Source organism: Miscanthus floridulus, chromosome 3, assembly GCF_019320115.1.
Source record: "Miscanthus floridulus cultivar M001 chromosome 3, ASM1932011v1, whole genome shotgun sequence".
NCBI classification, from domain to species: Eukaryota; Viridiplantae; Streptophyta; class Magnoliopsida; order Poales; family Poaceae; genus Miscanthus; species Miscanthus floridulus.
This window is the reverse complement of record NC_089582.1, coordinates 136,010,191-136,081,643: the sequence shown is the minus strand read 5'-3', so window position 1 is coordinate 136,081,643 and position 71,453 is coordinate 136,010,191. Positions and strand designations below refer to the sequence as shown.

The window sequence follows — 71,453 nt, the reverse complement described above, 5'->3', positions numbered from 1 at the left end:
TTATAGGTGGTTTTCGAAGGTGGTTTTGTTTTTTTCTTTTTATTTATTTTGGTTGAATATTTTAAAAATCGTAGTAAATCTAAAAAAATTATAAAATAAAAAATCCAATTTTGTTGGACTCCACAAGAGTATATCTAACAATAAACATATAATATGGTATGCTCTAGTATAAAGTTTCTGCTGTAGGTTCAGATCTATGTTTTTTTGTAATTAATTCATAGCTGCGGTTTCTATGGTTCAATTATGATAAAATTTTTATGATGGTCTAATTTATTGTATGCTTTAACTATAATAAATTTTCATTCTAATTTCTATTTTTACACACCATATTATATATTTACTGTGTAGATTTACTCATGTGGAGTCCAAAAATTTAGATTTTCTATTTTATGATTTTTCTATGATTTATTATGATTTTTTAAAAATTCAGCCAAAATAATTAAAAAAAGATAAAATAGCCTTTAAAAATCACATATAACTAGGCCAAGGAGGTAAAATAAACAGTTTTAAAAGTTAAGGGAAGTGGTTTATATGGTTTTGAAGTTTAAGGAGGAAGATCAGACTTTGACTATAGTTCAGGGAGGTTTTTAAAAAAATCCATATTATCTCCCTCAACTTTGAAAAAGTTTGTTTTTTTCTCTAAACTCTAAAATCGATTAAATCATCTCCTTAAACTTTTAAAACCATTCGTTTTACCTCCCTGACCGGTTATAAGTGGTTATAAAAAACGGTTTTGTCTTTTTATTTATTTATTTCGGCGGCTGAATCTTTGAAGAATTATAGTAAATTACAAAAAAATCATAAAATAGAAAATTCAATTTTGTTGGACTCCACATGAGTAGATCTATACAGTGAACATATAATATGGCTTGTTTTAGTATAATTTTTTTAGCTTTAGATTTATGCTTTTCTATAATTAATTCACACCTGCAGTTCTATGGATCAATATGGTGAATTTTTTATATTGGGTTAATTATTGTGTGCTTGAACTATAGTAAAGTTTTTATACCCGGTTATAGGTGGTTTTCGAAGGCGGTTTTGTCTTTTTCTTTTTTATTTATTTTGGCTGAATATTTTAAAAATCATAGTAAATCATAAAAAATTATAAAATGAAGAATTTAATTTTGTTGAACTCCACAAGAGTATATCTAACAATAAACATATAATATGGTATGCTTTAGTATAAAGTTTCTACTGTAGGTTCAGATCTATGCTTTTTTGTAATTAATTCATAGCTACGTTTCTTGTGGTAAAATTTTTTATGATGGTCTAATTTATTATATGCTTTAACTATAATAAAATTTTCATTCTCGTTTCTATTTTTACACACCATATTATATATTTCTGTGTAGATCTACTCATATGGAGTCCAAAAAAATTAGATTTTTCATTTTATGATTTTTCTATGATTTATTATGATTTTTTAAAAATTTAGCCGAAATAATGAAAAAAGAAAAAGACAAAACCGCCTTTAAAAACCACATATAACCGGGTCAGAGAGGTAAAATGAACGGTTTTAAAAGTTGAGGAAGGTGGTTTACATGGTTTTGAAGTTTAAGGAGGAAGACCAGACTTTGACAATAGTTCAGGGAGGTAAAATAGACTTTTTGTTTAGAAAAAGTCCACATTAACTCTCTCAACTTTGGAAAAGTCTGTTTTTCTCCCTGAACTCTAAAATCGGTTAAATCGTCTCCCTAAACTTTTAAAACCATTCGTTTTACCTCCCTGACCGGTTATAAGCGGTTATCAAAGACAATTTTATCCTTTTTTTTATTTATTTCGGTGGCTAAATCTTTAAAAAATCATAGTAAATTACAAAAAAATTATAAAATAGAAAATTTAATTTTGTTGTACTCCACATGAGTAGATCTACACAATGAACACATAATATGGCATGTTTTAGTGTATTTTTTTGTAGCTTTAGATCTGTACTTTTCTATAATTAATTCACACCTGCAGTCTCTATGGACCAATTGTGGTGAATTTTTTATGGTGAGATAATTATTGTGTGTTTGAACTGTAGTAAAGATTTCATACTCGTTAAATCATGTATAATTTTGTTATAGATTTATAAATACTTTTTAAAAAGCATATACCTAAATAAATCTATAACTAAGTTATACATGATCAATGAGTATAAAATATTTACTTCAGTTCAAGCATATAATAATTAGCCCACCATAAAAATTTCATCATAAAAACTACAACTATTAATTAATTATAGAAAAGCATATATCTAAAGCTACAACAAAAAATTTGTACTAAAGCATTCCATATTATATATTTTCAGTGTAGATCTACTCATGTGGAGTCCAACAAAATTGGATTTTCATTTTATGATTTTTCTATGATTTACTATGTTTTTTCAAAGATTCAACTGAAATAAATAAAAAAGAAAAAGACAAAACTGCATTTAAAAATCGCTTATAACCGGTCAGGCAGATAAAACGAACGGTTTTAAAAGTTCAGGGAGGTGGCTTATTATGTTTTAGAATTCAAGGAGGAAAAAACGGACTTTCGCAAAAGTTAAGGGAGGTAATGTGTACTTTTTCTTATCTTTTTATATAAACTTAGTCGAAGTTCAAATTGTTTGACTCCTCTAAAAACGAGAATTGTATTTTTTTATGAACGGAGGTAGTACTATAAATTATCTAACTGGTTACTAGTAGTTTTGCTGCATAACTGATTAAACTTTTCAATGAATATGTCTCTTTTTTTGCATGTCAGCTTTTTATTCTCTCTTTTCTTATGTGAATGTTTATAAATATCTCTAATTATATTATTCTTTTGATTAGTTGCATGGTTGATGGACTTTATTTGCTGCTAACTTAAGTAACAAATGAGCGCTCAATAAAAGTCCCGCTTTGTCGACGGAGGTACCAGCTCCTTTAGCTTTAGCACAACGACGGTCGCTGCACGTACGTTCAATAGATCTATGCTATCGAAAGTGCTGTGGGGCCCATGAGGTATCCATGTATATATTGTATAGTAGATGCTATTAGCCAATACGTCGGTAATGCAACAGTGCGTACCAATAGGCCTGCGTACTAATTGGCGGCGGCCGCTCGTATTCTCGTTCTCGATCGTGAGTGCGTGTCTGATGTTGAGTTAGATTATTTGTTCTCTGAGTTGAAAGTGTTGCAAGTAACTTTGCCAGATCAGTTGATGTCAGCATCTGAGATTCTTCACTTTGTTAAAGTTGCAGATTGCTATCCAAATGCCTCTATTGCATATAGGATTCTGTTAACTATTCCAGTGACAGTAGCATCAGCTGAAAGAAGCTTCTCTAAATTGAAGCTACTGAAAAATTATTTGAGGTCAACTATGCTACAAGAAAGATTAAATGGCTTGGCTATGTGCAGCATTGAGAAGGATATTTTAGATACAATTGATCTTGAAAGTGTTCTTGAAGATTTTGCATCAAGAAATGCCCGAAGACGCTTTTTTAAAAAGCACTGAAGCACCGTAGTTTTATTTGAGGTAACCATCATAGTCATTTTGCCGTTTTTTATCTTCTTTGATGTACTGTTACCTTTTCAAGAAGAATTAAATATATGCTACAAGTTATATACTTTAATTATCCTACTCAAATATTACATTGTCGGGCTTTTAGTGTCTTACTGGCCTAAGAGCCCATGAAATTTATGGGACGGCCCTGATCAGTGATGTATTGTCCCTTTATGGGACGTGCAAAAAACAATTTTTACAAGGGGTTTGTTTGTAATACCTAGGGTGTTCAGCTCCAATAAAATTATAAAATCTAGCCCCCTTCTTTGGGTTGCCGGTTTTGCGACAGTTTCCCACGCTAGTTTTGTCGCTTTTGTATGCACGCGTAATTATCTATTACTTTCTAGGAGGTAATATGCTAAATATATATTTGTTTAATTTTAGTTTAGTAAAATAGGGTAATCAAATAAAGTTTTAGATATAATTTTTTTTCTAGATCTAATTGATGTGTATGATCCATTTGATATGGTAAAACCTTTTATTTTGCAACTTTAGATATGACAAAATTTTATTAGTATAAATTGCCATGGGAGCTAATTTAATTAGCATGTAACTTTTGTTCTCCTGTACGTGACAGTTACACGTTGTAGCGTGTTTCATATCCAACGTCTATTAGTTGACGTGCACCATATTTTAATTGAGAAGGTCATCTTAATTATATAATATAGTTTTAATCAAGTTAGCATGAGACTCACTTGACTACATAAGTACATAACGTGTTGGTGTGTAACATATTTTAGATCACTAAAATTAAAGAATCAATTAATTAATGTGTTAGCTACCGATCCTTTCCATGCATGTAACATATTTTTAATTGATTTTGTAACATGACTTTTTCTATGTAATTAGTTTTCAAAAAATAAACTAGAATATATACAATACCTTTTTTCCATATGTAAATAGACCGGCGCATGAAAAAAAGAGACCGCTTCTTGTGCCTTATATACGGTGCTGCACATGGTGCTTTGTGCACCACGCGCAAACGAAAAAAAAAATCACGGAAGGAAGCAGGATTTTGGCAGATTTTTCTGTCTTTTCTTTGGTATTTGTTTATTTAATTAATTTATAAAATCTAATAAATAATTAACTGACACGGGTTTTTCTTTAAATAAAAACACTCGCTGACACGGCGCAACAACCTGTGACGGTGATAGAGCAACTGATCCGTGGCTATTTTCTTTCTCTCTCTGCCTTGTTCAAGTGTTTATGGATGAGAGTAGCACACTGCTAGCAACTAGCAAGGGTCACCCAGCTCCGGATCAGCCCTCCAGCTCCCAATGCGCGATCGATTGCAGCAGCCGGGATCATGGATGGATGGATAGCTCATAGCTGGGCACTAAGGGCGTGATTGGTTGCTCCGAGGTCGGCAGTCTAGGATGGTGGCCCTGTCCAGGCTCTTCTGAGCCGGCATCAAAGCATTCACCCATCTTTGTTTGGTTTGCTTTAGCTTAGCTGTCCTGCATGACAATGATTCTGTTTGGTTGCCCCCATTGATCGTTTTACTGTATGAAGTGGTGGTAGCGTTTGTGTTTGGTTGGGCGTACGGCCTGGGGTGCGAGCACCCGTGTACCGTTTTGGTGTAGTTACCACCAGGTATTGCAGAATGAAGAATAAAAGGAAATATAGATAACTTTGCCTCAGTTCAACAAGCTTAGCATTGACAATAACATTGGAGCTTCTAATGGCATAAACATGACAATAGTACTCCCAGCAAATCATGAACAAGCGTGTGACTGGTTGCCCAAAAGTCATAGTTCCTCACAAGGTCATCGTCTCCACAGGTCTTTATGGCATTTTGAAACCATCACAGGCAATATGACACAATTAGATGCACCTACAATAATGCTTAGCAATGAAAAACTCAAGCATCACCAAAATAAATGACCGAACCAAAGCAATAACCAGTAACCAAGGTATTTTAGGGCTTGATTGGTTGCCCGAAGCACTGCAAGGAGGTATTTTAGGGTATAGACCCCAGGCTCCTTTCCCCGATAGGCAACATACCAAGACATGGCATTTTGAGCATCACAGACAGTTGTAGCAACGAGCAAGAACGAACCACAGGAGCACCAGCAACAGAAAACACTGCCCCACAGCCACAACAAATAACACCGGTTTGTTCCTGAGCACCTTTGGTGGAGGATTGACAAAAACTTTATCATCTTCACAACCCATGAACCCTCAGTATGATGCAATAATTCACTGTTTCCAACACTTGGCGAAAATTTTCTAAGTCAGTTAACTGACAGTTTGACAAGCTCGACTTTGAGATGATTTTACTCCTCATTCTTTGCGAATTAGGCCATAATCGTTTAATAGAAGTTGAAGATGGTATATAGGTCTACGACTTTGGTTTAATAAGTTTTCGCTAAGATGCCTCTAATTAGGAGTTTGAGCACTGTCTAATGGCGCTATCAGTCGGTCTATCGTGAGTCTGTTGACTGAATGGAAATGGCTTCGGTGGCCGACCGGCTTCAGATGCTAGCCGCCGCGTGGACGTGATGAAGCCACGCGTCGCCGCTGGTCTGCCTAGCTAGGCCACGTCGGGCCAGAGCGCGTCTTTAACACCCCCAGCGCTCGCCCGTGACGACCGCACTCCTATTTTGCATTTCACTGTCTCCTCCTTCACCGTCCGCAGCAGCGCAGCAGCTCTATGAGCGCCGTCGTCGCCATTGCCAGCGCCAAGCTCGCCGTGTTGCTCCTTCACCACCGTAGAAGCTCCACCGCACTCCTACCGTCGCACCGCACCCGCCTGTGCTCACTAGCCATGCCGGTAAGGCCTTAGCACTACGCACGACCTCGCCGGAGTTCCGTCGCCGAGCTCGTCGTCGTGGTCACACCATCTCAGTCCACCATTCTCTGCGTTATCTTGTGCGCTAGGTTCTCCATGGTCAATAGACGCTCGTTTGAGCCTTAGCTTGAGTCGCCGTGGCCACCACCGACGTAGCGCCGTCGACCCGCACCGCCGCACCGCCATGGCCATCACCGTCGAGCTCCGTGTCGCTAATCCATCCAAATAACTAGCCTAGCATGTGCACAAGGTCGAGGAGGTCATCGTAGTAGAAGTGTCGTCGCCGGTGAAGCTCGTCGTCGATGAACTTTGGCCACGCAGCATTGAGCAGCGCCGCCTCCTCTGTTTTGCCGTCGCTGACACGTGGGCCTGTCGGATGCGTGGGTCCTGACTGTCAGCGGCTCAGTCCTGAAAGCTAGTTCATTCAATTTCAGTTTTGATACAAATTTTGAAAAATGAAAAGTGGAGTTCTAGAGCTCCAAATCTTATGAACCGAATTTTGTAGTGTTCCTTAAGAAGTGTAGTTTTTTATAAAATATGAAATGTGCATTTTCTGATATTTTTCATGGTGATTTAAATATAGTTAAATGAGTGCTTTTATATGGTTACCATTTTATAAATTAGATATTTTGAGCTAGAAAAATGATAAAATGTGATTCCAATTTTGTTAGGACCTTGGTGAAGTGTAGTATTTAGGAAAAATATAATACTAGCACTTCTAGTGGAGTTTCTGGAAGAATTTTAATGAAACTTGAAATGTGTTTTTAAATATATGTAAACTTATTTAATTTATATCTAGAGTTCTTGTGCCCCAAACATTATGAAATTTATATGGTGAGCTTTTCTTGATAAGTATAAGCTTTGATAAAAATTTGAGGGTCAGTGCATGAGTGGATTTTTAGTTATAGATTTTCATTTTATAATTAGGTGATCCTTGTGTGAATTTTTATAAATTAATTATGAATCCAATACTCATAAAATTTATTGGAGGTTGTCCTAGTACCTTATGGATACTAAGAAAAATATAAAATCTATTACTTGACACTTTTCACTAGGGTTTCCTATTTATGTTATTTTAAGCCTTTTTGCCTTGTCATTTTTGCATATGATGTTTTATTTGGTAAAATGGTATGAAACTTTTACAGTAGTCTATTAGTAGCACTAATAAGCCACTATAAATTTATGAGAATTTATGATATACATTTAGTATATGTTTATTATTTACCCTAATTATTTAATTAAATTAATAAAGGCATTTAAATAATTAGATTGTGATTAAGCATGATGTTTTCTATGGTTCTTATGATGCATAGTAACTATTGATGTCAATGGTAAGGCTTAGAAGCCATTGATTGTATACAAATAACTAATTATCGTTTTATCATTCAAATACAAGGCTGCATGTATAATTTTGATTGTGTGGATGATTTCATATGGATAATGGTCTCTGATGTAAAACTTGTTAATAACAAAGTTGTAGATAACTTACTAATCTATCTTGTGTTAAATTTTCACAGTCGTAGGACTTAGAGTTTTTGAGTTCTAGCTGTTACAAGTTTGCTGTCTGAAAGATTTACTTTCTGGATAGATTTGATTGAATGATTTATTTGCCCTATATAACTCTTGAATCACAGTAAGAGTATTGAAATAAAGTTGTAGATAATTTTATAAGCTTTCTAGAAAGTCCAATATTATAACATTTGGATAAGTAGAACTTCAGTTATGAGTAAAACAAATAGTAGCTATTTTGTGGTATAGTAAATGAATTGTTGAAGTAGTTGATTAAATAATCAAGAAGAGATATGCACATACTCAGTAAAATGTGATGCACTTGTTATTACTTTAACACCATACTGTTAAGAATACTTGCAAGAATCCATTCATCATGTATCATTATACTATACTTGTCAACATATATGCATTCACAATATCTTATGCCATACTCATGCATCTAGGATCGATAAAGGAGATAACGTTGCTGGAGTTCAACGAAGGAGAGGAAGGGGACCAGCAGGAGATTCCTCAAGCCGTAGCTCCTGAAGGCGAGGAGCAGACCCTAGAAGAGCTTCTGGAGTGCCCTGACCACCGCCCCACTTCGTTTCTAAAAGGCAAGCCTAGAGCATTCTAAGTCTCCGAGTATTTTACAAAATATTACTCGAGTTCTTTATGATTGATGAATTAGGTTATAAGAATTTATTGGAACCACTTGATGCATACGATTTCCTTATCTAGAAATATACCTTTAACCCTATGTAGATCTAGGATCGAACATATGCTTAGCCATGCTTAGACCGGTAGAAGTCGGGTGATTTCCTGTCACCTGCGAGATATAGGTGGATACCAAAGCACGGTTGGCTATATTTGCTATCATGGAAAAGAACCATGGGGTGATGAAAGTTGAGGCCGGACGGAGTCTATGTGTAGGTTGACTTATGTGATTCCGTCTGTGCCGATTAAGGACCGTACCATTGTTGGCGCTTCTGATAAGATTAAACGCATGCCTATCACTTAGCTGGCCGGATAACTCGTTCCAACTATGAAGCCGAGTAGCTCAACTCAGGATGGGCCTTGCTCTATAAGAGTGCGCACTCTGGATGGTAGTAAGGATGTGAGGGGAGCTAGACTGAGCCTAAGGGTAGGCTGGGCCTGAACGTCCTAGCATTTGGTTGTCCCTGATTGTGCAGTGTTGGGCGAACCCGCGAAATGTGTACTTGAGTTGTACCAAAGGTGACTGTTGATCTGGTCTGCCTGGGTTTGTGTTAGGAATAAATTCCCAACTGGTTGAAATTGATTCGAATCACCGTCTCTCCTGGATAGTGAGAAACTTGGCTAGTCCCAACATCGTAGTAATTGTATTATAGAATATGATGGTTCAAATGAACATGGAATTATAATACCTGCTATGGTTACTATTGTATGCTTTTAAAATGATATACCACATGTTTGGCACAGGATAGTTGCTAATTTAGAGATAGATAGTCATAATTAACTTGATAACAGAATTATAATTGTATAACTGAGTTAATCGTTTTTTATGCAAAATGTTGTCACGATCTCTCCACTTATACATCCTTGCATAATCCTTGGAGTCATTTTATTTCTGGTTTATGATGAGTAAGTCTAGCTGAATATCTTCTTGTACTCAGGGTTTTATTTCCCATTATTGCAGATGGCACTATATATCAAGGTTATTGAAAGAGTTGCTTCTATCCCACTGTGGATGAGGAGTAAGCCTTGGGCAGGCTTCTTTATTAATTCCTCTACATGCTTTTATAGACTATGATTGTATGTTGGCACTGTATTAAACTATGTTGGCAAATGCTACTTTCAAACTTAATTTGCTTCCGCTATTATCTATCAAACTTGGTTTATAATAACTTTGTTTCATACTCTGATGATGAAAATGTATCTGTGAACTTTATGTAATATATGACATGTATGTTGAATCATGTATGATCTTGGTTGTTGTGAATCGTTTGTCAAGACCCGTTGTGGTACTCGATGGACTACCGGGTTTATATGGGTTCAAGTATGACAGTGCGACCGTTTGCGAGCTGCCATTGTACTTGTACTCTTATAAATTGGTCGGTTCTGTGACAGCTGGCATCAGAGCAAGATTCAACATTAATTGCCATATATGTATTTAAAACAAAAGTTTTTGTTTTCCAAAACCCTTTCTAGCAACTAATAGCTATATAAATATGTATTTAAAATCTAAACTGTGACAGTGATCACTTTCCTTATGCCCAAATTAAGGACTATTAGGTGGCTATTTAAGTACTAACTTGGGGGCTTTAATTTCGTCGTCCATACGACGTGCTATTATATGGATGTTGTTCATTTGAATGGTAATGTATGGATCAAATGCCTCTACGCCAAGGTAAGTTGATGAGTGACATGATCGCAAGATGTGAGTGTGCGGTCAGGAAGAGTTAGCTTTGGTACGACTATATATGCATGCTGGCATGTGTATGTGGTGCGCATTTAATTGTGGGTATAAACTGTTATCGGGTAGCTTTGATACGAAAGTATATATATGGGTATACATATATGGAAGTATTTAGATTTCCATTCTACGTATTTAATTATGGGATTGGGCTGAAATAAAACTCTTATGCAGGTACACTAACAACGAAACGTGTAGCTCGACTAGTTATGCTATATATAAGAGAACATATGTATGCCACCGTATATGTTGTTAGAAATAATTTTTTCTAAGTTTGTGAGGACGTACGAAATGAGCATGCATCATGATAATTATCATTCAAATAAGTACATTGTTCCTCCCCTTATAAATTTCTTACTCGGTTATGTAACTCTTATCCATTATGGCCTTATCTCATAAAAAGTTATACATGTTGATGGTATAGATGGCAGCACCAGCTGGATGTGAGAATTTCCTGATGGTTTTCAGGACGCCTACTCTACTGTGGAGAGTTTTGCACTTTGCGGGGTATAATGAACTGCCCCTTTATCATTGGAGTGAAGAGTACTTGGAGAGACAACCATGGTACGAGGTGCGGCTAACTATACCAGCCCACACACAGGCACCCTTCTGGCAGAAGTGGAAGGCAAAATCAGAAGGGAAAACTCCTTGGAAGGCTACCCAAGTAGTGGCCTTTAAGGTTTTGAGTCAAATCTGTCAGCAGCATGAGGATGCACTTACCAACAGTGCCGTGGGTATGTTTCCATAGGTGGATCCATCCATAGCAATATGGGAACAACGCAACCAAAATGCATTGATCTGAGATTAGGATGAGCGGGCAAATAGCTCTAGTCCCGCTATGAGTGCCATGTTTACGGTGATGAAGATGTTTTATACACGCTAGGACACTAGAGATTTCTAGCAGGAATCATACACTACTTGCATGGACAAGCTCATGAGAGCTGAAGCTGCACAGCATAAGCTCAAGAAGAGTGTGCGCAAGCATAAGAAAGTAGCAAGTAAAGCCTGATGGGAATCTGACCAAAGCTTATGTAGCTTTGGGCCATCTCCATACCCAAATGGAGCAAGTGAATCAACAGAGAGCAGCAGCCCAGGAAGCAAGAGCTGATGATCAAGCATTGCTTGTAGGACTGCGGGAGCAGTTGGAGGCCACCCGTGTTGAGGCGTCCATAGCTATATGCCAGCGAGACACAGCAAACAACCGTGCCGCTGCAGCAAGGATAGAACAAGATAGGCACCGCGACATGAGTAACGCGTAGGACTGTGCTAAAAGGGGCTTATGCTAGCAGCTTGCACAAGCTTAGCTTCGAGTGATGGACCTTCAGCATGAGGTGCATTATTTGAATAACTAGCTGAACCCAATCCTTGATGGGGAAGAAGATGGTCCTAATATGGAGGACGAGGAAGAAGTGGAGCCTGAGGAAGGAGTTGATCCTATCTCTGACCTTGATAGTGATCATGATGAGGATTAGATCGCCTAGTACTTAGTAGAAATGCTTGATGTATCATTGTTGGTTATGTAATGGACATGTAGTTTGAATTTGGTGTTGGTGATTGGACTATCATGTAACATTGTTATTTGCATGATTATCGCACGTTTGGTTAATGCTAATGCAAATTCTAGTTCATTTATCAGTGATCATGATTTGAATGTTAACGTGCTATGAGTCTGATAAGTGATCAAATTGGTGGTGTCATGTTGCGAGAATAAATTATTATGCCTCTATTTTTATCGTATGAATTTAAGATTGTCTCTAGTAATTTCAGTTTGGCATGATTATAAATTCATCTGCAATCTCTTGACATCAACCAATAATCGCTTATTGTTACAACTTCGTAGATGACTCGCACCTGTGTAGGGGCTAGTAGCAGCCATGATGACAATGATGGTGACTTACCACCACCACCACCGCCGTCTGCTTAGGAGTTCTTTGCCCAATTCTTGGGAAGCCAAAGAACTATGGAGGAAGCTCTGTTCCTCATTGCGTAGAACACAGCTAGTGCCCACCCACAGCAACAAGGGCCTAAGCCTAATCAGCATAGTACCTTCAAGGAATTTCTAGATACAAAGCCTCCTATCTTCAAGGTGGCAGAGGAACCACTATAGGCGGACGAGTGGCTCAACACCATTGAGCAGAAGTTTTGTCTGCTAAGAGTCACCGAGCATCTGAAGGCTAAGTATGCGTCCCATCAGTTGCAGGGACCAACAGGGATCTGATGGACACATTTCTTGTCCTCTCTACCTACTAATGCGCGAGTAATATGGGAGTAGTTCAAGTTGGCCTTTCGGGGACATCACATTCCCCTAGGCCTAATGCATATGAAGGCGGCTGAATTTATGAGGCTCACATAGGGAACAAAGACCCTTACAGAATATATGCATGCGTTCAATAACCTATCCAGGTATGCTCTAGGTTTTGTTGATACCGAGGAGAAGAAGATAGAGAGCTTCAGCGGGGTCTTGGCACCAAACTGATGAAGACCATGGCTAATTCTAAGTGCACCACCTATAACGAGTTTATTAGTGATGATCTAACTTAGGAAAACCATAACAACATGCATGTGATAGCTAAGGATCGCAAGAGGGCAATGGAGGCAGGTGCCTCTAGATCTTCATAGTCCAGAGCTCCTATCATAGCTAGGCCACCATTCTACCCACCTACACCTAAGTTCAGGACTCCACCCCCAAAAGCTCCGAACAGCAGGCCTCAAAAAATGTTTCATAAGGCATTCACTATTGCCTTACCTAAAGGAAATGGCAGTCAAGGAAACTCCATAGGACCTAGGAGTAATCAACCCTGCTATAACTGCAATCAAATGGGTCATTAGGCTAAGGAATGTCCTCACCCTAAAAAGAATGGCAATCAGAATTAAAACAATCAGAGGCAGGCAAACTCAAGGGCATGTTCGGAATACGTGCACTATACTGCTATTGAGGAAGTGCCCATAGGAGAAGTTGTCATGGCCGGTATGTTTCTTATCAACAAGCATCCCACTATTGTTTTATTTGATTCGGAAGCTTCTCATTCATTTATGAGTCAAGCATTTACATCTAGACATGATCAGAAAATCATTGAAGTAAGCAAGGGTGGTTATAATATAAGTTTAGCTGGGGCTACTATTTCTACAAATAAGATAGTCAGGAACGTGCTCATCTCTATATTAGAGAGGGAGTATACAATGGATTTGATAATATTGACTGGGTTATCCATAAGTGTGATCTTAGGCATGAATTGGATGAAGGATCATGGTGTTCTTATTGACACTAGCACTCGTACTATTATGTTGAGAGAACCCAAGGGTGGAAATACTTTTCTAGTACCACTCTCTCAAAATTTTGAACTCCAACACTTAGCTTGTGCTATCCAAACCACTACCCTTTGTAATATCCTAGTGGTTTGTGAATTTCTAGATGTATTTCCGAAAGAGTTACCAGGTTTACCACCTGATAGGGATGTGGAATTTAAGATTGAGTTAGTGCCAGGTATGGCACCTATCTCAAGAAGGCCTTATAGGATGCCACCAAATGAGTTAGCAGAACTTAAGATTCAGTTATAGGATCTGTTGGACAAGGGTCTCATTCAACCTAGTTCATCTCCATGGGGATGTCTAGCATTGTTTGTAAAGAAGACGGACAAGTCCTTGAGAATATGTGTGGATTACAGACCACTTAATGCTATGACCATCAAGAACAAGTACCCATTGCCTCGCATCGACATCTTGTTCGATCAGTTGGTGAAGGCAAAGGTATCCTCCAAGATTGATTTGAGATCAGGCTATCATCAGATAAAGATCGGGCTAGATGACATACCTAAAACTGCTTTCTCCACTAGGTACAACTTATATGAGTATTTGGTTATGTCTTTCGTACTAACGAATGCTCCTGCCTACTTCATGTACTTGATGAATTCAGTATTCATGCCCGAGCTCGACAAGTTCGTGGTCGTGTTTATCGATGATATATTGATTTATTCAAAGAATGAGGTAGATCATGTAGAACATCTAAGGATTGTTCTATCCAGATTGAGGGAGCATAAGCTATATGCAAAATTTAGCAAGTGTAAATTTTGGTTGAGCAAAGTACCTTTCTTAGGTCATATCTTATCAAGAGATGGAATCTTTGTAGACCCATTGAAAGTACAAGAGGTCATGGATTGGAAGGCCCCGACTTCGGTTTATGAAGTTCAGAGTTTTATAGGGTTAGTAGGATATTATCGTCATTTCATTTCGGATTTCTCCAAAATAGCTAAGCCCATGACTAGGCTACTTCAGAAAGATGAAAAGTTCAATTGGACACTAGAATGTGAAGCAGCTTTTCACACCCTCAGGACTCTGTTAACTACAGCTCCTGTTTTAGCACAATCCGACATTGAGAAGCCTTTTGATGTATTTTGTGATGCATTAGGTATAGGTTTGGGGTGTGTGCTCATGCAACAAGGAAGAGTTATTGCATATGCTTCTCGGCAGTTGAGAAAACATGAAGGCAACTACCCCACACATGATTTAGAACTTGCAGCAGTTGTTCATGCAATAAAGATATGAAGACATTATTTGTTAGGCAATGTATGTCATATATATACTGACTACAAAAGTCTCAAGTATATCTTTACCCAACCAGAGCTGAACATGAGACAGTGAAGATGGCTAGAGTTAATTAAGGACTACAATTTGGAAGTGCACTACGATCTAGGGAAAGCCAATGTTGTAGCCGATGCGCTTAGTCAGAAAGCTCATTGCAACACTATGGAAGCATTTTTGGAAGATGGATTCAATTTGTTACATCCTGTTGTACTGCATAATATCACTATCAGTTGTTCACTTGAGAGTAAAATCATAGAGCTGCAGCAGACAGATGTAGGTATAAGTCACATCAAGAGAAAGATGCAAGAGTAAGAAACCAAGCATTTCAGATTGGACGAAAGGGGTGTGCTATGGTTTGAGGACCGACTTGTGGTACCAAAAGACTGTGAGCTTATAAATCAAATTTTAGAGGAAGCTCATTCGTCCAAATTGTCCATCCATCCGGGTAGTAGTAAGATGTATCAAGATTTGAAAACCCGTTTTTGGCGGACTAAGATGAAGAAAGAGATCGTAGCCTATGTCGCCAGGTGCGATAACCGTAGTAGAGTAAAAGCTGTTCATATGAAATCTACTGGATTACTTCAGCCATTGCCTATTCTAGGTTAGAAATGGGAAGAAATCAGTATGGACTTTATCATAGGCCTTCCAATGACACGGCAAGGTCACGATTCAATATGGGTCATTATAGATCATCTCACCAAGTCCGCACATTTTATACCCGTGAACACAAGGTATATGGTTGGGAAATACGCTGAGCTGTATGTTTCTCAGATTGTGAGGCTACATGGGGCACCTAGGACCATAATCTTCGACTAAGGACCATAGTTCATAGCTTGTTTCTAGGAGCACTTGCATCAGGCTTTGGGAACTAAATTGGTCAGAAGTTCAGCATACCATCCACAAACTTCAGGACAAACAGAGCGAGTGAACTAAATTTTAGAAGATTTGCTAAGAGCTTGTGTTATATCTTCCAAAGGTTCATGGGAAAAATGGTTACCTTTAGCTTAGTTCTCCTACAACAACAGTTATCAAGCAAGCATCAAGATGGCTCCGTTTGAAGCCTTATATGGTAGAAAATATAGAACTCCATTGAATTGGATTGAGCCCAGTGAAAGGAGATACTTTGGTATTGACTTTGTTAATAAAGCTAAAGAGCAAGTGCGTATTATCCAATAGCATACGAAGGTAGCTCAATTAAGACAAAAGAGTTATGCTGATAGAAGAAGAAGACCACTCACATTTAAAGTGGGTGACTATGTATACTTAAAAGTATCACCCATGAAAGGGGTGAAGAGATTTGGAGTGAAAAAGAAGCTTGCACCTAGATATGTAGGGACATACAATATTATGGAACAAAAAGGTAATATCGCTTATAAGTTACAACTTCCACCAGAGATGAGTGCAATATTTGATGTCTTCCATATTTCTTAGTTGAAGAAATATCTTCGTGTACCTAAAGAAGCTATTGCACCCACCAACATAAAGCTTGAATCGGATTTGACCTATGAAGAAAAGCCAATCTGAGTGTTAGAAGAGATGAAAAGAGTAACACAGAGTAAGATCATTAAGTTCTATAAGGTGGTGTGGAACAATCACAGTGAACAAGATGCTACGTGGGAACGAGAGGATTATTTACGAGAGGTTTATCCCACCTTTTTCTAAGAATGGTAGGTCTTGCAAATCTCAGGACAAGATTTTTATAAGGGGGAGGGGCTGTAACACCCTAGGTGTTAGCCTTGCATAAATTGACTTACATTGCATGAGCATGAGCATCAAGCATTCATATTAAGCTTTTACATTTGAAACATGTGATTGAAACATATGAAACATGCTTGTTATTTTATGTTTCCGTATATATATGCATATGATCATGAGTGAATACATGTAAATGGTTGATGTGAGTCACTAAAACATCATAGCTATACTTAAGATGACTAGTGAAACAATGTTCATGAAGACCACTTAGCATGATTAAGTACTTAAGTGATGCTATGGGTGTTGACCTGGAGAGCTTTATGTGTAACCAATGCATGAAATGATTGTGTGACCTTACAAATAGCTTAAACATGTTTAGAATATCATTATGAACAACTTTGGTATTCATGGCTAGGACTAAATTGGTCACTAAGTCATAGTTCAAGTACAAGTCATCATTTGAATGTAATAGGTTTGACCAAGTTTGAACTATATCATAGAGACCTTGCATGGATGTGGTCACTAAAGCAAAGTTGTAGTATTTGATAAGGGGAACAACTTTTATTTTTGGGTCATAAACTAGTTTAGCTCCTAACATTCTTGAACTAGGCTCACAAGATTCAATAATTCACTGTTTCAAACACTTAGCAAAAATTTTCTAAGTCAGTTAACTGACAGTTTGACAAGCTCGACTTTGAGATGATTTTACTCCTCATTCTTTACGAATTAGGCCATGATCGTTTAATAGAAGTTGAAGATGGTATATAGGTCTACGACTTTGGTTTAATAAGTTTTCGCTAAGATGCCTCTGATTAGGAGTTTGAGCACTATCTAATGGCGCTGTTAGTCGGTCTGTCGTGAGTCTGTTGACTAAATGGAAATGGCTTTGGTGGCCGACCGGCTTTAGATGCTGGCCGCCGTGTGGACGCAATGAAGCCGCGCGTCGCCGCCAACCTGCCTAGCCAGGCCACGCTAGGCTAGAGCGCATCTTTAACACCCCCAGCGCTCGCCCGTGATGCCCGCACTCCCATTTTGCATTTCACTATCTCCTCCTTCACCGTCCGCAACAGCGCAGCAGCTCTGTGAGCACCGCCGTCGCCATTGCCAGCGCCAAGCTTGACGTGTTGCTCCTTCGCCACCGTAGAAGCTCCACCGCACTCCTACCATCGCACCACACCCGCCTATGCTCGCTAGCCGCGCCAGTAAGGCCTCAGCACTGTGTACGACCTCGCCAGAGTTCCGCCGCTGAGCCTGTCGTCGTGGCCACACCATCTCAGTCCACCATTCTCTATGTTATCTTGTGTGCTAGGTTCTCCATAGTTAGTAGATGCTTGTCTGAGCCTTAGCTTGAGTTGTTGTGGCCACCATCGGCGTAGCACCTTCGACCCGCACCGCCGTGCCGCCATGGCCGTCACCGTCGAGCTCCGCGTCGCTAATCCATCCAAATAACTAGCCTAGCGTGTGCGTAAGGTCGAGGAGGTCACTGTAGTAGAGGTGTCGCCGTCGACGAACTTTGGCCGCGCAGTGTTGAGCAGTGCCGCCTCCTCTGTTTTGCCATCGTTGACACGTTGGTCCCGACTATCAGCGGCTTAGTCCTGAAAGCTAGTTCATTCAATTTTAGTTTTGATACAAACTTTGAAAAATGAAAAGTGGAGTTCTAGAGCTCCAAATCTTATGAACCAAATTTTGTAGTGTTCCTTTGGAAGTTTAGTTTTTTATAAAAATATGAAATGTGCATTTTCTAATATTTTTCATGGTGATTTAAATATAGTTAAATGAGTGCTTTTATATGGTTACCATTTTGTAAATTAGATATCTTGAGCTAGAAAAATGGTAAAAATGTGATTCCAATTTTGTTAGGACCTTGGTGAAGTGTAGTATTTAGGAAAAATATAATACTAGCACTTGTAGTTGAGTTTCTGGAAGAATTTTAATGAAACTTGAAATGTGTTTTTAAATATATGTAAACTTGTTTAATTTATATCTAGAGTTCCTATGCTTCAAAAATTATGAAATTTATATGGTGAGCTTTTCTTAATAAGTATAAGCTCTGGTAAAAATTTTAGGCTTAGTGCATAAGTGGATTGTTAGTTATAGATTTTCATTTTATAATTAGGTGATCCTTGTGTGAATTTTTATAAATTAATTATGAATCCAATACTCATGAAAATTATTAGAGGTTGTCCTAGTACCTTATGGATGGTAAGAAAAATATAAAATCTGTTTCTTGACACTTTTCACTAGGGTTTTCTATTTATGTTATTTTAAGCCTTTTTGCCTTGCCATTTTTGTATAAGATGTTTTACTTGGTAAAATGGAATGAAACTTTTATAGTAGTCTATTGGTAGCACTAGTAAGCCAATGTAAATTTCTGAGAATTTATGATGTATATTTAGTATATGTTTATTATTTACCCTAATTATTTAATTAAATTAATAAAGGCATTTAAATTATTAGATTGTGATTAAGCATGATGTTTTCTATGGTTCTTATGATACATAGTAATTGTTGATGTCAATGGTAAGGCTTAGAAGTCATTTATTGTATACAAATAACTAATTATCGTTTTATCATTCAAATATAAGGCTGCATGTATAATTTTGATTGTGTGAATGATTTCATATGGATAATGGTCTCTGCTGTAAAACTTGTTAATAACAAAGTTGTAGATAACTTACTAATCTACCTTGTGTTAAATTTTCACAGTCATAGGACTTAGGGTTTTTGAGTTTTAGCTGTTACAAGTTTGCTGTCCGAAAGGTATACTTTCTGAACAGATTTGATTAAATAATTTGTTTGCCCTATATAACTCTTGAATCATAGTAAGAGTATTAAAAGAAAGTTATAGAAATTTTATAAGCTTTCCAGAAAGTTCAAGATTATAGCATTTGGATAATTAGAACTTTAGTTATGAGTAAAATAAGTAGCTACTGTTTTGTGGTATAGTAAATGAATTGTTAAAGTAGTTGATTAAATAATCAAGAAGAGATATGCACATACTCAGTAAAACGTGATGCACTTGTTATTACTTTAACACCATACTATTAAGAATACTTATAAGAATCCATTCATCATGTATAATCATACTATACTTGTCAACATGTATGCATTCACAATATCTTATGCCATACTCATGTATCTAGGATCGACAGAGGAGATAACGTTGCTAGAGTTCAACGAAGGAGAGGAAGGGGACCAGCAGGAGATTCCTCAAGCCGCAGCTCCCGAAGGCGAGGAGCAGACCCCAGAAGAGCTTCCGGAGTGCCCTAACCACCGCCCATTTCCTTTCTAAAAGGCAAGCCCCGGAGCATTCTAAGTCTTCGAGTATTTTACAAAATATTACTCGAGTTCTTTATGATTGATGTATTAGGTTATAAGAATTGATTGGAACCACTTGATGCATATGATTTCCTTGTCCAGAAATATACCTTTAACCCTATGTAGGTCCAGGATCAAATATATACTTAGCCATGCTTAGACCGGTAGAAGTCAGGTGATTTCCTGTCACCTGCGAGATATAGGTGGATACCGAAACACGGTTGGCTATATTTGCTATCATGGAAAAGAACCATGAGGTGGTGAAAGTCAAGGCTAAACGGAGTCTATGTGTAGGTTGACTTATGTGATTCTATCTATGCCAATTAAGGACCGTACCATTGTTGGCGCTTCTGACAAGATTGAACGCATGCCTATCACTTAGCTGGTCGGATAACTCGTTTTGACCACGAAGCCGAGTAGCTCATCTTAGGCCAGGCCTCGCTCTATAAGAGTGCACACTCTAGATGGTAGTAAGGATATGCGGGGAGCCAGACTGAGCCCAAGGGCAGGCTAGACCTGAATGTCCTGGCATTTGGTTGTCCCTGATTGTGTGGCACTGGGTGAACCCGCGAAATGTATACTTGAGTTGTACCAAAGGTGACCTAAGGTAACTATTGATCTGGTCTACCTAGGTTTGTGTTAGAAATAAACTCCCAACTGGTTGAAATCGATTTGAATCACCGTCTCTCCTAGATAGTGAGAAACTTGGCTAGTCCCAACATCGTAGTAATTGTATTATAGAATATGATGGTTCGAATGAATATGGAATTACAATACCTGCTATGGTTACTATTGTATGCTCTTAAAATGATATACCACATGTTTGGCATAGAATAGTTGCTAATTTAGAGATAGATAGTCATAATTAACTTGATAACAGAATTATAATTGTATAACTGAGTTAATCGCTTTTTATGCAAAATGTTGTCACGATCTCTCCACTTATACAACCTTGCATAATCCTTAGTCATTTTATTTCTGGTTTATGACGGGTAAGTCTAGCTGAGTACCTTCTCATACTCAGGGTTTTATTTATGATGGATAAGGAGTAAGCCTTGAGCAGGCTTCTTTATTAATTCCTCTACATGCTTTTGTGGACTGTGATCGTATGTTGGCACTGTATTAAACTATGTTGGCAAATGCTACTTTCAAACTTAATTTGCTTCCGCTATTATCTATCAAACTTGGTTTGTAATAACTTTGTTTTATACTCTGATGATCGAAATGTATCTATGAACTTTATGTAATATGTGACATGTATGTTGAATCATGTACAAACTTGGTTGTTGTGAATCGTTTATCAAGACCCGTCGTGGTACTCGATGGACTACCAGGTTTATATGGGTTTAAGTATGACAGTGCGACCGCTTGCAGGCTGCCATTGTACTTATACTCTTATAAATTGGTCAGTTCTACGACAACATAGACAGCAGCAAACCTCAAACAGATAGTAGAAAACCAAGATCATGACAGTCATGAAACCATGTGAGGCATCTAGCCCAGCCATCAGATCATCAGAATTGTCCAGCTATTGCTTGGGCATGGATGTCTCACATGGTTTGATTACAGCCATGAGAAGCAGAAGCAGAAGATAGAAGAAACAATGCTCCAGTATCTCACAAGTCCAAGATCAACAATGTGCTTAATCCATTACTCAAACTAGCACTGTTATCTTCATCGGTATGAAAAAGATCTCATAATTATATCAGCCTTAGTCAAAAAATGGTTGACATTAGAAGCACAAAAAACATAGGATCCTAGGTGGCAAATAAGAACACAAATTGCTAAGACAAGTTCATGACTCCCATGGAAGCGTGGGACACGTCCATCCCAGCCATCCGGTAGGCATGCCTAAAACAGTTGCTTGGGAATGGACGTATCCCACAGTTTGATGAAAGACATGAGAAAACATAAGAATAGCATAGGGCTCAGATCAACTAAGTGACAATCCATCATCCTTTGTTAATGTCTACACCACACAGAACAATAAAGCCTCACATCCATCACCATGGCTCCTATGCTATTCTAGACTAGGTGCAGCCTTGGTTAGGCGGCAAATGTAGCATCAGTTGAGGTAAGTGCTACACATCAAAATACTTCCTACAGCATAAGACAGTTAGCATGGCTATATGCAAAAGTGGAGAGGCCAGCTAGTATGCATCTAAGCAAAGTAGGTTGTGCTCAGGTAGGTCCTAAGCCATAGGATTCTATGAGCCTCTGTCATCTGAACAAAGCAAAGTCCCTCAGCCTTGTTCTTTAGTAGGTAAACCAGGGCAAACATGAGTGCCTCCTGTGAGTACCTAGGGCAGTCCATAACACAACCATAAAGATCCTAATGCACCTCATTGTGCTGTGGAGTCTTAAGGGCATCTCCTACAAACTCCACAGCCTTGATCATTCTATTCATAAGGTCTATTTTCTCTGGGGCAAGCTTCCTTCTCTTGCCACCCCTTTCATCCTGGCTCTTGGCATCAGAACCCTTAGAGCCTTCCATACCAAAAGGAGTTCCCTTTCTAGAATCAGCCTTTGTGCCACCTAAGTTAGTGTTGTCCTCAACGGTATCAATATCACCTTGGTCAATGTCAGTTGGAGTACCTAGAGGCTTATTTGAGCCCATTCCATACCTGCCTATTGCCTAGTTACCACCAAAGATGGCCTTCATCTGAACATAGTTCTCTATTGGTGTGTTCAAGAATTTAGCATCAGCAGGATGGTCCTAGTTAGTGAAACAGATGTAACTATTAGACATAGGGGAGCAAAAGAAAAGAAAAGGGATACCTGAGGTGTTATCCAAACAGTTTCTAACCTTGGTGTGGCCAAGCAGGTGTTCATCATCAAGTACTATCATGTGGTGGTCCTCATCCCACAGAGCACCACTCAAATTCTTGAGCCTAACAACCTTAACCCACCTTTGCCTCCACTTTCTCAGGTGATTGTAAATCTGCTGGGTGGTCACATTGACCTCAGCAAACTCAGAGACCATGAGTGTAACCTACCTAACATGTACCTCCTTGAACCCTTTCTCAGTTTTGACCCCCTGCCCAACCAAATCATGGAACCTCTTAAGCATGAACCCAGACTAGACAGGACTCTAGTGCATAGGGCTACTAGGCTGAGGGGCTGCTTGGTTGCCATCATTAGCAGCAACTACCCCATCCTATTCCACCACATTGTCCTCACCACCAATGTTAACAACCTGGTCAGGCATATTGTCCATTTCCTATCCACAACCACCATAACATTGAACAACCAGTACGTAAGGAAAACAAATTGCATGGTATGAAATACAAGTTCAACAGATCAAATAGACAAAAAAGGAATAGGTACTATATCATTGCAAAGTGCCATAGGTCTCAGTTAAAATATAAGTTTCTCCAATGCTACTAAACAGTACACACACCATGCCACTACACCCTAGAATTCCCCTTGTTTTGCCACATCTGTGCAGCCCATGCCTCCCTCTATTGTGCCTAGGTACCATTGTCAGGGACATGATCTGGTTGTGAGGCATTGTCATTGATGTTAAGTGTCCATGTGGATTCAGCAGGCACATGCTCGTCCTACCCATGCCTGAGGATCCAATTGTGAAGAATACAACAGGCAAAAACAAGCTTAACTTGGGTCTTGTATGGGTGGAAAGGTTTGTTGTCCAATATCCTGAATCTATTCTTTAGAGCCCCAAAAGCCCTCTCAACTGTTACTCTAAGAGACGAATGCTTTAGATTAAAAAGCTCTCTTTGATTTTGAGGTCGGTTTGAACCAAACTCCCTTAAATGGTATCTTGTGGCACAAAATGGTGGCAAGAAACCAGGCCTCACTGCATAGCCAGCATCGACAAGATAGAATTTGTCTAAAAATTAGCAGATAGGAATATGTTTTGGTAGTTTCATTTAGGAGTAAGCAAAGTGTCAAAGGTTTTTTTGTTTGGATGATACCTAGTGGCACTCTAAGGCCATCATCTCTTTCAAGAGCATCAGACAAGATAAGAGCATCATGTGCAGATCCCTCCCAACCAGCAAGCACATAGGTGAATCTGAGGTCAAAGTCCACGGCTGTCAATACATTTTGTGTGATGGTGTGCTTCCTGCCTCTAAAGGCAGCTTGCATCTTCACAGGCACTCCAGCTAATACATGAGTACCATCAATTGCTCCTATGCAGTCCTAATTGAAAAAAACATAAGTGCAAATGAACATTGACATCAAACTAATATGCATGAGACCTATGTATGACAAGTTATGGATACCAACCTTGAAATAGGGGTACCACCTTCTGCTCCCAAGGATCCTAGGATGGACATTGATAGCAGGAGGGACAATCAATTCATTCCTCAGCTCTCCTACCACATATAATACCTTCTGGAAGAACCTACTAATTGTCTCTGCGGACCTCCTGAAAGTAAGGTCAACCACCCTAAACCTCTCATTGTGACCAACAACATGCAAGAACATAGCTACTTGTTCTTCAACTGATGCATGTATGCTGTCAGTGACAAGCTCTCTACTTCGGAAAAGGTCACAAAGTTAGAAAAAAGGGGCCCTCCTCATTCTAAGAAGGTTGACACAATGTACATCATCAGATTCATAGATGTATCTAAGGTTGTTCATCCTCTGTTTGTCCCTCTCAGCCAAGGGACCATAGGTGACTGAGCACGAATCTTCAACTCTCCTCCTAAACCATATGAAAAACCAAACAGCCACTGCAACAACCACAACAGCGGCAGCCTTTCGCCTAGCTTTAAATGCCATGTCTACCAACAGGATGAAGGGCAACATTAGAAAGGGAGCATGCAACATGGGTGTATACTGCTTAGCAAGCAAAAAATTAGACAAAATGAGCTATGAAAGACGTGGCTGCCACACCAAAAGGTGTTCCTCCAGCGTATACTATTACACAATCCATATCATTGACCTCTAGGCACTTTGCTCAGCTTGTACAACAAAATAAGCATCAGCATATATAAGATCTACACAAAACATGAGGTATAAACCAAATGCGAAGCATCATGTATAGATCTAAGCTAGGAATAGGTAAATCAGGTATAGCATCATACAGATCTAAGGATGTCAAACCAAGAACCCCGATTTCTTGGCATTTCAAGCAAAAACCACCAACAAATCAACAAAATTGACACTGAAGAAAGAGGAGGGGAAGAGCGCAGGTGGCATATATACCGTCCAAGCACCGGAGGGCCGAGAGAAATCCGCCGGCGAGGGTCGCCTCGGTAGGGCTACCGAGGTCGAGGGGGAGCAAAACGGGAGTTCGCACCGAAGCTATGGCGGAAGGAGAGGCGAAGAGTGAGGGCGGTAACCCTAGCCGAGACCCGCGCGCGCTTTGTGGCCCGGACGGCCTCATCTCCCGCGTTCGGCGCGAAGGTTCCCGCCAAGCACCGAGCGAGCTTGCACCGAGAGGGAAGTGGGGATCGAGAAGACGGCGCCGTCCGGGATGGACGAGCGAATCTGCACGGGAGGAAGCAGAAGAAAGATGCGAGTATGGCAACCAAACACAGACGAACGCACGAAAGGATGCGAGATGGGCCAAATGACGGTCCAGTTTAGGTAACCAATCACGCCCTAACAGACACCTGATGCTGCTGCTCACCCTGATTCCTGAATATATATATACTTTGTTGCGTGTCCAGGACCCGCAAGGATAATAAGCCAGCCAGCAGCAGGCATTATACCAATTCCACGTCACTAGCAGCCGACACTAACAGCCTACCGTATAATAGGCTAGCTGTGAGAGCTGGCTGTAGAGGAGACTTGGACATTTATTATTTGCATGTGCATACCAAGTGCAGGCGGCTTGTCGCTCATACGCGGGCTAGGAGAGGGCTGGGAGAGTAAATATTTTCTCGTACCTTGTGCTCCAGCTTTTTTCTGTTGACGTGTACTTGTCTCAGCCGGCTAATACAGGTTACTATACTTGCTCTAAGTACAAACTACAACTAGGCAAAGCAACAACGCTAAACAAAGGCCTCCTCTCCTCTGCTTGTCCCCACAAGCGGGTTCGTTTCTGCCATCGTCGTGAGCGCTAAGTGACAAGTGAAGAACTACCAACTTTTGTGTTGTGCTCTCATCGTCTGATTACAAGCTTTTTTTTTTTGTAAAAAAGAGGAGAGTTCTATGTTAATTTTAATCGATCATTGCAATTGCAAAGGATAGCTCAATAGATTCCGGAGCATCAGTGCACTAAGTTCATCCAGCACACAATGATTAACTAACCTAGTAACCTTATAATCATATATATGAGCTGCTTCATTACATCCTTTTACGAACATTGACGAAAGAGGACCGAAGTCCCCCTTTACTAAATGCATCCATCCAGTGGCTAAAACGGGGCAGGATTCTCGTCCCGCACATACACGGCCAACGCCAGTCGCCAACGCAACAAGTTAGGAGCACGAGCGAGCACCTGTGACAGTGAGAGAAAACGCCTCTTTCTCATATTGTTTAGGGCCAGGCTTGTCAGGGCTCATCACGAGCAAAGAATTCTTGCTATCCAACCAGCTGTAGGATTGGGATCGATGTTTTTTTTTTAAGCCGCTGCCGAGAGTTGAGAGCAGACCTGAATCATGGATGGATGAACAGCGTGAAAAAGTTCCACTCCCACGATTCCTGAATATTCATAGCGTGTCCGCGAGTCCCGGCGGCACGTTGCCACCTGCTCCGCTAAAGAAAGCCCTCTCTCCCTGCTTGTCCTCGCATATGCGTTTGTTTCTGCCGGTGTCGTGAGCGGTCCGTCCGCCAGCAGTATTTGAGCGCTCCTGCAGCTCAAGTGTTCAAGGAGTTGCTGCAAACTTTGCCAAGTGAAAGATGACCGGGTGGTCAGCAACACCGTCACTCCGTCAGTAGCTACGACATCGTGGTAACAACTGAGATGTACTAATTTCGCTCACACATGTTCTTCAGGCTAGGTTCGAATCTCGTATGAAAATAAGAACGAGATAGAATAGACAAGAATGAGGTTCAAGCACTAAAAAAAGCCATGTTCGCTTGAACTTATCAGTCTGTCTTATCAGCCATGGTACAGTGTTTTTCTCTCACAGCAAATCAGCTTCAGCCGACTTATCAGCCGCAGAAACCATCCGCCTTAATTACTACTCAGTTTCATTTTTTTTTATCTCGAATCAAGACTCTACGTCACTGTCTACAATTCAAATATGATCTTTTCACCTGCCTCTGTCTGCTGAAGCCTATGCAAAATTCCAGATTTTCTCCACTATCCTCCATGGACTACAGCTGCAACAAGATTTATAAGCAGCTTACTGGCCATCAGCATGTTCATAGAGCTTTCAAGTGGTTATGGAAGTCTGCTTGACAAAACAAAAGAAAAATCTTTTTCTAGCTTCTCCTAAATGATCGGTTAAGTACCAGAGCGCTTCTTAAATGCGACAATATACATCTAGGTGACCACAACTGTGTTCTTTGCTCCCTGGCTGTTGAAACGGATCTCTTTCACCGGATGCTGAATTGCCTTTTGCTTCGGCTTGCTGGTTTTCTCTGAACCTGTTTATACTCCTTAACAGTGGCCCTTTTGAAATCTTGGAAAGTTTCAGAGATCAACTTCAACTTTCTTTCTTCATGGAGATTATAATCATGATGTGCTGGGTCATTTGGACGATGCATAATAACAACATTTTCAGCAATGTTCCACACTCAGTGCAAAGATGCAAGGCGGTCTCCAAAAAATAATTTGCTCTAGTTATTCTAAGAGCAAAAGCTCGTTTTCATCCGAGTATTAATTTATGGCTAGAAGGCTTTGTGCAATCCTCTTTAGTTCTGTTTGGAATGGAGGAATGCAAAACAGAGGAAAAGAATAAAACGCAGGAATAGATAGAAAACAGAGGAATAAGAAACATAAGAATTTTATAGGAATGGGTGTTTGGAACACAGAACAGTAGAACATGTTTATTCCTCCATTCTAGTGAATAAGGACTTGTTCATCCCTCCATTTACATGTAGGAAAATTTTCCAAGAGCTTGAAGTGGATGTTTTATTTCCTCCATTCCAAACACCATGTGATGTAAGCAAAACATCGGAATTGGATTCCTTTGAAATTCCTATGAAAATCCTCCAATCCAAACAAGCCCTTATTTTCTTTTTGACCTTTTTTTGTTTCTTGAACTCTGTATTGTTCTTTGCTCTTTCCTTTTTTTTAATAAATTTTCAGTAGGGGTTTTCACCACCTCCTGTTTTATAAAAGAAATGGCCTAGAATGTATACGATTGGGACAGGAAAAAAAAAGGCAACCCTGTAGATGTAGGGTCCGTTGTTGTCAACAGTAGGAAAATTTGCTCAGCCAGTAAACGCCGCTGCTTAGATTTCTTCTCCCGGTAAACGACGGTGACATTTTTCCAGGGGACCGCAACCAAGTTTGAATTTTTAACTTTGAAATATCAACTCTGTTTCGCCACTATCTCAGTAACAAGATCTTCCACTATCAAGTTTACCTATTTCAAAAAAAGAAAGAAATGGAGACAGGATAAATTTGAATTTGAAAAAAAGGTCCCGGGTTACTGAAAACCTGGCCTGTTTGGAAAGGGAGTTCTGTTCTGTGAAGCAAATTCTTGTGATCTAGTAGACCCTAAAATTCCTAGTGCATTCACGATCCCCGTGTAGGTTAATTTGCCTAGAGATTGAACCCTGGTGTACAGCCATGAGCCATTGCAGCTTGAGTGCCTGCCAAAATGGAAAAAAATTGGTGAAGACCATCACTACCGGATGTGGTGAGAACCATGCAGTTGATAGGTGGGCCACAATATCATTTTAAACACACACATGGTAAATTAGCAGCATGTTCGTTTGCTCGTATACGATCATGGATTATAAGCTGAACAGTATTTTTCTCTCACACCAAACCAGCCATCAGTAAATAATCCATGATCGTTTACGACGAAACGAACAGGCTGTAGATGTCCCATGGGCCACCTGTCAGCTGTACAGTTCTCACCATATCCTGGTAAGGATGGTTCTCACTAAATTTCTTTCCCCCAAAGCTGGCAGATTGCACAAGTTTTTAGCAACAGGGTGAGTTATGGTCGAATATTTGTGGAAAAAGGATGAAATTGATTTTCTACACACAAGTTAAGATTTGGTGATCGATCTACACGAAGTTGATCACAGACTTGAATTTCGTAAATCCAAAAGGTACATCAAGATTCAAAAGTGTGGTACTCTACTCTGAGATAAGTGCCATTCTGCAGTCATCACCAAGAAGAGCAACTGCATACTGAACATTGAAATGTGCAATGATTTGCTTTGCCATAAGGCAAAATTTGAGGCATTTTGGCACAAAAATGCATCGACTGACTACACTACAACGAGCAGGACCCTCTAATGTTCTTGGGTTCCTCTTTACACCGTAGACGCACATACACCTGACACTTGTTACTTTCCCCCACAATGGCCAACACCCAGGAGAGAGGCGGGAGAGCAAGAAACGACGACGCACGCGGTTGAGGTGAAGCTAGGCTAATGATGGCAGAGCGGCGAGAGATCCCAGAGCGAGTCGCAGGCGGAGGCGTCGAGCACCCGGTCGAAGTACTCCTGCAGGCCGTTCATAGCATACAGCGACGCCGAGATGCGCCGCTCCACCTTGATCCGCTCGAACTCGGCCATCTCGGCGCCCTGCGTCGCGGCGGCGACCGGCTCCTCCGTGGTGCCAGCGGCTGGGACAGCGCCGTCGACGGCCGCGAAGCTGTCCAGCGCCGGGAACTGGCCGAACGCCGAGTCGAACATCCAGGAATCGAACTCCTCGGCACCCGCGGTGGCGAACTCCGGCCGGTACACCTCGCCGGCGTCCAGTGCGCCGATGCCGCCGTGCTGCATGGCCATGGCGTCGTCGCAGCTGACCGCGCTGCTGGAGCTGCTGCTGCTGCTGCTGCTGCTGGAGCCACCACCACAAGCACTATTCGTGCTATGACTATGACTATTACTATTGCTATTGCTATTGCTATTGCTTGAGGTGGGAGCAGGGGAGCTCGACGCCTGCTGCTTGGCGGCGGCGGCGGCGGCGGCAGCGGCCGCGGGGGAGCTCGCGGCGGCGGCCTTGGCCTTCTTGATCTTCTTGTGGTGGAGGAGCCCGCGGATGCGGACGGCGAGCGGGCAGTCGGGAGAGATGCGCGGCGCGAAGTTGGTGCGGGCGTCGCTGCCGCGGAGGAGTCGGGCGGCCTCGTCGTAGGCCTTGGCCGCGGCCTCGGCGGTCTCGAAGGTGCCGAGCCACATGCGGATCTTCTGCGTGGTGTCCTTGATCTCCGCCACCCACCGGCCCGACGGGCGCTGCCGGACGCCGACGAACTTGCTGTGGTTGTTGCTGCCCTTCTTCCGGCCCCGTGGCTTGGACGGCTTGGCCTGCGCCGCCGCCTCCTGCTGGTAGTAGTAGTAGTAGCTGCTGTAGTCCTCGAGCTGGAACACTGGTGGCTGCGCCTGGAAGTGGAGGAGCTCCATGTGAGCTAGCTTTCTTGACTTTGAGCTGCTGGTTGGAGTGGTTGGAGAGGAGGAGGAGGAAGACAGGTGTCGATGCTTGGTACTTTGAGCACAGGGGGGAGGATTTATAGTGGATTTCAGGGCTCGCAGATTGCAAGGAATCCATCGAGTCACTTGGCAATGGAACCTGTGGGTTTACTGTCAGAGGCTGGTCAAATGCTGGTCTGCCTATGATCATGTCATGGAAATGGAAGTGAGTGTTTGGGGGATAAGGCATCTTGTAGGGATCCTTTTGTCCTTTCAGTTTGTTTTTCGGTTTTGCCCTCATGCATTGTCAGTGAGCAAACTAGCTAAGCCTGTCCTTTTGTACTTAATAATAAAATTCAGTAGTTTTTGTTTTTGCTGAATACAATCAACAAAATTGAGGAATTTGTAGCTATAGTGCATCACCACTCACCACTATTTTGACTTTTCACGTTTCCTATCATTTGGATTCTCTTTTTTTCTCGAATACGCAAGAGAATTGCATATCATTTGGATTCTCATTATAATATCATTATCCATGATCAATATGAGAGATCAATACTTACTATATTAAAGATAAACATTTTGGTTTTGGGTCAATAGAATGGAAATTCATTTTTTAATTTAAACTTCAGAATCCATGCCTGCAGGCGGCAGGCAACAAGCACACTAGAGGTGAGCAAGTACATGCTCCCCACTACTATGCCAAATCACCACCAGCAGGTAAAGCTTGGAAGCATCAGTCAAGGGGTCTACTTCTCCTTGTGACTTAAATTACGACGTCTACACCAGCATGCATTACCTTAACCGAAAACTTTCAGGACACTGATTGGACTAGTTCTTCCGTAGTTTACCACTATCTCTCTAGTCAAGCCACTAACATGAGACCGGGTCTGATATGCTCCATAGCCCGCCATATGGCAGCATTAGAGAGAATGGTGACGATGATCAGGATACCAAGTAGAAACGGCTGAACTTTTCATCAACCACGCCACTTGTGTTTTGTTTATCTTGTTTCTTCACAAATACTGCTATCAACCAAGTCTTCCTCCGTCATTGGATGATGTAGTTTTGTCCTTTGTTAGTTCAATTTTGGGAGCCCTTCAATTTTTCAGAGCATATTTTGTACTGATAACATATTCAGCCACCCCAAATTGTTTTTCGTAGTATTAAATGCTTACAAGTAAGCTTTATAGTACTTCAAACACATTTCAAAGTGAAAGGATCAAGATGCCCAAGAGCAGAGGTGAATTGGACTATGGTATGACGCCGGCCCTTGCTTCTCAGATCGTATGGAGGGGAATGAGGAGCGAGAGATCCCTGGAGCTTGCGACGAGCTGAAGCCGTGGTGGGCGGCTAGGGTTTATGCGGGAAGAGGGAGAAGATGGGGCCAGGCGCCCAAGGGTGTCAAGGATGACACAATCCCAGGCTAGTCTTTATTCCTCTCCAAGTTTAATACTTATACATTGAGGACTCTAACAACTTGTGCTAACAAATAGGAAACTAACAAATAGGACCATAATAATCAGTTAACTCTTTCCTAAATCTTCTATGACTCAACTAGACCGGCGCCTGGCTGGTTGAGCCAGTTTGCCGCCTTTCCCTGCGCCCATATGTGGTGCCTACCATAACATCTCTCCCCCCCTCGGGAAACAGCTCGTCCGCGAGCTGGAATGAGGGGTGGGCTTCCCGGAACGCCGGAACAGGCTCCCAGGTGGCCTCCGAAGCTGGCATACCGGACCACTCGACGAGGACATGCCACACCCCGCAGCGAAGCTCGGAGCGCAGCACCCGCTCAGGTTGTTGGAGAGGACGTCCATGGTGAATCGGAGGCAAGGCCGGGACAGATGTCGGCGGAGGACCCCGGAACGGCTTGAGGATGCCGACATGGAAGACGTCGTGGATGCGGGCGCCGTCTGGTAGACGCAGGCGGTAGGCGACCGTGCCGATGCGTTCAAGCACCTCGAAGGGCCCCGCGTACTTGGGACGAAGCTTGCCGCGGGCGCCAGGAACCAGGGACTGCGTGTGTCGGTGAAGCATGCGCAGTAGCACCCAGTCCCCAACCTCGAACTCCAGAGCGCGGTGGTTGGCATCGTAGAAACGCCGAGCATGTTCCTGGGCTTGAAGAAGACGGGCACGGACCTCAGTCAAGAACTCGTCGTGGTTGGCCAGCAGGACGTCGACTGCCTCCGTGCGTGCCTGACCAGGTACATAGGGTAGAAGATCGGGAGGGGCGCGGCCGTAGACCACCTGGAACGGCGACGTCTGGAGTGCGGAGTGGTAGGAGGTGTTGTAGCAGAATTCGGCCCACGGTAACCAGTCGAGCCAGTCCCGGGGGCGATCTCCAGTCAGGCATCTCAGGTACATGGCGATCGTCTTGTTCACCACCTCGGACTGACCATCCGATTGGGGATGGAAAGCGGTGCTCATGCAGAGTTTCACACCGGCATGGCGGAAGAGGTCCCGCCAAACGTGCCCAGTGAACACTGGGTCGCGATCACTAACAATGGACTCCGGAAATCCATGGAGGCGAACGATCTCTTGGAAGAAGGCGCGGGCGACGGACGAGGCCGTGTAGGGGTGACCCAGAGGAATAAAATGCGCGTACTTGGAGAACCTGTCCACCACTGTTAGCAACACACTTTTGCCGTGTACCTTGGGCAGGGCTTCGATGAAGTCGATGGAGATGTCCGCCCAGACGCGTGACGGAACCGGCAATGGCTGGAGGAGGCCGGCCGGGTGGAGGGTCTCGGTTTTGTTCCGCTGACAAGTCGCGCAGGAGCGGACAAAGTCAGTCACGACCCGTCTGTCATGCTCGACGAAGAACTCCGTGCGCAGGCGCTGTAGTGTTTTCTGAATCCCCTCGTGGCCGCCGGTGTGGGCGAGGTGGAGGACCTCCTCAAGTATCGCGGAACCGTCGGGAACGAACACCCGGCCATCATGGAGAAGCAGGCCGTCGCGCACGGTCCAGGCCGCGCCGTGGGCGCCTGCGGCAACCGCATCCCAGCGCGCGCGCAGCTCAGGGTCGGCCTCCAGCTCGCGGCGAATGTCGTCGAAGAGCCAAAAGCTGGGGACCGAGATCGCCGAGAGGGTCGCTGTTCCGGAGTCGACGAGTGGCGCCAGAAGCGGGGACTCGCCCTCTCGGCGTGACAGGGCGTCGGCGACGACGTTCGACTTGCCGGCACGAAACTCCACCCTGAAATCATAGCCAAAAAGCTTGCTAATCCAGTGATGTTGCGGGATGGTGGAGAGGCGTTGATCCAGCATATATTTGAGGGCGTAGTGGTCGGTCCTGACGACGAAGGCACGGCCCCAAATGTATGGGCGCCAATGGCGCACCGCTCGGACGAGGCCAATGAGCTCGCGCTCGTAGGTCGCGACCTTGAGGTGTCGTGCGGCGAACGGGCGGCTGAAGAATGCGATCGGTGCGCCGTCTTGATGAAGGACGGCACCAAACCCTGAACCCGATGCGTCGCAGTCCACCATGAACGGCTTGGTGAAGTCCGGGAGATGTAGGACCGGCGCGGCGGAGAGCGCCTGCTTGAGGGCCGTAAACGCCGCTTCGGCGTCGTCCGACCACTTGAATCCCTCTTTCCTGAGGAGCTGCGTCAGGGGGGCAGCCATGATGCCATAGTCTTGGATGAAGCGCCGGTAGTAGCCGGCCAAGCCGAGGAAGCCGCGGAGGCCACGCGCGTTTCGCAGCTGGGGCCAAGACTGGACGGCCTCCACCTTTGAGGTGTCCATGGCGACGCCTTCCGCTATGATGACGTGGCCCAGATACTGGACGGACCGGGCGGCGAAGGAACACTTGGTCCGCTTGAGGTGTAGCTGGTGCGCCCGGAGGACATCGAGGACGGCGCGCAGATGTTGCAGGTGCTCCGTCCACGATGCGCTGTAGATCAAGATGTCGTCAAAAAAGACGAGGACGCAGCGGCAGAGGAACGGCTTGAGGACGAGGTTCATGAGCGCCTAGAACGTCGAAGGAGCGTTGGACAAGCCGAAAGGCATGACGAGGAACTCGAAATGCCCATGGTGCGTGCGGAATGCCATCTTGTGCACATCTTCAGCAACGACGCGGACTTGATGATAGCCCGAACGGAGGTCCAATTTGGAGAAGAGTTTGGCCCCGTGCAACTCGTCCAGGAGCTCTTCAACGACGGGGATCGGAAACTTGTCCTTGACGGTTGCCGCATTGAGAGCCCTATAATCGACGCAGAAGCGCCAGGAGGTGTCTTGCTTCCGGACCAGCAGCACCGGCGCTGAAAACGGTGAGGTGCTGGGCCTGATGATTCCTTGCTGGAGCATGTCTTCGCACTGCCGCTCCAGCTCATCCTTCTGGAGCTGGGGGTAGCGATATGGGCGCACGGCGACCGGCTCGGTGTCGGGCTTAAGGTGGATATGGTGGTCGCAGTCCCGTGCCGGGGGCATACCCGTGGGCAGTGCGAACACGTCGTCGTAAGACTCCAGGAGGCGCTCTAGGAGGGTTGGCTCGGCCCCCTTGTCGGTGTAGATGTGACTCGCCAGGAAGTGGTCCGTGGGCGTCCTGGGCACAGCCGTGCCTCCTACGCCCGACCAGACCACGCGGCGGCCGCGGATGGTGATCGCCAGCCGGAGCGTGTCGAAGTCCCAGAGAATGGGTCCCAGGGAGCGCAGCCAAGTGATCCCAAGGACCATGTCATAGCACTCGAGGGGGATAGAGTAGCAGTCCACCTCGAAGGCCTCGTTGTCGATGCGGATGCCGACGTTGCGAGCGATGCCTTGGCATTGGACGCGGTCGCCGTTTGCCACGATCACGTGGGCGCCGCCACTGTCCTGGAACGGAATGGACGCTCGCCGAGCCGCCGACGTGCTGACGAAGTTATGTGTTGATCCCGAGTCTAGGAGGGCTGTGAACGCGTGTGCGCCGATGTGCACGCGTAACTTCATGGTGTCGGGTACCCGGATGCCCGTGATGGCGGACAGCGAAATCATGGGGGCGTCGGGGTCGAACGTGTTGGCCGGCGGCGTATCGCCCAAGTCCTCGGGCTCCTCGACGATGTAGTCGGGTGCCTCCAAGTAGAAGAGTCGCGCGCACTTGTGGCCGCGCTGGAACGGCTCGTCGCAGTTGAAGCATAAGCCGAGCTTGCGCCGCTCCGCCATCTCCTCAGGCGTCAGCTTCTTGAAGGTGCGCGCCGGGGTTGTAGGCGGTGTCGAAGCGGATCCGTGCCCTGGCGGTGCGGTCAGCGCGGCAAGAGCGGCCGCAGTACGGCGCGGCGGACGTGGAGCGGCCAGGGCGGGCCATTGGGGTGCATTGCGCCGCTCGTACGCGCGGGCCAGCCGCATGGCGTGCTGGAGGTCCTGAGGGTCCTGGAGTTCGACGTCCACGCGTATATAATCCGGCAGCCCGCCGGTGAACAAGCGTGCCTTCTGGAGTGTGGAGAGTTCGCCGGTGTGGGTGGCTCGGGCCTGGAATGCCTCCATGTACGCGTCCACCGAGGTGCCGAACGGCAGGCGCGCGAGGTCGGCGAGGTGGTTCGTGCCGAGGGCGGGACCGAACCACTGCTGGCACAGCCGACGGAAATCCGGCCATGTGGGCCGCCCCATGTCCGCTTCCAGGACGATGTACCACTGCAAGGCGACCCCGGTCAGATGATAAGAGGCCAGCCATACCTTGTCAACTTCCCGAGTCATCTGCCCGCGGAAGAACTGCTCACACTTGTTGAGCCAGCCGAGAGGATCGTCCTTGCCGTCGAAGATGTTGAAGGTGAGCTTGTGGTATTTGGGTACAGCAAAACCCTCGAACTCCGACGGTGCGCCCTCGTAGGCCGGACCGGCATGCGGCGCCCTGGCATGGGGTGCGGTCGTTGACATGTGCGAGGTCGGCGCGGAGTAGACCGGCATCCCGGACGATGGGAACCCCGGAATCGGCGAGGGCGAGCGCGGGAAGTTGATCTGCTGGATCGGCACTCCCATGGGCTGCGATGGCACCGGCCGTTGTTCCTACGGCGCTGGGGCGGTCATCTACAGGGCCTGCGAGACCGAGGCGGACGAGTCCCCCGGCATGAGCTCCGTGATCACGGGATGGGAGTGCGGCACGCCACCATAGCCGGCCAACCCGAATTGTGGAAAAGGCGGGCGGCCATCAATGGCGGCCAAGCGAGCCCCTTGATCAGCCAGATGGGTATTGATGGCGGACATCTAAAGCTGCATGCTAGCGAGGATCTCCGCGATCGAGGCGAGCGTGGGTGGCCCGGAGGGTGGGGTCGTGTTGGCTGGAGCGCCGGTGAGGTTCACCAAGACGCCCGTCGTCGCAACGGGAGCGGCGGTGGATGGGATCAGTGGTGTCGGGGCGTTGGTTGTGGGTTCCATGATCGGCAAGGTCTCTGATACCAGGTTGGTATGACGCCGGCCCTTGCTTCTCAGATCGTATGGAGGGGAATGAGGAGCGAGAGATCCCTGGAGCTTGCGACGAGCTGAAGCCGTGGTGGGCGGCTAGGGTTTATGCGGGAAGAGGGAGAAGATGGGGCCAGGCGCCCAAGGGTGTCAAGGATGACACAATCCCAGGCTAGTCTTTATTCCTCTCCAAGTTTAATACTTATACATTGAGGACTCTAACAACTTGTGCTAACAAATAGGAAACTAACAAATAGGACCATAATAATCAGTTAACTCTTTCCTAAATCTTCTATGACTCAACTAGACCGGCGCCTGGTTGGTTGAGCCAGTTTGCCGCCTTTCCCTGCGCCCATATGTGGTGCCTACCATAACAGACTAATTCTAAATTTCTTTGCAATAATTAAACTATACGGTTAGCTCAATTAACCCCTTGTGCCTAGAAAGTGTTTCTATTGATCTAACGCACAAAAGTTTAGCACCCTAGGTTCCAATCCTACTCTAGCATGGTAATTCTAGGAATGTAAATGACAAGAATTGAATTGCTCAAAGTAAATGCTCAAAGTAAAGAGAGAAGGAGGAACGCGGCGATGTTTTGCCGAGGTATCGGAGAGTCGCCACTCCCCACTACTCCTCGTTGGAGCACCCGCGCAAGGGTGTAGCTCCCCCTTGATCCGCGCAAGGATCAAGTGCTCTCTATGGGTTGATTCTTCGACACTCCGTCGCGGTGAATCACCCATAATCGCTCACAACTTGAGTTGGGTCATCCACAAGCTCCGTCGGATGATCACCAAGCTCCCAATCACCTCCAAGCCGTCTAGGTGATGGCGATCGCCAATAGTAACAAGCACGAACTCTCACTTGACCACGACAAGCCTAATGAGAAGGATGGATGCACACTTTGCTACTCTTGATCTCACTAATGAGGGCTCTATTTGGGATTCTCAAATCTCAATCACCTCACTAGGACCTTGCTCTTCTTGGCACTCTCAAGGATGTTTCTCAGCTGTTGAAATGAGCAAAAGTACCCCCACACATGAGTGGAGGAAGTATTTATAACATGGGCTGAAAAATGAACCGTTATGTGCCTCTGCGGGGTGACCGGATGCGCCGGTCAGTTCACCCCGAACTCTAATGTTTACAGTGTGACCAGACGCGTCCGGTCGTGATTTTCTCTCTCTGAAACCTTATTGGAGTCGACCGGACGCTGGCCCTCAGTGTTCGGTCACTTGACCTCTCAGCGCCGGTCGCACCAGACGAAAACACCTTGGTCAAATGAACTGATCGGACCCTGAGCCAGCGTTCGGTCAGTATTTGACCCTCCATTCACTTCCAACTCTCGATCATACGTGAATGAAGTTTGCTCCATTGGATCTAAGGGCTATTTTAGAGCTACCTAATGCTAGATTTAGCAAGTGTGCACCACACCTAACTCACTAGACTCACCTAGGTCAAGCTACCCGTCCATACCCCCCTTAATAGTACGGTCAAAGGAAAAACAAAGTCCTAAACTACTCTAAGTGTCTCTTCAACTCCAAATGACACTTAGAACTAGTCCATCCTTAACCTTGTCGTCCATCCTTTGAAAACTGAAACGATTTCCATCGTAGGGGCATGACCATCATGATTGCCCAATCGATCTTCATTACCGTGACCTAACTTGATTGCCTCTGCAAAACACACGTTAGTCACAGTAATCACGTATTGTCATTAATCACCGAAACCTAACTAGGGGCCTAGATGCTTTCACAAAGAAAGTGTTACTTTGACACGGACATGGGTGTCGGAATCCGACTCGGATTTGGGTGTCGGTTTTGTCCGAGTGTGTAAACTCCTTTCCTCTTAATGAAACACATGCGGTGGCACGTTCGCGAAAAAAAAATTAGGGTGTCGGTTGGATAAGAAAAAACTTTATTCAAAGCGGGTAATGTTAATGTCTCTTCGGTGACATACGATAAAGTTACTAGGTATAGTGACAAGTGTCAAGTCCAACTCGAATTCGGCGAATTCTTGTTGACATAAGAGTTTTTGTAAAGGGACGGGTGTGAAAGGTCGATTCCCCTTTTCTATTGAAGTAGAGAAGGAGGTGATTGATCTTTTCTGAAAAAAACGTCATGGTGGTACAAGCTTCACTACGGATACACAAAAAATCCATATCGCAAATAGGTGATAGTGAGCTGCCTTTTCCAACTTAAAATCAACACTTGACTACTCGTTCATGATTTCTCTTTTGGGAACGGGCACTTAAGGAGTTCAAGGAACAATAACTAGAGTCTTAAAGCTGTGTTTTTTTTACAGTAGGAGACAGATCTAGAGGCTGGAGAATCTTTGGTTGCCCTTGAGACTTGCAACAATTCTATATAGCCGGTTAAAACTGAAGCAAGCATGACGGCAAAAGATTTCTTGATTTCTCCAACCTAAAGAGACGGCACTGCTAGTTTAATGAAATAGGTCTTTGCACCCACAAAGTACTGTAAGGATAAACAAACCTACATTCCTCGGTCATCAACGGGCATTATTTTCTTCTATCACTTGAGAAAGGGTCATCGTCATGGCTGATAGCCACATCCCATCACGGACTCCTTCAACCTCAAGCTAGGGCATGCATGCCTGCCTCACCTATCAAAAAGGCAAACTTTGTCAAATTGTGGCGCGTCATTCCACCACATAAATTATGTTCAACCTGCTGATTGAGCAATAGGATAGGGCACCCACATTGGCCATAGTTTTTTATACTACTAATCAAGATGACTCCAAGAGGTTATGGCTTGTAAAGCTCTTGTTTCATAGCAGCGCAGATGCCTTGTTTGCCGCTGTCAAAGTGCATTAATTTGTCGAGCTTGGTGGGCTACTTGCGCTAACACGACAAAATACCACTTTTTTGGGCAGCAGCAACGTCAAGGAGATGGCATCTTGGCATCGACTTTTGGGTTGGTTCCAGATTTGTCTTCGGGTGCGGAGCCGCCATGGAGCTGGAAAAGATGGACATATTCCAGCCGTGTTTTGGGAGGAAAACCTGTGGCGACCAATTCTTGCTCATTGCTGATGTCAGAACTTTTTTGCAGCGAAGAGCCGAAGATGATTTGAAAGGCACCTTTCGAATTTGTTACGATTGATTCTTCTGTTGTGACGAATTTGTGATTTGTATACAATTTCAAACAAGGACTACCTGGCTATTTGGAAATTGGGGGACGGTATACAAGCTCCACATGATACGGCTTAATTGACATTAGGTAGACGGGATAAGAATTTCAGTTGGGAATCCCCAACCGTCGCGAATCTTCAATTCCACCGCGGATTTTTTTTTATGCCACTCGTATGCAGACAAGGTCACAACAACTGAAGCAACCGCTGTCAGCATACCACCAGATGGGAATTTTGCGACGGTTTTATCTCTGAACATATTAGCTATTTGATGCGGTTTGTTCACTGAACAAATTAGCAGAGAAGCAAAAGTTAACAAACGACACCAAATACACACCTGTTTGATCGATCCTGCTTATATTTGAGCAAATCCAAGGTTTGCTCAGAGAGGTAAAACGGCTTTTTATACAAAGCTGGTAAACATTTATTTATCAATTACTATTACATGATACCGGGGCAAGTGCTTCTGCATCTTCAAACACAGCACATTTTAATAATTTGCAACTTAGAAAAATAAATAACTACAAAATTAAATAGCATCGAAGAGATGCAGAAAGTAATCACTCCACTCAAATGTATAATGATCTCATTACCAAAACTGCATATGTCCAGCCCATCCAACAATAAATACAACCATTTCCCATGCACCTCTGTTGCAGCACACATCTCAAACCATATCTCGAATACAAGACAATATACACTCTATATCAAAACCATGTGTGGTGGCAGCTTCTGGTTCGTTGAAGCAAGCAATGCATTCACAAATTACCCCACCCACAAAAAAAATTCCACATAAAGAATTGGCTGACAAAACATCAAGAAAAATAACAAGCCCAGACCTTGCAGCGACAGAAAAAACAACTATGTCGACATGATGGACTGTAGCAGTAGCTGTTGCTGCGGTTGCAAGTTGGAAAACGCTGATGCAAGAAAATCAGGAGGCAAAGTCTGCTGGAAACGCCTCAAGACATTCACCATCCTGTTTCTAGTTTCATCAGTGGCAAGTTCTGTTCCATTGCACAAAACCTACAAAATATACAGATTGGAGAATAAAACATTCAGGTATTCATTCATGACAGTTGAACAAAATTACATGGATATGTAGGAAAATAAAATAAAATAATGATCAGCAGAATCACAGATTTCAAAATCAACTGCTCATGCATTACCTCTGCAAAAATTGAAACAATTTTAGGAAGATACTGACTATGAGGACCGAGAATTTCAGTATCCGACCTGCAAGCAGAAATGGTTATGATAAACTGCAAAAGCATTATCCTTGTCGGCAGAAATTTCAGTCATGAGCCTACCTCTCCACCATTGAGCAAAGTTGTTCATGTACAACTTTAGCTTCAATCTTGTCGTCTTTTATAGGCATGCAGCTAAGCCACGCTGGAACAACCTGAGAAGCATGAATTGATTCAGTTTGGAATAGTTCCATGCGCAAAGTAACTTTCTCCTGGCAAAGCTAACAGCAAAATCAACACCATGCAATACAATTTTTAAGCTTAGGGTGTGTGATATGATGAATTTTTGTGGTCCATCATCTTCTCAATCCTCACTTTTTTTGTTTGGTTGTGGCATAGAATAAGTTGGTTCTCCACCATTTTATACCTCGCAAGCAACAATTAGTACAAGCATCGGGAAAGGGTAATTACACCAAAATTCATGGGACAAACTCGATGCACCACCTCATATAGGATGGGCTGGTTCCTCAAACCAAAAACCCTCCCTAAGGTCTCTGTCTCACTAGTCATTCCCTCGCTCCTCGAGTGTGTTTTTTGTGGATCTAATCTGGCCCCACCTCACCTTACTACTCTCCAGTCTCCCCCCTCCTTACCCTTATGATTTATGACCACCTAGGGTGCACCAAATGACTTCTGCGAAAATGTGTCACATTTGGTTGACAGTGGATATAGCCTATAATTTGTTTATCATATCGCAACTACACAATCATCTCAAGCAAGTTGTGGAAGGCACATTACTAGAAAATATTGGCCATATCATCAAGAAAAGATGCTGAGATTAGAGCATACCTGAGCTGCATCAATACCATCACGATGAAATTGGCATATTTTTCCAAGTGCCGAAACAGCATTATCATATGCCATGATATTGTCAGGAAGTCGTGCCTCAGGATGTCTTATAACATTGTTTAATTTCAATAGGGCCTCTGAAATCGGAAGCAATACATTGTTGGATAGGTTGGAAATGTCACGTAAAATATAAGAAGTGTAAACACTTAAAATGTAAAGAACATACCTCCTACTAGAGGGCGAAAAACATGACCACCAAACTCAGCACATACACCCACACCATAGACAGCAGCCTAAATGAAGAAATGATTCAGCATTATATCAGTGTTCAATTTCACCTAGTAAAAAGGGTGAATGGATCAAGGGAACATGACAGAATAAAAAACAGACCTGCCGAACATCTGAATTTTCGTCGTTTGATGCCTCCAAAAGGAAAGGAAGGTATGTGTCATAATACTTCAAAGCTGATTCACGACATTGCTCTGCAACATCATCAAAAATACAGATAGCTATCCTTCTCTCTTCGGGCGTTTTATCTTTTCCCTGCAAAACCACAAGGTACCAAAATGAGATAGAATAAAACCCAAAAAAGATAGCATGGAGGCACCACACAGCAAGTTAAGAATGGAAAAACAAACCAGGGTAATACTGATAAAGAAAAAACTGCAAAATTACTTGCAATAAAAAAGAGCTCTTACAAATAACAAAATAGGGCAGGGTTCAATTGACTTACCAACATTGGTGTAATGTACATAGAGAGCTCTTCAAAAAACGGCAAGAAAGAACCTTTGAAGGTTTTAATCAAAGTCCCTAGGCACTCGCTGACCTGGAAGTTTAAAGAACGTAAATTTAAAAAGAAAAAATAGGTTAGCCTTTTAACATAACTTGCAGAAGACAGTATCATTGAAAGACTCAGGATAAAACAGACAAGCGATTTCTAGACAAATAAACCTGATCAAATACTTCCTCCTCCTGTTCATTCTCTTCTTTGAGTAGCTCTCCTTCATCAGCATCAAAATCTTCCGCTTTTGTTCTCTCAGAACGTTCTCTTTTCCGGGTGGCGCTGGCTATAATGACATTTTTAATCTCATCCGAGATAGCTCGTACTTGGGTTTGATCAAGCAGAAGACCAGAAAGCTGCTCAATGAGTAACATCAATGTTCAGTGACACAGCCACAAACTATTTCAGAATAGAGAATATTTAAAAACTACAGCACATTTTGTTCCATACTTCCATCCACAGAGCATAGCTAAATATTTCCTCCCCATTTTTAGAAAATCAAGAGGTGATGATCACACATCCGCACAAAAACACAACCCAGTAGCATACACCCTATTACACACTGACAAATAAAACAGCTGAAAGCACAAGCATGTGCATAAATCGTGAGCACTAAGATTAAATCCCTAGGAGGTGGAGCAGTAACTTCATGTTCCGCCACCACAAAAGGTGGCACCCTCTGTTCTATTTATAATAAGGTGCATCTATGCTCAGCAAGGTCTTCAAATTCATTCTGACAATTTATTTCTTCAATACAAAGTCATGTTCTGGTAGAAGAACAAAGATCACTCATCTAAACTCCAATAACATCCTAAAGTTAGCAGCTTAGACCCCAATTGGCAACCTTTGGCAAGAGTACCAAGCTTTGCCTGGCTGAGCAAGAGTGCAAAAAACTGACCCCTCAATGTATTCAAACTGTTTTATTTATCACTACATGAGACTACCATCAGCAATTCTGAATAAAAAATGGATGAACAATCTCAGACATACTGAACAATAGAAGATATTTTTAAACACTTTCTACAAAAGATCATTTTCAACAAATAGAGCAATAGTTTTATTAACTCCGCCTATGGTGGGGCGCCTTTGGTGTCCCAGCATAGCAGGTCCCAAGCCCTGGTAAAGGAGGAGGGTTGTGTTAAGCGCGGCGAGCCAATGTAAAAACTTAGCCACTTTAATGGAGATGAAACTCAAAAGAATCCCGTTGGGGCGTAACCCTCCTAACGACGCGCCATGTCGGAACCTGGGTATGGTGTTAAATGAGCAAGGGCCGGGTCGTCACCCCCGTGACGCGCCGTGTCGCGATCTGGACACTGTGTCAAGTGAGCAAGGATCGGGTCGTCGCATCCTTAGTGGCGCGCCACATCGGCGCCCGGGTGTGGTGCAAAATGAGCAAGGGTCTTCACACCTACTTCGGCGGGTGCGAAGGGTAAGGAAGCTAATCGAGCCAACTAGGATCCGTTTAGCTAGCTGAAATGTAGGGTCCCTTACAGGTAAGTTAAAAGAGTTAGTGGACACAGCGGTTAGGAGGTGTGTAAATATTTTATGCGTCCAAGAGACTAAATGGAAGGAGCAGAAGGCGAAGGAGGTGGACAACTGGACAATACCGGTTTCAAGCTCTGGTACACAGGGACAACTTCAAATAAAAATGGAGTAGGAGTTTTGATTGATAAGAGCCTCAAGGATGGTGTGGTGGAGGTGAGATGGCAAGGGGATAGGATCATCTTAGTTAAACTTGTCATTAGTGATATGGTCTTAAACGTAATTAGTGCGTATGCCCCCAAGTAGGCCATGATGAGAGTGCTAAGCGGCTTTTTCTAGGAAGACTTAGATCGCTTGGTTAGAGCTGTCCCTAGTAGCGAGAAGCTCTTTATAGGAGGTGATCTTAATGGCCATGTAGGTACATCAAGTGCAGGTTTCGAGGCGGTTCATGAGGGTTTCGGATATGGTAGTAGGAACTAGGAGGGAGAGGAAGTCTTAGATTTCGCCATAGCTTTTGATCTGATGATGGCTAACACTTTCTTCCGTAAGAGACAGTGCAATTTAGTGACCTTTAGTAGCGGCCAGTACTCTAGTCAAATCGACTTTGTCCTTACAAGGAGGGATAAACAAACATGCGTAGACTGTAAGGTGATACCTGGAGAATGTGTGGTCGCTCAACACAAGCTGGTGGTGGCTGACTTCCGCTTTCTGGTGCAAGCTTGTGGGAACAAACAAGCTAGGGTTGCTAGAACGAAGTGATGGAAATTAGAAGGAGAGGCATCAAAGGGGAAAAGGTCATTGAAGAGGGCATTGGAATGATGAAGGCGATGCAAACATGTGGGAGAAGATGGCAACAGGCGTTCGGAAGGTTGCTTCAGAGGTGCTTTGAGTGACCAAAGGGAGCGGATGCGACTCGAAAGACACTTGGTGGTGGAATAAAGATGTGCAAAAGGCTATTAAGGAAAAGGAGTACTATAAGCGCTTGTATCATGACAGGTGTGCAAACAACATAAAGAAGTACAAGGTGGCAAAGAAGACTGCAAAACGAGCGTTGAGTGAGGCAAAAGGGCGGGCCTAGGAGGACCTTTACCGACGTTTGAGTACGAAGAGAGGAGAGAAGGACATTTATAGGATGGCTAGGGCTCGTGATAGGAAGACAAGAGACTTCAACCAAGTCAAGTGCATAAAGGATGAGAGGGAGCAGCTCTTGGTGAAGGAGGATGAGATCAGACATAGATGGCAAAAGTATTTTGATAAATTGTTCGATGGTGAGAACGAGAACACCATCGTTCAGCTGGACGACTCGTTTGATGACACTAACAGGCGCTTTGTGCAGAGGATTCCAGAATCGAAGGTTAGAGAAGCCTTGAAAAGGATGAAAGGGGGCAAAGCGATGGGCCCTGATGGTATTCCAATCAAGGTGTGGAGACGTCTCGGGGATATAGCTATAGTATAGTTAACCAAGATGTTCAACAATATCTTTCGATCGAACAAGATGCCTGAGGCGTGAAGAAGCATATTGGTACCAATCTACAAGAACAAGGGAGATATCCAAAGTTGTACTAATTATCGGGGAATTAAGTTGATGAGCCACACTATAAAGTTATGGGAGAGTCATCGAGTAGCGCATGCAAGGAACGACGCATATATTAACAAACCAATTTGGTTTCATACCCGGAAGGTCAACCACAGAAGCAATCTTCTTAATAAGACATGTTATGGAGCGGTTTAGAGAGCAGAAGGACCTCCACTTGATTTTCATTGACTTGGAGAAGGCTTATGACAAGATACCAAGAAATGTTATGTGGTGGTCTTTGGACAAACATAAAGTCCAATCAAAGTACATGACCCTCATCAAGGACATGTACAACAATGTTGTGACTAGTGTTCGAACAAACGATGGTAACACATATTACTTTCCGATTAAAATTGGACTTCATCAAGGGTCAGCCTTAAACATGTATCTCTTTGCCTTGGTAATGGATGAGGTTACCAGGAACATACAAGGGGATATCCCTTGGTGTATGTTGTTCGCTGATGATGTAATGTTGGTGGACGAAAGCTAGGTGGGAGTAAATAGGAAACTAGAGTTATGACGGCAGACCCTTGAGTCTAAAGGTTTTAGATTGAACAGAACTAAAACCGAATACATGAGATGCGACTTTGGCAGAGTTGTACAGGAGGGAGATGTGAGTTTGGAAGGTCAAGTAGTGCCTAAGAAGGATACCTTTCAGTGTCTAGGATCGATGCTACAGAGGGATGGAGATATTGATGCGGACGTTAGCCATATAATCAAAGCAGGATGGATCAAGTGGCGACAAGCTTCTGGCATTCTCTGTGACAAGAGGGTACCACAAAAGCTAAAAGGCAAATTCTATAGAACGACGATTAGACCGGCTATGTTGTATGGAGCAGAATGTTGGCCTACAAAGATTCGACATGTTCAACAACTGAGTGTTGCAGAAATGCGTATGTTGCGATAGATTTGCGGTCACACAAGAATGGACCGTTCGAAACGATGATATGCGTGATCGCCTAGAGGTAGCATCAATTGAAGAAAAGCTTGTCCAACATCGGTTGAGATGGTTTGGTCATGTCCAAAGGAGACCTCTAGAGGCACCAGTGCATTGTGGAGTCCTAAGCCAAGCTAATAATATGAGGAGAGGTAGAGGAAGAACGAAATTGACATGAGGGGAGACAATAAAAAGATATTTGAAAGCTTGGGATATACTGTTTGAATAGGAGTACTTGGAAAACAGCTATTGAAGTGCTTGAACCGTGACTTGGGGCTCTTGGTGGGTTTCAACTCTAGTCTATGGTCTACCCCAACTTGCTTGGGACTGAAAGGCTATGTTGTTGTTGTTGTTGTCGAGCAATAATTTTATTACGGAAATGGTAATAACTTTCTGCTTCTAGAAGACAAGACAACAACATGTGCAGGGATAAAGACCATGGGCCCATGAAATTCTGCACATATCGTGATACAGAACTTTCAAGATAAAAAATACATGCCTAGCATTATTCTTAATGTTTCATTCACACTTGACACAATAAAATATTGCAGATAAAAACATATACCAGTACTTATTTGGTAACAAGGGGGTAGGCTAGAAAAAAAATGAAGACCAAAACATCCAAGTGAAGTTTTAAAACCTCGATCATTTACAATATTTAAAATTATCAAGCAGATGTGCGAAGTTACAAACCTGCATACACTCGTTTAAAGAATCCAGCATGGATGAGCACATTTCTGTTTCTGGCTCCTGTACAAAGGATGCCAAAAAAAGTTCAGGTGTCAGCATGGGTTAGACAACAATAACCAAACTGCTGAGATATCTTCGAATAGACCTTGTGCAGTGCTTCAACAAGTGCCGGAATTATGTAGTCAGACAACTGTTTAACATAAGACTGATCACGGCCTTGAGCCTGCCCCTTCTCAACAGCCAACTTTGCCGAGCGTAGGAGTTCGGGCATGGCTGCATTATGTCCAGAAATTGTAAAAAGAGCAAATCTATGTGCACGATTAAATCATACTGCAACATTAAACTACCTGCAACAGCAGCTCTCCTGACTTCCTCATGGAAGTAAAACTTCAGCAGAGGGACCAACGTTGGGGCAACCTACATGAAAATTTATAATCAATCACATGCTGGAAAGGTGTAGCCAGAACTTGAGGGACTTAGAAATTAGATACGTTTAATGTGATAATGAACCTGATCAATCCATGGGAAGAAACCCTCCTTAAGCTCATCAGCATAGCAGCTCAGCATGTTGCAAGCTGTTGCTTTCTCTTCCAGCACACTAGTTCGGATTCCTATTCTTTTGTCACCAAGTGTGATTGTTTCTATGCTGTATAAAACACAGAAAGTTAGGGTAAGTGTCAGAAAAAAAATACACATTTAAATGTATGATGCACTCCTTGACCCACCAGAAAGGGGGTGGTAACAAAACCTTACCATGATACATATATAAATAAATAAATAGATAAATAAATAAATAAAAGCATGTGAGAAGTCCATAAATAAAAAGGCATCTACCGACTATAGGCATATTACATCTATACAAGTCCATGTATCGTTGCAACTGAGCAAGACAGGTATAGATAGTTCTAGGTGGCAATAGTCTGCCACGATTCAGGATTAGGAACACAAACTCTAATCAAGTAGATAAAAACATTTCAAGAGAATGGATAACAGACCTATCATCATCTGATTCAATATCGTCATCTGATTCGGCTGAAGTAATTGTAACATCAGGCTTCAGCTGAGCAGACTGAAGCAGTGGAGGCATAACAACACTCATGTAAGGAAGGAAATCCTGTCCAAGACATTTGCATAGCCTGGCCCAAGCCTATAACATGTGGAGATAGGTGTTAGACATGTTTAAGGTGCTGTTAAGCCTAGATTCCATTGCTTTGAAGCAATACCTGCAACATGTAGCTGGTAATTGGATCATCAGTTTCCATTGGAGCTCCTTGCAAAGCCATAAGTACTTCCATAACCTAGCAGAGGGCAGATGATTAGAATAATAATATTGCCTCAACAAAAATATCAAAGCTGATGAGGAATGAACATATAGGATGTGTTTGGTTCATGGGATGAGATGGGATGGAACCATTCCATCCTGCTTTTGCTAGTGTTTGGTTCAAGAACTCAGGGATGAGGGCACTCCAGAGTAAGAATATTCCTACAAAGATTCAGGCTCCGCTCGTTGTCGCAAAAAGGCAGAACGCGTTCGTCCCTTTTTCACGGCGTTTCTCACCGTTTCTCTCTCCCACCTTGCTCTCTCTCTCTCTCCGATGTGGCAGCGGCGTGCGATGTGCGGCGACAGACGCGCCCACAAGGTGAGCGACAGCAGCGCTGGCGGTAGCCACGCATGCGACAGGCGCGGACCAAGCAACAGTGATGGATGGGCGCACGAGGGCTGGTACCGAGCGAGAGCGGACGTGAGGGATCCGACGGACGCTGATGTGAGGAATCTGTATCGGAGAAGAACTTAGAGATAGGGAAGAAGGGCATATTTGTGTGACGTGTTGGTCCCATAGTTAACGGGATTAACTGATCTGATATCTGGTTCAGTCCATTCAACCAAACACGAAAACACAACCGCTCCATCCTTCCAACTAAACAATAAACTAGGCATGGAACCGTTCCATTCCACCTCGCTCTCCAACCAAACGCACCCATAAAGAGCAAGTGGAGTGGAACTGGCATCCTCAATAACAATTCTATCAAACAGAAAACCTATGCATTTCCTGAATTCTGATGCGTTAGTGGGAACAGGTTGAACAATGAAACTGACTCAACATGAACAGTGACGAAAAAAATCAATAACAAGCTAGTTGCAACGAAGTAGAAGTATATTATTTGCAATCTGCAAGAAAACATGACAGTTGGAAGGAGAGGCCAACCTGCCTTGCGTCGTCTCTGAACTTATCCTTACCCACAGCCATTCCTACCAAACTTATGCACTCCATGGACTTGGCTCGAAGCATCCTATTGGACTTATCAGTTGCATGCATCAAGATAGATTTTAGGTATGGCATGACAGAATCATAGTATTTCTTGAAGTGATCCTGCAAGACAAACAAACAAAAAGTTATGTCATAATGCCATAAACTTATTATCAGCTAGACAAACAAAAAAAACGCTGTCATAATATTATGAAGTTGTTATTATCAGCAAGCTCGAAAGCACTACAACCATAGAACAACACTATGATGCACGATAACAGAGATCCATTACGCATAATAGCATAAAACTCCCATGTGAACAGTTACCTGTGACGAATCTGCTACTGACGCTAGAGCTGTCAATGCTCCCTCCTGCACCATTTGCTTGCCATTCTAGAATATGAACATGAGCAGTTAGCATGTTTACTAACCATGATAACAAACATATTTGAAGCAAGCTGAAACCTAATTCAACACAAGTAAATGCATACCTGGAGAAGAACAAGTAATTTGTTCACGATTCCATCCAAGTAAGGCGTCAAAATTTCCGGTGTACAATTCTCACTAAAATTCAAAATCGCTGAAGCTGCATGTGCCTGTCAACAAGAATAGCAAATTAGCAATACAGTAGGTAGCCAGGTCCTAAGATGTATGACATGTGAATAGGTACACAGGCTGATTTAGAATGTAGGCATAAAGAATTGTATTAGCTTAATATCTGAATCCACGCAGAACACTTAAAACAACATTCAGTTCAGAAGGCTGGCATCCATAACGTGCTACCTTCTATTAATGCCTCACTTTTTGTGATGGTGATGAAACAATGAACTTAGTAGTTGCTTGGTAATTAAATTACTTTTTATTGAATAAACTTGTCATAGGTCGAAGATCAAAAGGAATTCATTTGACATTTAGATGTGCTAACTGCCCGCATCTATTTGTAACATGTAAAATGCACAAAAGTCATCTTGGTCCACATCAAGCTGTTTATTGATGCAACCTCGATTCTAAAATAAGTATTGCAAGAAAAAGGATGTGAAATGAAGTTTTTGCTGACATGACAACTAACCTGAACTCGTGGATTCTGGAAATCATCCATAGCATTTGCCAATGCAGGCAGCACCTGCTGGTGGTAATGAACTTGAAGATCTGGACCCAAATCCGTAGAGAGCTGACCAATGGCATTGATAGCAGCCCATCTCACACGTGGGTGGGGATGTTGAAATCCATTCAATATCATCGAAACGACTTGTTCCAAACTTTTAAGCATAACCTGCCAGGAAAAACAGCAACCAATGAGAAGATGGCCTATTTCGGAAATTTTCATCCACATGACACAACAGATCAGATAGCATCCTGTGGTCTAATACTAGCCAACAGCTCTTGCAGAATTGGCAATTTAGTATTTGTCGTCCCATTCTACAACAGGAATCCATGGACAAAAATATTGTTCATAACATCCCATTTCCTGATGCTGTGATGCAACATGCTAAAAATGTAAATTTTATAACTACCCAAAAAAGCAAAACAAATATCCTTTGGGTTGATCAACTGATTGCTAAATATTTGACATATATGTATAAAGTCAATCAGGCTAACCTTTGCACATCCTTCCGCAATCTGTGCAAGTGTAATGAGCGCAGCATGGTGCTTCTGCCACTCAGGAGCAGACAGGTACTGTGGTAGCAGCTCAGATGCAATAGGCACAATTGCGTTCCCACCAATGGCAATGGCAAGGCGGTCAAGGCACTCCTGTGCCACTCCATAGTTGTTCCCTTCCCCTGCGTCCTCATCTTCAGTTTCAGCAGAGTGCCAAGCAGGGTCATCCTCGACATCAAGCAGCATCTGCATCAGCACTGCAAACAGCCTACCAACAAACTGTGGGAGTCGCCGCATCATTCCTGGTGCACGCTCCCTGGCCTCTGCAAGGGTAATCACAAACTCCACCGCCAAGTGCCTGGTCCCATCTTCCAGCTGTGCAGCCTCAGCAACTTGCAACATTGCCCCCACCACATCAGCAATCTGCCTCCTCAGGAACCTTGGCTCAGCGCCAGCAAGCTCCACGAGCAGCTCCAGTGCCTCCTGCGCAGAAGCCTCCTGGCCAGAGTTTAGGCAATCAGTGAGCGCCCTCATCATTGCTGGGAGCAAATCCTGCATCTTATCCCGGTCGGAGTTGGTTGGCAGGCACTGGACGAGGTTGACTGCGGCACCCAGGGCCGCAATCCGAACATCAGGGGACGTGGGATGCGCCAGGGAGGAGGCGAGGAGGTTGTGGATAGTCATCAGATGGTCGAGGAGCGATTCCGCGATGTAATCCGCCAGCCTCGCGAAGATGAGCAGTGCTGACTCCTGGAGGTTGGGCGCCTCGGGCCCCGACGCAGCGCGGAAGAGGAACGGCAGCAGCTCGGGCCAGGCGTTCTCGGGCAGCAGCGAGGCGGCGAGCTCAGAGACGGCGTCGCAGACCTTCTTGGCGATGGGCTTGGGAGGATCGGACTGGAGCGCGGAGAGGAGGTGCGACTTGAGCGCGGTCTGGCCCGCGGGGGAGAGCTGCGGCCAGAGCGGTGCCGGGGGCGTGGCTGCGTTGTTGGAGGATGCGTCGGAGGACGGGGTCGGGGAGAGGACCTTGCGGAGGAGGACCCCCGCCATGGCGCGCAGGTCGGCGGGGGTGGCGGGCGCCCCGAGCGAGGTGGCAAGCCGCAGCGCGAGGGGCTCCGGGTGCGAGGCCCGGAGGCGGTGGAAAGCGGCCTCGGCGGCGGAGCGGTCGGCGTTGGACGACGACATGAGCGTCGAGAGCAGCGCGTCGAACGCCGCCGGGTCGCCCCCCAGCAGCGCGGCGGCCGCGGCCTGGTCCTCGGCGGACACCATCGGATCGGAATCGAATCCGGGGCGAGCGGGCGGGCGGACGGCGGCGGTTAGGGTTTGAGGGTTGAACCGGTGGTGGCGGCGGCGGGAAGGGGAGGGTACGTGAGGGTGGTGGAGAGAGAAATTGAGAGAGACTCGGGGGTTGGGTTTAATATTATCACCCCGTTCGCTTCATCAGACCTATAAATCGGCTGACGCTCTCTCAGTGTGAGAGAAAAAAACTATCAGCATATTCGTGAGGTCGTATCGTATCGTGGATTATTTACTGGTGGTCGATTTAGTGGAAGAGAAAAACGCTATTCCCAGCTGAAAATTTACGATCGTTTACGAGCAAACGAACAGGCTTATATCACAAACTGACTGATAAGGACGAGGATCGACCGAATCGGGTGTATATGAGTAGGTTTTGGGAGATGCGGCTCGAGCGCTCGCAGGCCGGGGGATGCGACCTTGCGCGGTGGGGCGCGGACGTGGGGTGGCCGGGGTGGGGCTGGGGCAACGCCGCCGTGAGAACGAGAGCGGCTGCCCGCTCGCCTTGCCTGTGTGGGTTTGGTTCGATTTCGTTGCGGGCACCGGGCGGGGTTGGGGGTTTTCGGGACGTTGGGTTCGGGCACGGGGCCGGTTTCGCGGGATTCCCTTGTCCAGTTGTCCCCGTCACCTTTCCATTGTTCCCGTGGATTTTCGCAGCGATTCGCTGATTTTTTGCACCGCTCGGCTCGGCTCGTGCCCCCATGGCCAAGGGGAATATGGGCCTGGGATCCGTTTCGCCGATGCTTCCTTTCTCCTTGCCGCGCCGCGTCTTTTCGGCGAGCACGGGGGGTTCTGGGTTTTACAGCTGGTGGTCTGAGCTGGGCGCGTGGATGGAATCGATGGACAGGAACAGGAGAAGGTGGTGACGGCCATGGAGGGCTATGATTGGGCATTGATGGGTACAGGCAAGCTGCCGGGTGCCATCTTCCCCCGCGTCATCATCATTGATGCACGGTTATTAAGCCAACAGTAACGCCACAGCAGGGCTCGCATGGGTGCTGGATATCACGTGTATGTGCGTGTATAAGCTAACGGTGTATGTGCTGGAAATCCGGCACGAGAAAGTATTTTGATCTGCTGCTAACGGTGTATGTGCGTGTGCGTGTATAAGCTGAGACCAACCTAAGAGAGACTAGTTGGTTTTTTCTATTACATAAGAAAATTTGCAGCAAAATTCAAGTTGAAAAAAGAACTATAGCCTATATTGTTTGGTGCATGACTATACCCACCGTATAACCAATTTAACTAGGCTCACTTGGTGTTCATGCCTGTACATGTTTTTTTCGCGAGGATGTTCATGTCTGTACATACAATGCATTAATTTGCATATATGACATCATGTCACCGTGCTACAAGTTATCTAGCAAAATATAAAGTGACGTATTGAGTCCTCACGTGTACATTCCGTTATCACCGTTATAACTTTACCTGAATGAAACGCCATGCGTGTGTATACAATCTTTACGTTTCGTTTATATACAAGCCGCCACAACCAGTGGCGGATGCACGATGCGGGATAAGGGGGGCTAAAACAATAGAGATGTTGATTTGCATGAAAATTTAATGGTGAAATCAAGCTTTTGCCACAGTGATTAGGTTTGAAATCAAGAAATTAGGGGGGCTGGAGCCCCCCCAGCCCCCCTGTGGATCCGCCGCTGGCCACAACCGCGAGCGTCGTATACTCAGTATGTGCTTTGTCACATGTAACTTTAATGCATTAATTTGCATAGATGACATCATGTCACAATACTACAAGTTATCTAGCAAAAATATGCGGTGACGTGTTGAGTTCTCGTGTGTACATTCTATTCTCACCGTTATAACCTAAACTGATTGAAACGTGATGCGTATGTATACGATCTTTACGTTTCGTTTATGCAAGCCGCCACAATCACGACAGACGTATGTGCTTTTGTCACATGTAACTTGGGTAAATGTTGGTTGTCCCTATCATTTAAAATGGTTAGCACAGCTAGCATTATGGAAAATACCACATGTCAATAGATAATAAATTTAGGACATATTATTATGGAGTAAAACGAGCGATGTATGTAATCCTCAATTAACTATAGTATAGGAGACAAGTTCTACCATATTTAAACGTAAAGGTATCTTTTTTGCGAGGAAACCAAAAGATACATGCCAATGGCAGGGGCACACGTGATTGGTGTCTTAGGGAGTTAATTCACCTAAATTACCTTATAACTTAAGATAAAATTTTGAGAGAACTACTTCAATAGTCCATTTGTAATAGAAAGTGAGTATAATTTAGCAATCCAACTCCGAGATATACCTCCTGTAATAGAAAGTGGAAATAATGAATCTTAGTGTTTTTTAAGGAATAAATGAATCTTAGTTTGATCGTTATGTTAGGATAACTGTTTCCATTTTGTTGTAAAAAAAACTTTTTCCATTCAAGTTATTGCGAAAATATGAGGCAACAAATGAAATTACTAGTTCCATTCCATAGTTTAGGACAATCTAGTAGGGCTATGAAGAAACGATCAATGATACATTTTGGTTGAAGGAAAATATGTTCTCATGTAGTGTGATTACTATATTTCTTAATTCAACTTTTCTTATAAATTGGACGATTCTGATGGCCAATATTCCGTTCGTTCAAAGTCGTGACATCGCCAAAATAGCATGGGCGTCTAGCTGGGTACCGATCGCAATTTGACAGCATAACACATCTAGCTAGCATCAATAATTTTGCTGGGATACAGAAGTTATCAACGTACACACTTTTTTTTTGGCACCCCTGATAAAAACAACGACAGTGAGCCTCGTGTACCGAGCGAACGAATTTTGGCTAGTTCCCCAGCATGGCAATTTGCCAACCCTTGGACTCTCTTGTCCACGTATTGGTGTCTCCTGCCAATAAATGTGAAAAGCATCTCGTGTCACACTCACACCAAGAAAAGTTCCATCCTTCAAGCTAAGCAATGGGCCAATCTAGTGATAATGCACCATTTTCCTCGAGGAGCAATAATTGACAACGCACAAACAAACAAGCATAGCAGTCCTTGAAGCACAAACAATTCAAAGGTTTCATCAGCACCCGAGTTCTTTAATCACATCGAGCTACAAGCAATGGAGCCGCTGATAGCCGGATGGGCCCACACACACATAAACCCGGCTTTTAAGGTACACAAACTCCACTTAACAAGATAACATGCCGTCCACTTCATATCACTTTAAATATATATAAAACAAAAGAACAAACAAATGGTGTTTTCTCTCCAACACTGACACGAGAACGAAACTAATTGTATAGCAGCACTCACACCTTAGTTTTTTAATTTACTTCGACACGTCGGATATTCCATATGACAAGTAGTTGGCAGCAGTCGTCAAAGATTCTTGCCGGGCCGTTACTGGACCGCGTTGCACATTCCGGGGCGTGTCCGGCACCAAAGCGGCTGGATGGGCTCGGCCCGGACCCCCCTCCCCACCATGCGCTGCCGCCAGTCGATGAGCCGGTCGGTGGCCTCGGCGTACCGCTTCCTCCCCGACGCGTCGCGGTTGCCAGACCAGAGCGCCTCCGCCATGGCCGACGCTCTGGGCCAGACCCGGCCGTCCAGGACGGCCGTATCGACCTGCTCCGTCCACATCGCCACCTCGCCGCCGATGACCAGTTGGGCCTCCTCGGGTGTGAGCCCGTACGCGATGTCGTAGTCGTACACCCGCTGCCACGTCTTGTAGGGCCCGCACCAGGACCCACCGTCGGCTTTGTAGTCGCTGTTGGGATCGTCGTAGATGCTGTTGTTGCCGACGAAGTCGCCGTGCCCGCAGTCGAGGTAGTAGAAGGAGGCGGAGGAGACGATGGCGCGGTACCCGGCCTGCACGATGAGCTTGGTGTTGTTGGCGCCGTTGTTCCACGACTGCAGGATGGTGGTGGCCGGCGGGATCAGCGACGTGCTCACGTTCACGGCCGCGTCCAGCAGCACGTCCTCCCAGAACACGGCCGTGCGGTTCCTGGACACCACCAGCGGGTGCACCGCGCTCACGTACCGCTCCAGGAGCTGGCTCAGCGTGCCGCCGCGCTCCAGGTCCGCCTGGATCGTGGGGTCCGCCTGCCAGCAACCCGGGGTGACCTCGTCGGCGCCGGCGTGGTAGAAGCCGTCCGGGAAAAGAGAGGTCAGGTCGTTCACCACGTTGGTGATCACCTCGTACGTCTTGGGCGCCAGCGGGTTCAGCTGGCCGGCGCCCGGCTCGGCGGCGAGACGGCGGTTCCAGTCGCCGTCGGGCAGCCAGAACTTGCCCGCGCAGGTCACGGCCTCCGGGTACGCGCCGGCCCACGAAGCCGTGTGGCCTAAAAGTAATTGGGCCGTTAAAACCAAAATCTAATGCACTAGAACACGAGAAGCTGGCCCGTCGAAAGCAAAGCCGACGAAGCAGAGGAAGGAAGCTGGAAAACAGAGTGGAGAGTAGGCCCGCACCGACGGCTTACCCGGCGAGTCTATCTCAGGCACGACGCGGACGCCGCGGCTCATGGCGAACTCGACGATGCGCTTGACGTCCTCGACGGTGTACTTCATGTCCTCTCCGTAGGCGCCCTTTTCGGCGAGAGACGGCTCGGAGGGCAGCACGATGGGGAACGACTGCGAGTCCGTGATGTGCCAGTGGAACACGTTCATCTTGTTGGCCGCCATGGCGTCGATGGTCCGCAGGATGTCGGACACGGGGAAGTAGGTCCTCCCGGTGTCGAGCATCAGCCCACGGTGCGGGTACAGGGGCCGGTCCTCGACGCGCACACCGGCGGCCACCAGCAGGAGGTCCCGGCCCCGGCCCCGGCCACCGGCCCGCCACGACAGCTGCGAGAACGTTTCCAGCCCGCGCATGGCGCCCCACGCGGTGACCGCGGTGACCGTGGCCGCGCCCGTGGGGAGGATCTCCAGCGTGTAGGACTCGTCCACGCCGTGCTGCAGCGGGGCGGCGACGTCGGACACGGCCAGGGTCAGCGTCTCCAGCGCGTTCCCCGCGGTGACGTTGATCGCCGGCCGAACGATGGGCCGGTACATCTCCTTGAACAACAGCTTGGCGTAGCGCTCCGCGGCCGACACGAGGTACGGATTACCCGACGACGCGACGATGTGGAACGACGGCGACACCGGAACGGCCGCGTGCGGCTCCGCCCACGACATGGACGTCGGCTTGGGCCAGACATTGACGGGGAACGACGCGCCCGCGGCCGCGCACGTAAGGAGCGTCGCCGGCGAGCCGAGCAAGAACAGCAGCCGAAGGAGGAGCGTCGCCATTAGAGCTCTGGATTGAGCTGCTCCGCGCTGCAGCTCTTGATTGGTGCGGTCCTCGACGTCAAGGCTCTTCGCTATATATATGTATAACTGTGGTATTATCTAAAGCGATAATTGCACAACCAGCATAGTTTTCGCTACTGCCTCCAAGTGGCTCAAACCAGTGTTCTTGGCACTTTGCGTTAAAAAAAAGTGTTCTTGGCAGCTGGCACTAGCGTTCGTCTGCTTCTTGTGCCGCTTGTGTCCACAACCTCTTCGTCTCCGGTTGCGTATCGTATCTCAAATCTGGCCTTGGAGCATACGTTCGCCGTTTAAGCCCTTGTTTAGTTTTCACCCTAAGTTTTTACATCACGTCACATCGAATGATTGACACATAGAGTATTAAATATATATTAAAAAATAATAAATTGTATAAATTATGACTAATTTGCGAGACGAATCTTTTAAACCTAAGCAGTCCATGATTTGACAATAGAGTGCTACAGTAACACATACGCTAGTGATGGATTAATTAGGTTTGATAAATTCGTCTTGAGATTTACCGATGAATTCTGTAATTTATTTTTTTATTAATATTCAAACACCTCATGTAACACCCGATATAACACTCCGAAACTTTATACGCCCAGAACTATATAAGCCCTAACTTACACGGCGGAGCTGGCCTAAACAATTCGCGTTCAGGCTCCATTTGTCCTTGTCGGAACAGAGATCGAGTTGATTTGACGTCTTCGTCGCGAATTCGCGTTGTTCGAGGAGACGCTGTGGCATACCGCATACGAGTACCTTCCACGGCGTGGGGTTGTTTAGAGCGCAGTGAGCGGTCAGTGGAAGGCCTGCCGAACTGAGATGCGAACATCGGCGGATCCAGGGGGGGGGGCTGGGGGGGGGGCTGCAGCCCCCCCGGGAGAGTGATTTTGCATTGATATTACTGTAGAATTACTGTAGAAAAAACGTGATTTCATCATTAATCTTCGATATTTGTTCTAAATCTCTATTGATTAGCCCCCCTGAGGTGCTCATCCTGGATCCGCCACTGGATGCGAATGCGATGTTGCCAGGAACCAATTATCTCTGTATGTCCTTCTGTACTAGTAATAGAAATGGTGCGTGCCGGCCCAAAGTTTCAAAATAGATATTTGAATCCCTAAAACGTTAGTTCAGGACTTCAGGTCTCATCCAAATTCAAACAGGTGTTTATCTAACCCGATAGGTAACGTGGCATGATGATTCAATGCCTACATAAACTGGCAAATGGAACCCACATGTCAGTAGCAAGGCACTATCTTAAAAAAGTATTTTTTTTCATACGACCTCCTCAGATGAAGATGATTCTTACATGAAACTTGTAGCCCTCGATGAAATCTATAACTTTCTAGTTTTGAGTTTTATTATTTAAGGCAGTTAAGATCATAAAAAATAATATAAAGTTTTAGCAGCATATTAATCAAGTATCAAGCTTGTCGCCTTAGAAAAATTATACTCCCTCCGTTCCTTAATATAAGCCATATAATTTTTAGCACCAATATTAACGCACAGCTTGGAAAAGAATGTGAGACCGAGGAAAAAAAATCAAGCCATCTTCTCTCTCATAATCAGATTGCTTCCTAAATCTAAAGGATTGGTTGGGGCATGTGCTATGTATGGTGGGAAGGTTTTTAAACTAATCGGCGCAGGAGCTGATACGTATCTACATTTTAGAATTTTCTTTAAAAATCTATATGGCTTATATTAAGGAATGGAGGGAGTATCTTTTTATATAATGTTGGAAGAAGATACTCTGTGAAAGGATCAAGATGCCCAAAAGAGAGGTGAATTGGGCTAATTATAAATTTCTTTACAATAATTAAACCCTACGGTTAGCCCACTTCACCCCTTGTGCCTAGTAAGTGTTTCTAATGTTCTACCGCACAAAAAGTCTTGTAACCTAAGTTTCAAACCTACTCTAGCATGGCAATTCTATGAATGTAAAGACAAAAATTGAATTGCTCAAAGTAAATGCTCAAAGTAAAGAGAGAAGGAGGAACGTGACGATGTTTTACCGATGTATCGGAGAGTCGTCACTCCCCCACTAGTTCTCGTTGGAGCACCCGCGCAATGGTGTAGCTCCCCCTTGATCCGCGCAAGGATCAAGTGCTCTCTACAGGATGATTCTTTGACACTCCGTCTCGGTGAATCACGCACAACCGCTCACAACTTGAGTTGGGTCATCCACAAGCTCCGCCGGATGATCACCAAGCTCTCAATCACCACCAAGTCGTCTAGGTGATGGCGATCACCAAAAGTAACGAGCGCGAACTCTTACTTGTCCACGATAAGCCTAATGAGAAGGGTGAATACATACACTTTGCTACTCTTGCTTTCACTAATGAGGGCTCTCTTTTGGATTCTCAAATCTCAATCACCTCACTAGGACCTTGCTCTTCTTAGCACTCTCAAGGGTGTTTCTCAGCTGTTGGAACGAGCAAAAGTGATCCCTTAAGTGAATAGAATAAGTATTTATAACCTCTCATTCAAAATGAATCGTTATGTGCGTCTGTGGGGTGACCGGACGCTCCGGTCAAGTTGACCGGACGCTCCGGTCAATTTACCCCAAAACCCAGTGTTTAAGTTGTGACCGGACGCTGGGCAGCGTTCGATCACGATTTTTCCTCTCTGGAACCTTACTAGAGTCGACCGGACGCTGGCACCCGGCGTTCGGTCACTCATCTCTCAGCGTCCGGTCATACAAGATGACTTCACCTTGATCAAATGAATTGACCGGACTCTGCGCCAGCGTCCGGTCACATCGTAACCAGCGTCCGGTTAGTATTTGACCCTCCATTCACTTTCAACTCGTAATCATATGTGAATGAAGTTTGCTCCAAATGATCTAAGGGCTATTTTGGAGCTACATAGTGCTAGTTTTAATAAATGTGCACCACACCTAACCCACTAGACTCACCTAGGTCAAGCTATCCATCCATACCCCCTTAATAGTACGGTCAAAGGAAAAACAAAGTCCTAAACTACTCTAAGTGTCTGACACCAAACGACACTTAGAACTAGTCTATCCTTAACCTTGTCGTCCATCCTTTGAAAACCGAAACAATTTCCATTGTAGGGGCATGATAACCATGATTGCCCAATCAATTTCCATTACCGTGACCTAACTTAATTGCCTCTGTAAAACACACGTTAGTCACAATAATCATGTATTATCATTAATCACCGAAATCCAACTAGGGGCCTAGACGCTTTCACTCTGTATATGAAAATTACGGCGTTTAATAAAATCTACAATTTTCTAGTTTTAAGTTTTTTTTTTATTTGAAATCGTTAAGATCTCAAAAAATAACATATTATAAAGTTTAAACAACATGTTACTCGCGTACCAAACTTGTAGATCTCATCCTAACAAATAGAAATTTTATATTATTTCTTGCTCATTTTAACAACCTCAAATGACAAAACTTAAAACTATAAAGTTATAGGTCTCATCAAGGGCAACAATTTTTATATAAGAATCATTTTCATTCGAGGTCATATGAAAAAATATAATGATTTTTCTAAGATCGAGCCTTGCCGCTAACATTCATGGAAGCACCGAGTCAGCATATAACATCAGCTATCGGGTCCGCTAAACACCCGTTTGGATCTGGATGAGACCCGAGCTAACTACAGAGGACCTAAATATGCATTCTGAGACTTTGGGACCTATATGAGACCTACAAATAACTTTAGATCCTATGGTAAATTTCACTCTAATACTAGGTACTCCCTCCATTCCAATTTATAAGTTATTCCAAAAATCTTGGAGAGTCAAAGCATCTCAAGTTTGACTAAAATTATTGAGAAAAATGGAAAGATTTATGGCATCAAATAGGTTTCCTATAAAAAATATAATTAATAAAGAATCTAATGATACTTAGTTGCTATCACAAATATTATTATCTTATCATATAAATTTGATTAAACTTGTGATATTTTAACTCTCTAAAATTTTTAGAACGACTTATAATTTAGGATGGAGTGAGTACTAGGCTAGCAAATGTGCTCGAGCATCAACGGAACAGACACAATATTGCATGGTCAGCTGCAGACGTGTGGATTAAAGATTTATGTAATAGTACGTCACGTTCCACTATACATTGAAATCGAATTTGTTTCGTGAACGGAACAGACACATTATTGCATGGTTAGTTGAAGATGTGTGGATTAAATATTTACTAGGAAATATGTCCATAACTGGAAAAAAATTCATAAGCCATTTTTAGACAAATCATGTTTGGAAAAAAACCTGCTGTGAAGAGACCCATTCTCCCATGGCCACTGACTATCTGACATGGTATATTTAACAAAAAAGAAGGCGTTGAACTGGACAGGTGATTGGAGACTAATCATCTGATCTTCTACCTCGCAAAAAAATTAATCATCTGATGTAGACTATAGAGTTCTGTTATGGTTAAACCCAAATCCTAGGCACAAAGCAGACTATCGAGTTTCATTATAGTTAAACCAAAATCCCAGGCACAAAAAGCAACAGGTGGACCATGAGTAGAAAAATCAACACAACTAACGATAAAATTGTAATTGTGATTTTACCTTCACTTCTTTTTTTAACTTCCTAATTTTGTGCTCGCGACTTCAAATTGAAGTCTCCTTTCATCCTGTTTTGTGCCCGTGTTAATTGTCCATAGATAAAAAAATGGCCAAAAAAATTAAAAAGAGAAAATACCCGTAGGAAAGGACTAAAATACTCCAACCTTATCTCTTTTCTCGGTTTCTCCCTGAACGCTACGCTCCTCACCCATTCAGTTTTCTGACTTCCACACACCTGATCCAGAACTCCATGCGGTGGCGTGTGCCGTGGGCGGGCGCGAGTGGCCAGGCGACCTCAGCATGCTCGGCGGCGGGCGGCCCCTTGCACGGGCGAGCGCTCAGCGTGATGATGGCGCTCACGTAGGTATCTAATTGGATTACAATTAGAATTTATATTCTTATATTTTTCTATTTAGATTAGAATTAGAACTATTTTTATTCAGATTACTCGGAATGGGAGATATGTAATTGGATTAAGATTACTCAGAATCGAAGATATCTAATTGGATTAGGATTTCAGACTACCTTAAGTAGTCATGCACTTTTATATAAAGAGAAATGTTATATATGGTTTTCATATTCATGAAATTAGTTAAGGAAAGGCAAGACGGAAAAAATGGGTGAAGAGAAATTTTACCACTTTAATATTATTATGTATAGAAGATATAAATGTAACCGTCACGTTCCATTATACATTGAAATCGAATTTGCTTACTGAAGCAAGTGCAACCTGTTATCACCTGCTGGACCTGCAGGTGTAAGGTGGTACGAGCAACAAAATAAGTATTTCTTGGTCCCAACTGGGAGGAGCGCCGCCACCACCGCACCCCGTCTCATTCACCGCTGGTCTCCCTCCTTTCTCCCTCCGATATATCGCCGGAGGTCGAAGGGAGTGGAGATCCATCTTTTTTAATAAATTTTCTCAGTAGATCGAGTCCTTAGGGTTATAGTTTCTCCATGCCAAGTTTCTTGGTTTTGATGATTTATCTCCTCCTCCTCCTCCTCCTCCTCCTCCTTCTCTCCGACGACGGCGAGAGGACAGGGTGGAATCGTTTTCTCCATGACGGCTCTGTTGAGGATGAGAGCAACAACTACGGCGTCAACATCCTCACTGGTATGATGACATGGAGACTTTTATTTTCGGATGATGACATTAAGGCGGAGATGGTGTCGCACACCATGGAATAATTTTCTCCGGTCACTTCTCCGTTCTATTGTAGTTAGATCTGGCCACAATGAAGGGCTATGGAGAATAAATTTCAGATTAGTCTTTCTCATTCTTCGGTGGCAGCAAGAAGAAGGAAGACATCAGAAAGAAGTTTCTCAACTCCACCTACATGAATGTTGGTCGTCGTTCGTTGGGCATCTGTTCTCAGGCCTTTTGCCGAGTGTTTGCATGTACGATCATCCATACTACAAAGCGTCGTACATGTTTGGTTTTAAGATATGGAGCTATTCACAGCGTAGGTATAATTTAAATGAAAATCAGCTGGATATTTGTGTAATCCAGAGTGCTTGTAACGTGTTGATGTACCCGGCTATTATCTAATATAATTATTCTTTCGTCGCAAAAAAAAAAACGGACGTGGTTCTAGAATAATGCTCAGTCAAACTATCTTAAATTTGACTAAATCTATATAGAAAGACATTATTATTTGTTACACTAAATAAGTATTATTATATTTATATTAATATTTGTTATACTAAATAAGTATTATTGTATTTATTGTGGAATATATTTTGTAATATAACTATCTTGAGTCTTCAACGTTGATACCATTTTTCACAAACTCGGTTAATTTTGAGTTGGTTTGACCTGTGACCAAACCCAGAATTACATTCTAGGACGGAGGTAGTAGAGGGCAATGTTTTTTTTTGTCCATTTGATGGTATATACGAAGCGAGCTTGATTAGGATTTTCAGATCGGCAAAAAATTGAAACACATTGGTGGATATAAATCGGAAAAGCGGATTTCTATTTTCAAGAACAGACCTTTTGCATTCGAAACGTGTCATACCAGAAAGGACAACCGCATGCGTGAGCTACAGAAAAGACGGATCATCTTCCCTCTGATAGAACACTCACAGAGGATAAACCGATGCTAGTCATGGATGGATGGGACTTGCCGGACGACATGATGTACGAATCAAACCCGTCATTCTGCATCAGCGACATCATGCTGTAGCTCGTGTAGTAGCTCGGTGACAGATCAGGAAGAGGAACCGTCTGGTCGGAGTCCAAGTACTGCACGACCCTACGCATGCTGGGCCTCACGTTAGGCGACCGGTGCGCGCACATCAGACCCAGCTTCAGCACAAGCGTCGCCTCCTCCACCTCGTACATCCCCACGAGCCGTGGATCCACCACGTCCAGGAGCGAGCCGTTGCGGTGGCGCTCGATCACCCAGTCCACCAGCACGACCCGGCCGTCGCGGTTGACGTCGCGGTCGATGGGCCTCCGTCCGCAGGCGACCTCCAGGAGGAACACGCCGAAAGAGAAGACGTCGGTAGAGGTCGTCGCCTTCCCCGTGCGCACGAGCTCCGGCGCGAGGTACCCCATGGTCCCGACCACGTGAGTCGTCTGAGGATCGCTGCCGTGGTCGTACAGCCTTGCCAGACCGAAGTCGCCTAGCCGGCCGTTCATCTCGTGGTCAAGCAGCACGTTGCTCGCCTTGACATCTCGGTGGATGACGACCTGCTCCCAGTCCTCGTGCAGGTACAGGAGGCTTGCCGCGACGCCCTTGATGATCCGGTACCTCTCGTGCCACGAGAGCACCGGCACGTGCTTGTCGTGCTCGTGCAGGTACTTGTCAAGGCTCCCGTTCGCCATGTAGTCGTACACCAAGATGAGCTCGCCTTTGCGCCTGCAGTAGCCTAGCAGCTGCACGAGGTTCCGGTGCCGGAGGCGGCCGATGCTCACCACCTCCGCGACGAACTCCCTGACGCCCTGCCTGGAATCATGCGACACCCTCTTCACTGCGATCTCTAGGCCACTGGATGATGGGAGCACTCCTCCTTTGTACACTCTCCCAAACCCCCCGACGCCGAGCAAGTTCCTGTCGCTGAACCCGTTGGTGGCGTGGAACAGGTCCTTGTACGAGAAGCGGTGCGGGCCGAACTCGTCCTCCCAGTCTTCCCGCACCTCGGAGAACCGGCGCCGCCTCCACACGGCGAAGAAGACGGCTGCGAGCGCTGCGGCCACGAGCAGCGCGGTGCCGAGTGGCAGCAGGACGTCCAGCACCTTGGACCGAGGCTTGGGACCCACGCGTGGCAGGACGGGGAGCTTCGACACGTCGAGAGGTGGGGCCGGTCCGTCCAGGCTGAAGCTCCACCCGAGCACGTAGTGGTGCGTGACCATGACCCCAGTCGCCGAGGAGAAGCCGACGTACATCGGGCCCCGCGCGACGATCGTGGAGAGGTCGACGGCCGTGGTGATCAGAGGCCTGCTGGGCTTCGGCACTTGCACTGGCGCTAGCGTCACGTCGAGCTGCCCGGCCTGGCCGTCGTAGTCGACCCACACCTGCATCGGCTTCCGGCTGTTCAGCTGCAGCTCCCGCAAGGCGCCGCCGGCCGCGTCGTCGTAGTAGCCGGCCGGCGTGGCTTGCTCCGACACGAGGCTGTTGACGTCGACGCCGACGTGGTTGCTGTTGATGTCGCGGAGCTCCGGGTTCATGATGGTGTCCAGCTCCACCGCTAGGACGGGGTCGCTCGCCGTGCCGTTGATCGCGCCAAAGACGCCCAGGTACTGCCCGGCTTTTGCCGCGGAGAAGTTGGTGGTCGGGGCGACCACGAAGGCGAGGCCGTGGTCGCTCAGACCCTCGTAATCGCACACGATGGCGAAGACGAAGCACGTCGAGAAGGACAGTGCCCGCCCGGTGGTGGCGTTCGACGCCGCGGCGGAGGACGCGTTGAGGAAGTGGACGGGGGCTGGGCGGAACGCGTGCGCTTTCGCCTGGAACGTGGCGTTGGTCAGCGCGAGGAGGCCGCCGGGCGTCACGGCGGCGAGCCCGTCCAGTGCGAGGTCCGACGCGGCGAAGCCTTGGTAAATGAACTGGTGGCCGTCGTCGTCCGCAGACGACGAGGGGACATGGATCACAAGGAGCAGGACGACCAAGGATGCCAGCTTAGTAGACATAACTCTGTTCGCCTTGATAAGCCCTTAGCAGGTTCAATGCTCGCTTCGCCTTGATAAGCCCTGGAAAAGCTTTCAGGCTCTATACTCTCTTTGAGATCTTCAGTTGGCTGGATGCTGAACTGGTGGCCGAGTGAGAGTTTTGCGGCACTAGGGCTTAGAGAGAGACACAAAGAGGAATGTGCAACGAACATACGGACTACTGTCAGGTATAACCATACGCGTCAATAATTGTTGTCAACATACGAACATACGCGTCAATAATGTGATGTGTACACCCTGACTGTTCTGCGAGCACAGCCTTGGTAGTCGCCGTGCGCTGGCGGGCGCACTCGTTGTCGTTGTGACTGTTCTGAATGAGGTCACTCGCCTTGATGCCGTCGCCACACACCAGCCACCAGCAAGAAAACGAGTTCTGTGAAGACGAGAGGCGCTGAAAAACCTGTCTCTTCCACGCAGCTGAAACAATCAGCAGCCTTTTCAGACTGACTGACACTGGAGTGACCCAACCAATGGACTGTTCTTTAGGAAGACTTTTACAGACCTGGCTTATCAGCTATGAAAATGATCCAATGCACTGTTCTTTAGGAAGACTTTTACAGACCTGACTTGCTTTTACAGATATGACCTCGATATTCATAAGATAAGATACGAGCTGCACCATCAGAGGTGGCCCAGCCCACAAGATCAAGATGTGCACGGCACTGATCGACGTGCACCACAAAATATTATATAGTACCAAATAAGATATTTTCTTTGTAACCCTACCCCTCCAGAGTATATAAGGAGAGGCAGGGGTCCCCTAGTCGACATCTACATACATCTCATAGTCATTACAATACAACAAAGACACAGGACGTAGGGTATTACATCGATCAGATGGCCCGAACATGTCTACATCGCTGTCTCTGCGTCTTGTGTCACCATTCGGTTCCTGATTACACGCACCCCCATCGACAAATCTACCATCGTGGGATACCCCTCGGTGGACTACCAAACATCTTTTGTCGACACATGCGAGTCTGTCTATTGCACAACCATGTGTTTTATGCAGTTTCAACACATGGATTTTTTTGCACCATAGGATTAAGATCCAACAGCCTCCACCCTTCTTCTACCTCCAGCCTTCAGCCTCCACAGATCACAATTTTTTTCTATGGAATGACAAATCACAGATCCCGCCCAGATCCCGAAGATGAGCACCGACGTGCTCCAGTCGCTGAACCTCCCGCCGCTGCCTCCGGCAATCTGAGCAGCAGCCTCTGGCACCGTCTCGCTCTTCTTCATATCCTCTTGCTCTTGAGCAGGAGAATCGACACCTGGAGGGCCTTGGAGGGACGAATCTATGCAGAGTTGGGCCCAACCACGGCGCCACACTCCTGGCCGGCACGCAGTGGCGTTGACGAATAGAGGGGCTCTGGCGCCACTAGTGATGGAGGCTGCGGCGGTTCTCATGACGAGGGCCATCAGCGGTGGAGAGGATGGGAGAGTAAGAGAGACACTTTTGCTAAAACATATGTGTATTGTATAACATTTCTGTTTTATTTTTCTTTCAAAGGAAGACAAGATATTTTTCATAACACAACAAAAGAAAGTTGTTAAAGCTTCTGCTCAGACAACGGTTATTATGTATATTTTATATTAAAAATGCGAGCTTTGTTACGGTGGAAATTATTTATCACAACTATTAATTAAAAAATAATTAATTGTGATTAAGGACAGTTTAGTACTTTTCCTCTCCTGTCCACACTCTCTAACCCAATTCCACGAACAGGTGGGAGTCGCTGCTCCTGCGTCGCGGGATCTCGCCGCCTGGCTGGGTCACCGCCAATCGCGTTTGTCGATGACACTAATGCACCCCATCCATCCCATTGATCGCTGTTGTCTGCTCCTGACGGTGCACGCGCTCCGCTGCTCCCTTGGGTTTGCTTGGTGTCCAGTTCGAGGGGTCTGCGATTACGATTCCTACGGCACATGTGTGCGACGCGACGAGTAGCAACTACAGCCTTGCTACATCGCTGCAACGGGTCCGGAGCCAACGCCTGGTCCGCCGCGGTTCACCGGTGTCGGTGCGATCACGAACCAAACACCGCCCGTTGCGGCCAGTTTCGCTACCGTGTGTCGACGTACTATGTTGTTGAATCGATCTCCGCGGCCGCCGTAGCTCCGCTCGAGGTATAATCTGCAATTTTTAGATCCGAGATTAAAAAATACGTTAGACAAAATCACAAACCTAACACAATTTAATATATTTGGCACAAAGACAATTAGCAATTTATAATTTTTTCTATAGTCAGACAAGGATAAAAAGTTAATATATTATAACACAAAGATAATTAACAAATCATAAACAAATGACAAATGGACAAATACAGGCTATGCCACACGACCAGCACAAGAGTGGCAAAAAAAGAGTGTAAACGTTTGTTAGTTTCGATTTTGCAAAACAAAAGCAACCGATTAGAACATGTGCTATTTAAGATGAGGCAGCGATATTCAGATAGTCTCATGTCCAACTTCTATGTATGCATTTCGGAATCAAGGATAGAAGTTACTAGTTGAATGCTCCATACCAACCAAAGTACTCCTCAAGAGGAAATATCATTATCAGTAGCTCACGAATCAACTCACAATGAATGCTCCATATTAATTTGGAGTATTTTAGAAGCCTTCAGTAAAACACAATAAGATCAATTTCTTATTACAACGACAACAGGATCAACAGTTACACTCCCCAAGTACAAAAGCCTATCATCTTCCTTTAGAGAGATCAGAACTGGCACCCATGCTCATGGACGACGACACGCATGCCATCGTATCCTTGCTGCTATACATCCGCTCCATCACGGTGAAGCCGAAATACTCCGGTGACAAGTCCGGAAGGACCATGTCGCCGTCGAGGTACTGCATGACCTGCCGCATGGTTGGCCTTGCGTTGGGCAACGGATGCGAGCAAAGCAGACCGAGCTTTAGTACCAGAGAGACCTCATCAGGATTGAAACCGTCAGGGATCATCGTGTCTGCCGCGTCAAGGATCAGTCCCCTGCGCCAACGCTCAGTCACCCAATCCACGAGCACCACCGTGTGATTGTTGTGCTCGTATTGCTCGATTGGCCTTCGTCCACAAGTGACCTCCAGAAGGAATGCCCCAAAAGCAAAGACATCAGTTGCCGGCGTTGCCTTGCCGGTGTGGCCTAATTCAGGGGCCAGGTACCCCATAGTGCCGACCACATGCGTCGTATGCGCATCAGTTCCGTGATCGTACAACCTCGCGAGGCCGAAATCTCCTAATCGTCCGTTCATCTCGCCGTCGAGGAGCACATTGCTTGCCTTGACATCTCGATGGATGACGACCTGCTCCCAATCCTCGTGCAGGTACAGCAGTCCAGACGCCACTCCTCTGATGATGTGAAATCTTTGAGGCCAATCCAGTGCACCCTTGCTTCGGTCGTAGAGGTACTTGTCGAGGCTACCATTCGGCATGTAATCGTAGACCAAGAGAAGTTCACCTTTGCGCCGGCAGTAGCCGAGTAGCTGCACGAGGTTGCGGTGCCGCAGCCGCCCCATGCTCGCGACCTCAGCGATGAACTCCTTCATGCCCTGCTTCGACTCATGGGACACCTTCTTCACAGCGACCTCGGTGTTGGACTTGCGGAGGACGCCCTTGTACACGCTCCCAAACCCTCCGGCGCCGAGCAGCCGCTTGTCACTGAACCCTCCGGTGGCATGGTACAGGTCCTTGTACGAGAACCGGTGCGGCCCGAACGCGGTCTCCCAGTCCTCGCGGAGCTCGGCGTACTTGATCCGCCGCCGCACCAGGGCGTAGATCAGGACGCCCACGGCGAACACCAGCGTCGCTGTTGCGATGGGAAGCACGATCTCCAGCACCTTCGACCGCGGCTTGGGCCCCGCCGGCGGCAAGGCTGGCAGCGCCGAGATGTTTAGCGCTGGGGCCGGCCCGTCGAACGCGAAGCTCCAACCGAGCACGAAGTGGCGCGAGAAGAGGATGCCCGTCGCCGAGGTAAACCCAACGTACGCCGCGTCCTGCACCACGCCAGAGAGGTCGACGGTGGTCTGCAGCAGCGGCTTCTTCGGCCTGGCCAAGCCCAGAGGGGCCATGGTCACCGTGACCTGAGTTGCCCCGCTGTCGTAGTCCACCCAGACTTGCATGGCCTTCCGGCTGACCAGGCTCAGGTTCCGGAACTGCCCGGTGCCGTCGTCGTAGTACCCGGCGTCCGCAGCGGCACGCGACACCAGGCTGTCGACGTCTACGCCGACGTGGTTGCTGTTGATGTCGAGGAATTCGGCGTTGAAGAGCGTGTCCAGCTCCACGGCGAAGACGTGGGTGCTGCTGTTGCCGTTGTCGGTGCTGTTGAGCAAGCCCAAGAACTGCCCCGGCAGCGCGGTGGACAGAACCGCCATGTCCGAGGAGACGACGAAGGCCAGGCCGTGGCTGCTCAGCTCGATGTACGGCCCGAAGATGGCGAACACGAAGGTGGTCGAGAAGGACCGCGCGGCGGTGGCGTTCTGGGCACCCGGGTCCCGGAACGGCAGCGGAGACGGGTGGAACCCGTGGCCTATCATCTGGATGGTGCCGTTGGTCAGCATCAGGAGGCCGTCCGGCGTCACGGTGGACGCGCCGTCGAGGGTGAGGTTCGCGCCCTTGAAACCGTTGTAGACGAACTGCTCGTCATCGCTGCCGGCGGTGGCATCGGCGCAGCGGCCAACAGGAACGAGAAGGATCAGCAGAGTAGCCAGGTGGAAGGTCTGAAACAGCATTGCTTCAACGCTACGGTCGATTTTCTAACAAGCCTCAGTTTTTGTCCGACAGTAGAGTGTTAACTAATATGCTGCTCCGTGAACACGCGGCGGGGGCAGACGTCGAAACGCTTTCAGCTGCTGCACTGTAGCCACTATATAGACAGGTGTCGAAATGCTCCTCTGCCGTACTGTAGCCATAGCAGAGGCAGGTGCCACGTCAGTCCTGCTGTCACATCTAATCACTGTAGCAGTATGGCAGCCTGACATGTCTGTGT

General features: G+C 45.2%; 4 protein-coding genes and 1 long non-coding RNA gene across 5 annotated transcripts; 1 reads left to right on the top strand and 4 right to left on the bottom strand.

Moving 5' to 3' along the window:
• Positions 1–29,017: 29,017 nt before the first annotated feature.
• On the bottom strand, positions 29,018–30,344 carry LOC136547082 (ethylene-responsive transcription factor ERN1-like). Its single transcript, XM_066539049.1, has one exon. The coding sequence runs from the start codon at positions 30,282–30,284 to the stop codon at positions 29,310–29,312; it is 975 nt and encodes a 324-aa protein (XP_066395146.1). The 5' UTR covers positions 30,285–30,344; the 3' UTR covers positions 29,018–29,309.
• Positions 30,345–40,337: 9,993 nt separating this feature from the next.
• LOC136542538 (uncharacterized) lies at positions 40,338–52,621 on the bottom strand. Its single transcript, XM_066535032.1, has 19 exons — positions 51,154–52,621; positions 50,624–50,827; positions 50,046–50,150; positions 49,882–49,947; positions 49,513–49,677; positions 48,529–48,603; positions 48,301–48,452; positions 47,816–47,951; positions 47,653–47,722; positions 47,451–47,578; positions 47,309–47,365; positions 42,791–42,976; positions 42,573–42,665; positions 42,230–42,382; positions 42,066–42,132; positions 41,840–41,976; positions 41,114–41,205; positions 40,973–41,039; positions 40,338–40,829 (listed from the first exon to the last, which is right to left on the bottom strand). Exons 1-19 carry the CDS (start codon positions 52,417–52,419, stop codon positions 40,665–40,667), a joined length of 3,384 nt encoding a protein of 1,127 aa, XP_066391129.1. The 5' UTR covers positions 52,420–52,621; the 3' UTR covers positions 40,338–40,664.
• A 2,953-nt stretch (positions 52,622–55,574) lies between these two features.
• On the bottom strand, positions 55,575–57,728 carry LOC136547081 (beta-hexosaminidase 2-like). The gene is made up of 2 exons (XM_066539048.1): positions 56,900–57,728; positions 55,575–56,761 (listed from the first exon to the last, which is right to left on the bottom strand). The coding sequence occupies exons 1-2, from the start codon at positions 57,705–57,707 to the stop codon at positions 55,821–55,823; spliced, it is 1,749 nt and encodes a 582-aa protein (XP_066395145.1). The 5' UTR covers positions 57,708–57,728; the 3' UTR covers positions 55,575–55,820.
• A 4,755-nt stretch (positions 57,729–62,483) lies between these two features.
• Positions 62,484–63,847, top strand: LOC136547080 (uncharacterized). The gene is made up of 3 exons (XR_010781476.1): positions 62,484–62,649; positions 63,328–63,399; positions 63,506–63,847. It is a non-coding gene; the product is annotated as an uncharacterized lncRNA (long non-coding RNA).
• A 422-nt stretch (positions 63,848–64,269) lies between these two features.
• Positions 64,270–71,197, bottom strand: LOC136542537 (L-type lectin-domain containing receptor kinase SIT2-like). Its single transcript, XM_066535031.1, has 2 exons — positions 69,195–71,197; positions 64,270–66,038 (listed from the first exon to the last, which is right to left on the bottom strand). The coding sequence occupies exons 1-2, from the start codon at positions 71,194–71,196 to the stop codon at positions 64,345–64,347; spliced, it is 3,696 nt and encodes a 1,231-aa protein (XP_066391128.1). The 5' UTR covers position 71,197; the 3' UTR covers positions 64,270–64,344.
• Positions 71,198–71,453: the final 256 nt, after the last annotated feature.

Bases quoted from the DNA above. Each gene is read 5' to 3' on its own strand.
- LOC136547082 (XM_066539049.1), bottom strand. From the start codon at position 30,284: ATGGAGCTCCTCCACTTCCAGGCGCAGCCACCAGTGTTCCAGCTCGAG.
- LOC136542538 (XM_066535032.1), bottom strand. From the start codon at position 52,419: ATGGTGTCCGCCGAGGACCAGGCCGCGGCCGCCGCGCTGCTGGGGGGC. The intron at 47,579-47,652 runs GTAGTTTAATGT...GACATAATGCAG, and splicing joins CAGGAGAGCTGCTGTTGCAG to CCATGCCCGAACTCCTACGC. The intron at 42,977-47,308 runs GTTTGTAACTTC...CTCATTGAGCAG, and splicing joins CTTTAAACGAGTGTATGCAG to CTTTCTGGTCTTCTGCTTGA.
- LOC136547081 (XM_066539048.1), bottom strand. From the start codon at position 57,707: ATGGCGACGCTCCTCCTTCGGCTGCTGTTCTTGCTCGGCTCGCCGGCG. The intron at 56,762-56,899 runs GTAAGCCGTCGG...AATTACTTTTAG, and splicing joins GCCTGAGATAGACTCGCCGG to GCCACACGGCTTCGTGGGCC.
- LOC136542537 (XM_066535031.1), bottom strand. From the start codon at position 71,196: ATGCTGTTTCAGACCTTCCACCTGGCTACTCTGCTGATCCTTCTCGTT. The intron at 66,039-69,194 runs GTTCTGATCTCT...CCGCGGCAAAAG, and splicing joins GTCCATGAGCATGGGTGCCA to CCGGGCAGTACCTGGGCGTC.